The sequence below is a fragment of the Diabrotica undecimpunctata genome, chromosome 2 (genome assembly GCF_040954645.1).
Source record: "Diabrotica undecimpunctata isolate CICGRU chromosome 2, icDiaUnde3, whole genome shotgun sequence".
Classification (NCBI taxonomy): domain Eukaryota; kingdom Metazoa; phylum Arthropoda; class Insecta; order Coleoptera; family Chrysomelidae; genus Diabrotica; species Diabrotica undecimpunctata.
Window position 1 is genome coordinate 116,912,069 of NC_092804.1, and position 72,089 is coordinate 116,984,157.

General features: G+C 33.0%; 1 protein-coding gene across 1 annotated transcript; it reads left to right on the forward strand.

Annotated features, from left to right (window-relative positions):
• The first annotated feature begins 34,889 nt into the window (after window positions 1-34,889).
• Ir62a (Ionotropic receptor 62a) lies at window positions 34,890-52,523 on the forward strand. The gene is made up of 2 exons (XM_072521854.1): window positions 34,890-34,995; window positions 50,902-52,523. Exons 1-2 carry the CDS (start codon window positions 34,935-34,937, stop codon window positions 52,521-52,523), a joined length of 1,683 nt encoding a protein of 560 aa, XP_072377955.1. The 5' UTR covers window positions 34,890-34,934.
• The last annotated feature ends 19,566 nt before the right edge of the window (window positions 52,524-72,089 follow it).

The following is a 72,089-nucleotide window of genomic DNA, read 5'->3' on the forward strand; positions in this document are numbered from 1 at the left end:
ACAAACTATGGAACGCTCCATTTTAATAAATTCTGCAAATGTTGGTATAGAGGGTAGTGGATTCAGTCCTTTACGTATAAGAGGCAAATTAATATCACCTAGTTTTGGATATTTCCTTAGTCTATTAAGATCCAGATCACAAAAGTCACTTTTAAAATCTGTTTGATAATGATTTGTCGATTTCTTACGTGCTAGACAAGGCGACTGTTGAGATGTGTACCTACTTTTAAAGTTCTTAAAATCATTCGTTTCCATTGCTAATAATTCATAGTGATTTTTTTACACATTCTGGCGATCTGTTGCAGATCCCAAGGTGTCATAATATTGTAGCGAGATTAAATAAAACGAGCGGTTCGAATTTATATACATATATTTATTTATAACTTTACAGTTCGATAGTATCCTAACAACTATCCCTACTTCTAACATTTTTACCTATATATACCAAAATTATTATGTTCGAGAATATTCTGGCGTAGTCCCACCTCTAATTCGCCTACGTGATCGGTTATTCTCTCTCGCACTCGATACACCGAGAAGCTTCTGGAAGGTATTAGAGATGCAATGCAACCGTTACCTGGGCCATGCCGAGAGCATGTTCGTAACACTGCTCCCCTCTTAAATCTGATCGTCCCGATCAGCAACTCTATATGTAGGCACAGGATGGCGGAATCTACAGGACTCTCCAGCTCTGCATAAACCCTTTAGAAAGAAATAACAGTCTACCGACTTTGAAGGATACGATCTCATCGGCTTAATGCAACACACAGTAATTCGTACGCCGGTTTCTCGGAAGATTACTTCAAGCATGCTTCTGACAATCTTCCAATCCAGATTATCTAGTGCATGGCCTATCTTGGGTAAGGCCAAATTCTTGATGTAATTGCACACAATAATCTTCAAATTAGTTAAAGCACGCCATATATCCTCGTAGCTTGCCCTGTCTGTATACGATTTCCTGGTCACCATATACAGCAAAGATCGAGAACCATCTTCTAATCTCAGTACTCTTCCAACTTCAGGCTGCTGGTTTTTCCAAACGACCGAATTTCTTATAAAATACGGATGAGATTCCTTTAGTCATCTCAAGATCTTGGGCAACACAGTGGGCTAGAGAGACGTTATGCGGAACACTAAAAAGATCCTGCTGAACTTCTGTGGTCACGCCAAATCTAGCACTCTTTCTCTCTGCGTAATTTGACATAAATTCATTAAAGCTTGGTCGATGGTCATCTCTGATCTCATGTTGAAGGGTTCGTGCTTCTTCTGTTTCATTAGAGCCAGCATATGGTGCAAGACGATTTATGTGAACTACTTTTGGTTTACCTTTCGGCAACTTCTTAATTCGGTATATTACGTCATTTATTTTCTTTTTTTTAATTTCATACGGACCTTCCCATTGTCTTTGCAGTTTGGGAGACAAGCCTCGACGACGTTGTGGATTATAAAGCCAAACAAGATCACCTACTTCATAGCTTTCACTCTTGCATCGAGAATCATATTGATCTCTCATTCTGTCACTGGCTATCTGGATGTGTTGTCGGGCAAGTTCATGAATGTTGTTCATTCTTAACTTCAGGCGGTCGACATCTTTGCTTGCAACATGTTCTTCGGAAAGTCTGCAGCCAAACTCTAGGTCGCAGGGTAAACGAACTTCATCACCTAACATCAGGCAGGTTGGAGTCTGGCCTGTAGTTTCATTCACGGCCGAGCGGTAGGCTATTAGGAATAAATGAATATGCTGGTCCCAATCTCTTTGATGTTCTGATACAACCTTGGACAGGTGTTTACCCATTGTTCGGTTCATTCTCTCGACCATTCCATCTGATTGAGGATGCAGGGGTGTCGTTCTGGTCTTATTGACACCAATCAATTTACAAACGTTTTGGAAAAGGGTTGACTCGAAGTTTCGTCCTTGGTCGGAGTAGATCTCCAAGGGAACACCAAATCGGCTTAAGAATTCTTTAACAAGTACCTCTGCAACGGTAGCAGTTTCTTGATTTGGTATCGCATAAGCCTCAGTCCATTTCCATAAACCAGTAAAATAATCCATGGCTACCAGGATATATTTATTTCCATCATTTGTCTCTGAAAGTGGACCTGCAATGTCGATTGCTACTCTTTCCATAGGACTACCAACATTGTACTCTCTCATGGGTGCCCTCTTTTTACCAGCTGGACCATTACTGGTTGCACACAGTTCACATTTCCGGCACCATCTTCTTACATCATGTTTACAGTTCACCCAATAGAACCGTTCTCGAACCTTTTGCAGAGTCTTCGTGATACCAAAGTGTCCACCTGATGCACCGTCATGCAACTGACGCAATACTTCCGACACTTTACTTTTAAACAATTAACTGAAGCTTAGTTTCTGTACCATCATCGTTCTCAAAGGTTCTATACAGAAGATCATCTTTCATTACTAGGCAATTCCATTGGCTCCAGTAACACTTGACTTCTGGACTACATGCACTAATGTCTTGCCAAGAAGGTCTTTCACTTCGACGCATCCAATCCAATACTCTTTTTATACATGGATCATCTGCTTGAGCGTCTTGTAGCTGTTGAGGCTGCCATTGATTGTTAATGACGGCGGTTCGTCTCACGGGGCAAAGTCGTTCTTCTAATTCAAGACAACGATTACGATTTGCACTGTATGGCCGTCTTGACTGAGCATCAGCATTTGAATGACTTTTTCCAGCCCTGTGTTCGATTTGTTCTAGCTTTCTGCCTGTTGTATTATTTTCTTGCAATTTACGACGAATGTGACCTACGTCGTTACCATTCCAACAACTGGGTTCACGTCTCTTCGGCATCATGTTACGAACTACTTTCCGTACGATTTCCACCAGACGTTTCTCGTTTTGTTCGTCGCTCTCTTCGTTCGAGGTTCGTACTCGATAGCTCCGTGAAGCTTGACTAGCTGTTTCATGTTCTAAGGCAATAGCGAGCGCTTCATCTAAAACTTTCGGTCTTACTAGTCGTAAAGCTTTCTGTAGTTCAATGTCTCTTAACCCATTGATGAAGGCATCTACAGCAATTTCATCCAAAATGTTGTCTGGTGCCTCTGGATAGGCCAACAGCGCTATACGAGCAATATCTGCTTCAAATTCTTGCAAACTCTCACTTGCTCGTTGGATTCTACTTCTTATTTGTACTTTGTAGACTGGTTGTAGATGGGCATCTCCGTAACGTTTATCTAGTCGAGTGAACAAGGTCTGGTAACATTTTTCTTGGCCCTTAGGAATTGATCTTAGGATATTCGCAGCATCACCTCGTAAAGCAGCAGTCAAGGAAACAGCTTTTTCTTGTTCTGTCCAATGATTGGCTGTCGCAATAGCTTCAAATTGTCTAAGGTATATGGACCAAGAGGACTTTCCATCAAATGGTGGCAATTTGAATCTCATATGATGTGTCATTTCGTCTCTCGGTGATTCTTCTTTCACTACCGGATCTAAGGCTACTGTATTAACTTGTGGTAGCACTTTCGTGTTAGTTATCATGCTCTCTAACTGTTTGATCTTCTCTTCTACTTTATCAAATGTTCTTGAGACTTTATCAAATTTCTCATTGTTTTGAATACATATTTCTTTAATTATTTGTGAAGTCTCGTCGAATCTTCTAAATACATTTTCGAATGTTTCATCGAATCTTTTGGGAGCATTCTCTAATTTATTATCATCTCTTTTAGAAGATTCTTCTATCATTTGAGAGACGTTTTCAAATTTCTTATCATTTTTTCTGAAACTCTCTTCGATCTGCATTAAAACTGCTTCTTGTGTATCGCCGAGAGCATGTTCGTAACAATATGAAACTGTGGCTAGTTTTTTTATTCGCTTTCTATTCGTGCTTGATGCGAATCCACCTCTAATGTGTATGTCTTCTCAATAAAAATGTATGACTTATACTTTTAAGATTGGGACAAATGTGGAGGATAGGAAAGTAGCATATAACCATCCGAGATTTCTATTTTGCGATGGGCAATTATCGGACCAAATTTGTACCGTTCTTTGTGAAACCTTAAGGCACATGGAAAAGGATGACGAGAAAGGTAAGGTACAGCTAGAGAACTCACGCGAGAATAAAGTAAACCGTAAAAGAAAAAAATATCGGAATTATGCGGTACACTCCTAATATTTCGACACATATACTTAAAATATACGATCAAACAAATAAATATAATAATATAATTCAATAAAAAATGCCTGGAAGAGAAACACAAAAATATAAATCCAAATTGTATATAAAAAAAATATAAAAGAAATAAAAAGCAAATAGTTCTTTAACAAAACTATATTTAGGTATATTTGTTAAAGTAAATGTGCTATACCAAATTTTATTAAACAGTTAAATGGCATGATTATTGTGTAACTGATTATTAATTACAAACAAAAAATATCTCAAAAAAATAGTTATAAATAATTTAGTATCCTCAAGAATTAGAAAAAAAAAGGCAAGGAACATTATAATTATATCTACATATATAAAATAAATGGTACGTTATTTATACGTATATATTATCCTGTATTTTTACTATATTACTCAGTCAAACCAAACTTCCATAAATAAGAAGGTACACTGAACTGGAGTCATAAATCAACTTCTATAGATTTCGTTATCACGGTTTAGTCAATAAAACTTATACTCCCAAAACAGGTGTATTCAAATAATGGTATGACGCCCTCAATAAGGCACTTGACTTCGGTCCAAACAACAGGTAGTTGGGACGACACGACCACAATAAATTGCAGTTTTCCTAACGTAATCCCTTAGATTGTCTGTTAGGCCGACGAAAAGAGGCAGCTACCGGGGTACTACAGGTGGTTGAGATAACATAAAGATGACTGATGATCAGGTGAACTAACGTTGCGGTGAATGCTTAAAAAAATTGTACACGTATGAACGGTGTATAATAGGAATCGGTATACAATCTGAATTGGTGTACAATCTGAATTGGTGTAAAATAGGAACGGCAAACAGAAGTGACTTCAGTTGGAAGACGTCTGTTTGACAAAAGAGAAAATCATCAATATAAGACACACTGTGTAAAGATAAATAAGGGTGAATTGAAAATCCACTTACCGCCGATTGTCGAAGATAAGACCGCTTGCCACAGGAACCAACTGGGAAATGAACATCGGATTGTGAATTTAGAAGGGCTTAGACAAGCGAAGGTTGAAAATAGGGAGGGGATATTGGCTGAAGGATGCCACGCGAAATTGACATTAAATACCCGGGCTACTGGGGTTCATTTTCATAACTTTTACCAATAGAAAGTAAACTTTCTACGAAAAACAACTCTTCTGTTTTTCTGAGAAGGTAGCTCGGAGATTTCACAATAGGTCCTTTTTCCTTTGTTATTAGGAAAGATTTTTATGTACCAAAACAAGATAAAAAGAAGAAGAAACATTTGGCGTAGTCATTTCTTTGTTAAAAAAAGGCGTAACGAAACGCGCGGTAGTGTCGGTTATTTGAGGAAGGTATGCAGGCATGGGTGGCGTGAAAATAATTTATTAAAGGGAATAATTTAAAGAAATTATGAACATGCTTCAAATTATTAAATCTTGAGCAGTAGGTGATATGTTTGAGAATAATATCAATTTCAGCAAGCAGGTGGCCATCTCGTTGACTCTCCTTCCAGCGATTGACTTATCTCACATACAGCAATATATATTTTTTATACTTGCATCGTGGATGGTGTAATTAAATGTCCAAAGTTTTAGTCTGTAGAAACTCTGTGCATTTTTTTAGACAGGAGTAGGCAGGCACTTTTCAAAATCAACAATTATAACTTTTAGGCTGGAAATTGTGGAAGACCTTTCCTTATAAATTTTTTTAGATTGTATTGGCTAGATGTCTCTACCAGATGTCTATCATATTCATCCTGTAGGCTTTTTCTTTCTTCTAGCGTTGACGAATCACGCAGCTTAATTTGGAAACCGTCGCAAGTATCGCATGTGCCATTAATCGGCGATTTAAAGGAATAGTTGAACTCTGTTTTAAATATTCCGTTATAAAGCCATGGCTTTTGGCTATATTTTTCAATGAAATATTCTGTTTTACACATTGTTGCTTGAAGAGTTCATACATTTTGGAAATATTCAAATGTGAACCTAGATAATTTTTATTGGACTTGTCACCCCGATAATGCGACCGTGCAAACAGGAAATTGTAAAATATGTTGTCTTACACTACGCCTTACTTCTTCGTCGATTTTGTTGGGCGGAACCTTTTTTCCTCTTCTATCTTCAGATATTATACCACTAGTTCCTTTCTTAGATAAAGCGGTTCCAACGAAGATGTGCGAAATGTTTAATGTATTCAAGTAAAATAATTTACAAACCACTACATACGTCTGGTCTTTGGCGAGTGAATATCGTAAAGTTTTGTTCCGTTGATTGTTTCTTTCTCCCGTTCTTTCGCGTCGTGTATGGATGGCCTTAACTTAAACAGTTAATGCGACAAATCGACGTTTCTGAATAATATCAATTTAAGCAGACCAAAACTGTTTTAAAATATCGTGACGATTTTCTTGTGAAAACTGCTCACTACATTTCAATTTGCAAGTTTCTTTGCACATTGGACCCAGTACCAGTGGTTTTACTAGTTTATTCTTTTTCGATGTATACTGTTCACCCGTGCATACTTTTCTTTTCTAACTGTCGACTTCCATGTTTTGTCATTCCTCTTACGTTTACGCATCTTTATTTTATTATCACCTTGGACTTCGTCATTGAGACTATCGCTGTTTCCATTAGCATTTGCTTCATTTTCACCCAAAATACTCGAACTATAAGACAACTGGTAATTTGTATCTTCATCTGAGTCGTCAAAGATTTTCAGCTTCGGAGCAACCATCTGGCCCATCTCTTTGGTTTGGTTCTGTTGATACTATGTCATATATTTGCTCATTTGTTGTAATCTCCGGTATGCTATTAAGTCTTATACCACCAATATGGTCTGCTTTTGTATCAAATTAATTAGAGTTCAGTATCCTGTAATGGTTTTTTTGACGATATCGTGTTATCTGTTGAAATAGATGAGTAAGTATCTGATAATTTATTGGAAACACATACTTTCGCTGCAACATTCCGAACATGTCCCTGTTGTAGGTCACCTGAAACTAAAGTCTCGTATAAGTGGGAGTATTACGGCAACATTAAAAATGCATAGCAACTAAAGTATTATTTAAAAAGTGGACACCGAAAAAATTAGTTTAAGGAACTTATTGTCCTTACTATTGTTTGAATGGTTATCTCGTAGTTATATTGTTTAAAAGTGTTTTTTGTGCATGTGCAAATATCTATTTTTTACTTTTCAACCTATAAAAATAGCAATTAATACTTTTAAAATTGCTAACTAGAATATAAGTATCATGTCACATATATCAATCAATCATTTAAGAAGTGTAGTGTACTAAGTCACTTAAACTTTGAAGTGCTGTAAATATATGCATTGAAGAAATTTGACTTGTGTACTTTAATATGATGACAACCACTACTTAAATATTAACGAAAAGTAAAATACAAAATAATTACCTGAGATATTATTTCCAAGTGAGGTTAAGTGGTCACGTTCTTCTTTTGTAGACGTTATAATATCATTTATATTCTATACTAAAGCACACAAACGTTGACCACTGCTCATTTTGTCAATACTTTCTTTAAATATAGTATCATAAACATAATCACTAAGTTCAAACTTATTCTCAGAATATTTTTTGTGAATCACTTAGTACTCATAAACGCGGTAAACTCAATGACAATTTAATACCAAATTAGACACATGACTATAGTCACGTGTCTTTTTGTTAATTAACTGACATAATTTAGTTTACTTTTAATACAGTCTGTGGGTTAGTACTGTTTAATGTCACCTATCTTTGTAATTGAATGGTATTGAACGTAGATCTGTTCAACACAGAAAATAAAATGAATATCAAGTCATCTGGTACTGAAATCTCATTTTTGATAAAATAGTGACTTGGTACAGTTTACCTCTGAGGTGCTGAGATGTTTCTGATCACTACCTACTAAACATAAAACCACGGGCAAAGATATTAAATGTTAGAAGAAAAAAGTCAATAAAATAGAGTCAATACGAGGTGAAAAAGCTCAGAAGCCTACATAAAGAGATAGGATATAGAGAAAAATTTAAATCAAGACTAAGGATACAAAATAATGTATACCCAAAGAATGACATACAACAGTATTGACAGACATATAAAAAATATAAAAAAGTAACAAAAGGAATAGCTAATGAGGTGATTAGGACAGTTAAGCGACAAGGAAATGAACATCGGTTTGACAAAGAATGTGCTGAAATATCAGGAAGGAAAAATTAAGCGTACTTAAGACTCTAACAAAAAACAGTAACAAGACACTTGTAATAAGATTACAAAATTGGAAAGAAAGTATAGAAAAGGCTATATGAAAGAAAGGAAAGAAAACTAACAAAATTAAAAACACAAGAACTTCAAACTTTTAATAACGACACGAGAGACGAGAAAATTCTATCAAAAACTAAAAAAATTCCAAAAGAATTCATACATAGACTAACTATGTGTAACGACCAAAAAGAAATTCTAAAGAGATCTTCTTCTTCTTCAAGTGCCATCTCCGCGGAGGTCGGCAATCATCATAGCTATTCGGACTTTTAAGACGGCTGCTTTGAAAAGTTCATTTGATGTACATCCGTACCATTCTCTCAAGTTGCGCAGCTATGACATTCTACGCCTCCCTATGATTCTCTTTTCTTCTATCTTTCCCTGAATAATCAGTTGGAGCAAGGTGTACTTCTCTCCACGTGTAATATGTCCCAGATATTCCAATTTTCTTGTTTTAAATATATTTAAAACTTCTATTTCTTTATTCATCCTTCTTAGAACCTCTTTGTTTGTGATGTGATCTGTCCACGATTTCATTCCATAAAATAAAGTCGAAAAAACATAGCACCTTGCCAACCTAACTCTTAGTTAAAACTTTAAATCCCTTGTACATAGCACTCTTCTCATTTTGTTGAAATTTGCTCTAACCTTTTCTTTTCTGATTTTGATCACCTGAGTGTAATCATTTGTGGAGTTAATCATTGCTCCCAGATATGCATTATTGTCCACTTGTTCGACGTTGGTTCCGTTTATTAGAAGATTCTCGTTATTTCTTTGAGTTTTCGATATTCTCATAAATTTCGTCTTCTTGACATTTATTGTTAGACCATACTCTTTTCCATACTCCGCTATTCTGGTCACCAGTCTCTTAAGATCTTCAATATTTTCTGCTAAGATCACAGTGTCGTCCGCATCTCTAATGTTGTTAATGGGAAATCCATTTATCCATATTCCAGATGTTTCGCCCTCAAGAGCGTTTTTTAGGATCTCTTTGGAGTAGGCATTAAAAAGAATTGGCGACAATACGCATCCTTGTCTCACTCCACATCTTATTTCAATTTCTTCTGACAGCTGTTCGTTAACACGTACTTTTGCTCGCTGTTTGTAGTATAAATTTGATCCTGAGGTCGTTGTAGTTAATCTTCTTTGATTTCAGGACATTCATTAATTGTTTATGTCGTACTTTATCGAATGCTTTATTATAGACAATAAAACATACGTATATATATATTGATTGACGTCCAGGCATCTTTGTATCAGTATACTAAGTGAAAAAAGAGCTTCACGCGTTCCTAAGCCTTTGCGAAAACCAAATTGTGTATCATTAGTAATGTGTAACATTATTAAGACAAATAAAAATCGACGTTAATCACTCTTTGGGTAATACGCCTGAACTATAAACTTTGTTCAAGAGTGTCACTTGTAGTTAAAGAGATGATATAGATATAAACAACAACAGAAAAGCAGAAAACTCCACAATTTCCGAGATTAAATATACTATAAACAAACTTGCGAATGGATAATAATCGGGATCAGACAACATTACACCAGAGATAATTAAGCACGGTGGTGAAAGAACAATGGAAGTTTTACACAAAATGCTGACTAAAATATGAAATTAGACACAAATACCAGATAAATGGCGCCTCGGATTTATAATCCCCATATTCAAAAGGGGAACCAATAGAATGTAACTACTCTTCTTAATATAATGTGTATGTTACACTCAAACTCCGAGACAATTTCTGAAATTTTTACTCACTTCGCGATATGGACAACGTAAATTACCCACGTCGCGGAGTGAGCATTTTATTTGGACATTGGTCGAAGCAAAATACTCAGAACGCGTTGTGGGTAAACGAAATTACTCAATTGCCAAAACAATTACGTTTACTTGAGATTGAGCAAAACCATAATACCCATCACCCAACGTAGGTAATCTATTTTACCTACGTCAAGTTGTGGGTATTTGTAATTTGCACAAACGCCGAAAAGCCTTCAAACACAACAATACCCTACACTAATTCCATAATAATAAGTAAAATAAAATTAAATTTTTCTTGAAATTCCATTTATTTTAATAAAAAAAAACTGTAAAATAGTAGTATTTTCTTTAGTATTTTATTATTGAAAAAAGAAAAAATATATTAAGCGTTTTCATACATTATATACGTCTCTTATATGAATATTTTTCATACATGTACCATTTTCAATGTTTATTACAGTTCTTTTCAGAAAATATTCACTTTACTTGTTAGCCCAAGAAGTGCTAATTTAGACATGAATGGGTGACTGTTGGTAGTAATTCCAGTGTCAATTATGACGAATCCAAAAATAACCCATGATATTCTCCCCGTGATTTAAGGATATCCGTTGATTGAATATTATAGGGTATCCAATATTTCAATCAACGGTATTTCAAAATAATCTTTATTAATTTTTATATATATTTGCAAAATGGAGAAGAAAGTCCAGTACAGGCGGTTAAACAGCTGATCTGTCAATTTAGAAGTAAGGGCAAGTACCAACTTGCTGAAAAGCATAACCATACACAAAAGGGATGATAAAATGTACTGCACAAACTGTAGCGGTATAAGCTATATATTAATAATTAGGATATACAGTATTTTTACTAATACACCTGGAATGATCGAGTGAATAGGTGAACTATCAAATAGAAGACTATTAGTGTGGAATTAGACAAACTTAATATAAATCGTTGATTAATTATTTACTATTGGGCAGTTAATGAGAAATGTTGGGAATACAGAAATAACATTTATATAGATTTGATATAATCATAAGAATAAAACTATGGAATACCATGGCACAACAAAGCTTACCTAAGAAATTAATTAATTTAACAAGAAGTAATCTACAAGTAAAGTAAGATTTCAAGGAAAACTGGACAAAGTGCTTTGAAAAAGGTAAACGAATTAGCGTAACAGCTGTTTTAAAAACTAAATATTATGAGACGAATTGGGGATATTATATTACACAAACTAAACCGCTTAGCAAAGCAGTAAAGACTAAATGACTTTACAGCTAATTGCAACACAAATATTAATGTAACGCAAATAGGATGATTTTGTATATAAGACAAATAATATTATATTATAAATTATACCTATATAGATACAAATAGTAAAATAAAACTACAACTATTATACAATATAGTAAATACTTATTTAGTAAACGTAAAATGTTCCACCGAACGTTATAAAACATGCTTTTCAATCCGCGGTAAAAAATTTAATAGAGTTTAGCACACAAGATAAATTAGTAACAAAATTCATATACCAGTAAACGGTACTCCATACAGCAGCAAAGTAATTTTGGCAACAAATATGTAGGCTGTACTTTACCCCATTGGAATCATAGCACCCGCTATAGAAAATGGTGTCTTCCTTGACATACAGCAACCACAAGTGTGAAATTAGGAAAGATAATTGTGACATTAGGAAAAACAATGAACCGTTGATCAAATATTTACTATTATATACTTAATGAAAAATGTTGTGAATAAAAAAACATTAAGCTAGTTATTTATAGATTTTCGTCGGTACAGAAAAACAAAAAGTCTAACGCAGCAGTTTAAAATTCTAGATGAATCTGCGGCTTAGACTAGAATATGCTGGTGTCTGATCGGCCTATGGCAGAGTAGTACGGCAAGAGATAAGGGCTTGCGTCTCGGTGATACTCCTCCATAGGTCCCTACCGAAAGGGCGTGATGCCTAAAATACCGGGCATTTATATATATATATATATATATATATATATATATATATATATATATATATATATATATAAATATATATATATATATATATATATATATATATAAATATATATATATATATATATATATATATATATATATATATACATCCCGCTATCGTTTTAAGCTCTTTTCACGTTGCAGTAATTTAGCATCACCAAGAAATGCTATCATTTTCTATTTATAAGTCGTGTATGTTCGTTTAGTGCACCTTTTTAGGCTTGGCACCGTTGTCGATTTTTCAATAATCCGATTTTTTTATAAATTAAATTTTTTACATCACACCATCATTTTAACATTGGGAGGTAAAATTACTGTATTTGGTATCATTTTAAAGCCAATAGATGTTGCCAGTGTTAATACTTAAATAATATTTGAAAACATAAAAATATCGATCGGATTTGGGTCAAGTTCAAATGAAGACATTGAAACTACCTGCCGGCCGGCTGGGGTCAACCAACAAGTTTTTTAATATCAATAATTCAGTTGTTATTCAATTTAGATATTTTTTCCCAGAGAGTTGTGTAGGGGAATATTTTACATATTTGAATTTCCAAGCTGTTTAATCGAAGCTATCAGTAAATAGTTTAAGATAAATATTAGGTTTTTATGGGATTAGGTCAAAAATATTGGTTGTGATTGGGATTAGAATCACATTTTTAATTATTTAATGTTTAACCTTCTGATTTCCATTCAGGAAATCGTTCTCAAAAAACGTTTTTTGTACAAAATGTGTATACACATTTTTACATAATTTGTACAATAAACAAGGTTAAATATTGGAAATCGTATCGTTAAATATTAGTTAATTAAAAATGTAATTTTCATCTCAATATCGACCAATAATTGTGGCTTAGACACATAAAAAAATAATATTTGACTTTGACCATGCCATAAGAAAGTAGTTCACGAACCTCGCTAAATAGTTTAAAAAAATCTTATACAGAAATTTTAATTCTAAATAGTATGAGGGGTAGCCGACGAAAAATTCGTAAAGACGTACAGTTGATTTTGCTTTGTTTTTTTAAACAATCATAAATGGCAAAAAAATTTTTGCTTATAAAACGTTTTGTATACATTCTAAAGAAAAATAATTTAAATAAAAGTTGTAGATCATAAAAAGTTTTCTATGTAGAGAAACACCAAATTTAAATACATAAATAATTGAGATAATTCCAAAAAACCATATAGTCTAAGATATTATGTTTGTAGTAATTTATAAATGTTAATAACTTTGTTTTTTGACTAACGACAGGTAATATAGCTACTTGAAATCATGGCAATTGATGAGTTATTAAAGTGTGCTAAATATCAAGCAGATCAAAAAATATTTTACAATTTATTCAATTTGTTTATCACAGAAAGCGATTATTTAAACAACTGTACTTGTCCAAACTCGTATGACTCTACAAGTATTTTGTAACTTGCAATCGATTCTTTGCGCTTTCAGTTTTAGGGTATATTAAAAAAACTTTTAACATATTATTAAATTTTTTTACTTTTTAGTTTTTAGACCACTTAACGTTTTTTTAGTTTCTTTGACAAGTGAGGATTCGGTTATTAATTCATATGGGCTATGAACAATTGTGTAGTCAAGTCAACACTATTATAGAAGTTACCCATACTTTTTCAGTAGTCATGCAGACGGTTCATCTTAATTGTTCCCATATGGAACATAAGCCCGAGAAAAGTCTTAAATTCGGTTTGTGTTGTCTCTTTCCAAAACGCAATCCTCGATTTTTCTGAACGACTTTGTGCAAGTATTTCGTCAGAGTCACTTCCACAATTCATTTAATCTACATCGTCCTCGCCAGATGCTTCTAACAATGATTGTAATTCAGCAGTGGTCAATCTACGTTTATCTTCACATCTAGCTTTTTTAGATGCCGAAGGCATATTATTTACATCCATTTCTTTATAAATACTATAACTCACTTTTACTGAGTTAATTAACAATAAAAACGTTCTACTGGAAACTATCAACTTACGACTTCCAATACTATAAGGCCACTTGAGGCACAATACGTTTTTACTCAATAATAGTTCCTGTATAAGTAAAATTGTTTTTTAATGTGCTTCATTGAAGCACACTAGATATATTTCAGTTTTGCAATCACATTCTTCAGAGTATGTTTTAACTTTTTTAACTTTTCTATCGGCCTTTCTACTAGTCAGGTTTCTTCTTAAAACTTTGTAACATATTGTACACTTTCTTCTCTTTGTATTATCTACATCGCTTTGCCTTAAATGGTATTTTTGGGTGTAACTGGTCGTGAGGGTTACAACATTTCTTTATTTGTAAATGCCTTCGCGAACTCCAGTCTGAACTCAAGGATAGGTTGTCGCTTTTTTTACGTTTTCTATTATCTAACAACTAAGCATTGACTACTGCGGTATTAAATATTAATTCCATTGCCACTTTCCGGTACCACTTCAGCATTTTGCAGGCTTTGGTAAGAAGCCACTTGATCACTAAAATCAACACTCTTTTTCACCAAGTTATAATCGAGAATAGTTTGTGGTTTTAGTACTTGTGTATAATTTTTCTCTTCATTTGATTAAACCAAGATACAACTATTATTTTTAAATGTTGCAAGGATTAAAACTGGCTTTTGTCGACCCATTTTATCACTCGTAAAATCAATAATGGGGTTAAGTTTCATCGAGAGTAACTGGTTGCAAATTTTTTAATCGAGATTTTGGTTTTACATGTTTTTATAGTAAAACATCTGCACATGAATAATTCGTTTCTTGAACAATGATTTCAATTCATCGACCAATATTCTAAAATAAGGTGGTATTACGTCGTCCGGAATATTATAAACTGGTTCTATTTCATAAAGCATTGGAAATATGGTTTACACTCTATATTATTATCTCCGTTAAATCCTATCATTTTAGGCTCCATATGTGATGATTAGACCTATAGCACCGGAGATACGCAACTAAGGCTCTTTTGACATAACATATATAGGAGCAAAGATATATACCTAAGGTTCTTTTGACGTGTTGATGTATTTGACTTCTACGTCGTAGTATTCTATTGGTTAAATGTTACCATTTGAGGTACTGTACGTCACAATTGGACTAATAGGATCGAAGATACATAACTAAGGTCCTTTTGCCAGGCTACTCTATTTAATTTTTGTATCTCATTGTATTCTATTAGTTTAATTCTATCATTTGAGGTACGAAACGTCACGATTGGACTAATGGGACCGCAGATACATAACTAAGGCTCTTTTGACAAGCTGATGTATTTTATTTTTCTATCTTATTGTATTCGATTGGTTAAATCCTATCATTTGAGGTACTGTACGTCACGATTGGGCTACTAAAAACAAAGATACGTAACTAAGGCCCTTTTAACATTTTGCTGTATTTGATTTCTATCTCATTGTATTCTATTAGTTAAATTCTATCATTTGAGGTATCGTACGTCACGATTGGACTAATAGGACCGAAGATACATAACTAAGGCCATTTTGACATGCTACTCCATTTAATTTTTATACCTCATTGTATTTTATTTGTTAAATCCTTTCATTTGAGGTACTGCACGTCATGATTGGACTAATAGAACTAAAGATACACAACTAAGGCCCTTTTGACATTGTTCTGCATTTGATTTTTCTATCCCATTGTATTCTTTATATTAAATCCTATCATTAGAGGTACTATACGTCCCGATTGGACTAATAGGACCGAAGATACGTGACTACGGCCCTTTTGACATGGCTGTATTTAATTTTTTTATTTCATTGTTTTCAATTCGTTAAATCCTGTCATTTCAGATACTGTACGTCACGATTGGACTTATAGAAACGAAGATATATAATTAAGGCCTTTTTGACATGCTGCTATATTTGATTTTTCTGTCTTATTGTATTTTATTGGTTAAATCCTATCATTTGAGGGGCTGTACGTCGCGACTGGACCAATTGGAGCGAAGATACAATAGGTAGTTGCAATATACCATAACCCGTTACTTTTAACCAAACATGATGCCAGAATGATTTGTGGATGAAAAAAATATATATATGTATTCTTAAATTTACTATTTCGTTGTGGGTAATATTATATTCAACAGCGATGCCAAATTTCTGATGCTAAAATGATTGATAATGAAAGTGGGATATACATTTTCATGTATATAATGGCAGCGAGTAAACGGTAAAACCCTGAACTAAATATATATATTTTCACTGTACCATCATTTTAGACTCAAACATTTTCTGGAATAAACTTGTATAACTCAGTAAGGGATAAAAAGAGAAAGCGGATATTTTAAAATATCAACACGGTATCAACTCTATTCAATGAGATGGTTAAAATTTTTGTAACAAGTACAGGAAAAAAGTTATTAAAGTCTTGTAAAGTAGCGTCGATATACAGATGCTACTTTGCAAGATGATGCTAAAGTGATGGTAAAAGCATAATGTATCGATGCGAAAATGATAGTAGGATGTATATATATATATATATATATATATATATATATATATATATATATATTTATAGATTTTAAACAAACATATTATGATATAATTATAAGATTGTAACTAAAATGCTATGGAAGAACTGGGCATACCCAAGGAAATTAACTGTCAAGTTACTTTCAAATGTACAGTGACTTCAAACAGGAAGATGCCGTGTCTCCAGTCGTGTTTACCATCGTTTTGGAGAGCATGGCCATTACATGGCATGAACATTAATACATACAATAGAAAAAAGCGCAAAAAAGGGTCCTCCAAATCAACGATAATAAAAAATATATGACTATCATAAGAAGAGCACTACGAAACAGAATAGGACATAATATTTTAATAGACCAGTACAACTTTAAAAAGGTTCGTCGGTCTAAATATTTGAGATTTAAAAGCACTTTTAACAAAAACACTACAAAAGAGAATAACAACAGAATACAAGCTGCCAATGGCTACGTTTTAAGCAAAAAAATTACATCCAAAAATACATTTCGTAGTAAGAAAAATAAGAATCTACGTATGTAAGTGAAACAAGGACAAAGAAAAAACAAAATAAGAGCCGATTGAGCGTCGCAGAAAGAAAAACTCTTAGAGAGATACATGAATCTGTTATAAATAAGATCACAAATCAATAACTTTAAAGTTAAGATTTAGTTTCTTGTACGACATTGCAATCTTTATATATCTGTTTGACCTTAGCATTAGTTCCCGGTCGGAGGCTGGGGGCTTTTCTAGCAATCCTAATCTAATTAATACCTGAGTTTTACTTACATTGTTTAATATCTCCTGATTTTAGTAGTTCGCATTACACTTCTGGATTTAAAAGTGTTATGACGGTTATACATATACATATATCACTTTTCTACCTGAATTTTCCCTTTTATCTCTTATGTGACAACGTTATCTGCGATATCTAAAACGCTCCAATCTTTCAAAATTATATGGGTCTATTGTTACGTTATATGCCCTATGCTTCATCGTCTGTTAATGAACATTTATTTGGTTTTCTCGTTACTGACTATTATACGGTTTTTTTTACTGGTAATCTATAGTATTCTTATATTTAATCTATGGATTAAATCCGGATAGCGGATAGATATTCTTTACGTTCTCGGAGAAATTAAATTCTTACGCAAAAATTTTATTAAATTGCCGAAACCTTTCTTGCATACTCTATTTACTTATGAGGGGCAGCAGCAATATCAGTACTATAATAATGCATATAGTCCTAGACTGGCTAATCGTTGGATAATAGGAAGCAGTTTTAATGGTTTTGGTGACTGCTTGCTGAAATCGGGAAGCAGAGATATCAGTACCAAGTTAGTGACTATAGGAATTGTTGCTTGACCGGCAAAATATTAAATATCAGAAGGTATAACGGTAGCAGTCTCACTGCGACCTCGATGGAGAAGGCAAAGCGAAACAACTTTATTATTATTAAACAACATTATATTTTCTAGTAAAATCATCACGATTTTACAGCAAAACAAATTTTCGAATGTTGGTAATCAAAACATCATGTACGTACCACCAGATTCCCTATAACGGTATCCAGAAAAATCTTTATAATAACGATACAGGAAACAAAACACCAGAGCTATAAAATAAATAAACCAGAGGTCTAATAAAATACAGACTCTCGATTTAAATAAATAAAAAATTAACGAACAGCTTCATCAATCAGCCAATCCCGTCCACTGCTGGACATAGGCCTCCCTCAGTTCTTTCCAGTGTTCTCTACACTGGGCCGCTTGTAGCCAGTTTCCCGCTACTCTTTTTATGTCGTCGGTCCATCTAGTCGGTGGTCGTCCTCGGCTTCTTTTATAATTTCTGGGCCTCCATTCCATAATTCGTCTTTTCCATTGTCCATCTTGTGTTCTGGCTAAGTGTCCTGCCCAGTTCCACTTAAGTCTCGTGGTTCTTTCGATGACGTCTTGAACTCCTGATCTTTGCCTGATTTGTCGGTTTGTTATGTGGTCTCGGAGGCTCACATTCAGCATTGCACGTAACAGCTTAACAAAATAGAAATAACGTTCATTTAAAATGTCATCCATTAACGGTCCAAGGTACAAAGCAGCTCCTAGCATAATGCTGATGATATAAATTTCATAAGAAACTCTCTCCCGTCCGTAAACTATATTTTCAACTACAACCAGAGAGCATGAGAAAAGTTTCACTTAAAATCAACGAAGTGAAAACCAAATAAAAGCAAATACACAGAAGAGACCAATTCAATAAATCTAGATAAAACATTAAAGTCAACAACTACAATTTCGAAAGTATGGAAGACTTTAAAAATATTGGATCATTTATCACAGTTAATAATAAAGCCACTGAAGGAATAAAGAGCATAATACAAACTTCAGATCTATTTTAATATAGTCATGCGAATTATGAAGAATGACTAAAATAAGTAAGGTCTTATTACTACACTGCTAGAAATCCGTATAGATTAAGAACAGATACTAAATGAAGAAAGCTCTTATAACGATATTGTCCAGGAGAATAAATTTTAACGACTAAGGTAAATCGGAGACAAAATCGAAAACAAAATCGGATATCTCAAAAAATTAATATTTCATTTGAGTGCAGATTCGTAGAAGACCGATCAACGTAGAAAAAAGTTGCAGTTAGCGAAGCTAGCTCACAGAGTGTTGTAGCGCTATGTAAGGATGACGATAAAAAGAAAGGAGAAACAGTGACAAAAAGCAACAAAAATGGACCAATGGTACAGAGCTGCTTGAAAATCTTGATTGGAAATAATAAATAATGTATATTCATAGGTACAGGTACAGGCAGTGGCGAAGGAAAGTATCCGACAGGGTAGAATGGAAGAACATTGTTAAGCAGGCCAAGACTCACAAAGGGTTGTAGCGCCATTAGAAGAAGAAGAAGATATTCATAGGTCATTTCCAGAGCCAATGTGCTAATTGTGCGTAAACTAAAACTTTTTAGCGTCAATCTGCTACAGCACGGTATGACTCAAATACATCCAAAGCTAAAAACTATCGATGTTTGTATGAAAGATGAAAATTTCATTTTTAAATGCTAATTATAATGAAATGGTAAATTTATCGCTACGGGACATACCGTGCGATGTTGCGGTGAAGAACAATTAGCTGATATTTCTGCTCTTAAAGCGCACCAGAGTGCTATAGCTCACAAAATGGGTTTAAGTACATTGCAATTTTAAAATTTTTCGTGATAAAATGAAGTGATTGATTGTTGTTTTGAAAAGGTAAGCTGTTTCTTTTATTTTTGTATTGCTATCATTACATAAATGTACCTGATATTGTAATATCAACAACATTTTTTATAAATTCTGAATTGCGCTTTCTCTTACTGATAACGAACAAAAGTTTTATTAACTTTTCGTTAATATAATTATGTAGGTATTTAGATTTTTATCTTGTTCTTACTATAGTGCTAAAGCACAAATGTAGTCATAGTCTACTGTATTTTTTTCATAGGGGTAATAGTTTTTAACTGCGTGATAGCTTATGTGTCTATAATAACTAGCGCATCGAAAATAATAAAATTTTGTACCCTGTGCTTTATGTTTATCATCCTTTGTTGTATTGGAATATCCAGAAGTATAGCAATAAATTTTAATTGTTGAACAAGAGAGAAAATAAAAACACTTTTTGTGGTGTGCCACTTAACCTTCAAACTTTGTGGTGTGCCACAAAATCGTACACATATCGTCAAATGGTAGTAAAAATTTCAGATATAAGCCGCCAGACGGCAGATGCATCGTCGCGCTCGATGTTTATACTATTGTAACATTTTTTTATAGTTAATATATTAAATTATTTCTAATCCCTCTACCTCCGTCGCTGATACGCCCATGGTCGTATTCGCAAATATGTTGTTAAATTTTATTGGAAACTACCGAAATATTACGGAAGAATCTACCTACTTATTTAAAGACGCCGGTTTGGTCAATCCTTAGTTAACCCATGAAGGACTGGAGTTGCCATATGGCAACACTGGTATTGACGTACGAATCTTATCATGTTGAGGTTATGTTAGTTTGTTTTGTTTCCAAGAATGTGCCGGTCTGCAGAAAATAAGTGATTTGAAGATATACACCTAACAAAAACTTAATTCGTTGGTGTTTGTGAGATTTTATAGTCACCGTTTTTGATAGTTGTAAAAATGGATATAAGATTTGTGTAAGTAGCTCAATTTGTCAATTACTTCTGAATAACTATTACATCTAAGTGGCTAAAGTAACAATTATGCTCTAATAGAAAGGTCATTTTCCCTCTGTGAATATTTGACAACCCTTGAAAAAAAGCGATCTTTTACAATATTTTGTTTTTATTCATCGCGTTGCCATATGGCAACGCTAGTATCTACAGGCATCTTGTTTTTTCAGGCGGGGTTTCTCTCTACAAGAAGCTTTGAACATGGTTTACGAAGATGACGTCAACGTTAGAAATATTTATGTTGAGCCCCCAAATATTGGAGACCTCACTGATGAAGATTCTGGCGAGGAGGATGGGGGAGGATTCATCGACAATCTGTCTAGAAAACAGCTGGAAGTAAATGTTGAGGTGCAAATGTATGGCGAAGAAGCAGACAAGGAGGATGACGACATCGAAAAAGATGCAGTTCAAGCGATGGATATTTCCCAGGAAAGCAGCGGAAGTTTCATCCCACAAACTACCTCTCAAGTAAAGAAAATTGAATACGAGTCCCTAAATTGGATAACGGGTGATTTGGTCGACAATGCCGCTAGTTTTCCAGAATATAGCTACGAACCATTCAATACGTTGACACCTGTCGAGATGTTCGAATTATTTTTCGACGAGGATATAATTAGTTACATTCTCAACCAATGCACGAGTTATGCACTACAGAAGAACTTTCCCGACCCCAAAATTTCCGCAGGAGAAATGAGGTATTTCTTTGCCATTTTGATTCTATCGGGGTATAATTGGCTCCCGGGAAAAAATTTTTACTGGGATACGAAAGGCGATATGGGTAATGCAATGGTCATGAACGCTATGCGAAGAGATCGGTTCCTTACAATTTGGCGTTTTTTCCACCTTGCAAATAATGAAGCCATCGATGAAAGGGACAAATATTACAAGATTAGACCCTTAGGTGACTATTTACAGAAAAAATATAAAGAATATTATATACGAATCTATGGTGAAATACTTTGGACGCCACTTATGTAAACAGTTCATAAAAGGAAAGCCGATTCGTTTCGGATACAAAGTTTGGTGCCTCAACACTAAAAGTGGGTATCTTGTAAGCTTCAACATGTACCAAGGAACCGATCCCAAAGCAAATAATCATTATTATAAAGTTTTTGGAGCATGTGCGGCTCCATTCGTCACAATGCTCGATGAACTTCCCAATGATAAATCAAGATTACCCTACAAATTTTTCTGCGACAATTTATTTACGAGCCTCCACCTTTTGAAACATATAAAGGATCGTGGCTATAGCCTTATCGGAACAATACGGGAAAATCGCATTCCCAAAAACTGCCCTATAGAATCGAAAGCTAATATGCAGAAACGCAAAAGGGGTGATGTAGAGTCGATTCTCAAGAGAGAAACTGGTATTATAGTTGTAAGATGGTTGGATAACAGCGTCGTAAGTGTAGCGTCAACATGTTATGGGGTGGAACCACAATCGCTCGTGAAAAGATATTCACAAGCTGAAAAGAAAATCATCCAGGTTCAAAGTCCATGCCTGATTGGTAAATCTAATAATGCAATGGGGGGCACCGACCTAATGGACGAAAATATAAACCGCTTTAGAATAGAAATGAGGGCAAAAAAATGGTACTGGAGCTTGATTACCTGGATGCTAGATGCGACTATACAAAATGCGTGGGTGCTACATAAAATATCCGGCAACAAGTTGACACAGTTAGAGTTTAGGCGTGAAATTGTGCAAGCCTATCTGACCAAATACGGAGTGCCTGCAAAACAAGGTGGCCGACCGTCTAGTTCACTCTCAAGTCGTTCCTTTCATAGAGTATCTGATGATATTAGATACGATGGAGTTGGGCATTTACTGGAACCAGTACCAAATAAAAAGAAAATTAGGTGTGCAGGTGAAGAATGCAGGTCGATCATGAGAACAAGATGCGCCAAATGTAAAGTAGGTTTGTGCACAAAGTGTAATGTTAAATTTCATACACAGCTATAGAAAGTTTTTTGCCGATTATCTCTCAATTTCATAGATTATTTTTTACTTTTATTTCATTCGGTTAATGTAGCCATAGGAACCTAGCGTTGCCATTTGGCAACAAGCAATATTTTTAGGTTTTAATATATTTAATAATTATTTTTGTCTTTTTCTAAGTAAGTTTTGTCCATTCATAAGAGTTATTTGTATTATTTATGTAAAATAAAGATTTTCGAAAACTTCGTCCTTCATGGGTTAATCTCTTTCCGGTTTCGCGTCTGTTTCTTTTGATAGATTTGTTAAATATCGGCGAAAGCACGTCTATACTAATTTTTCTGTAAATACCTAATTTCGAAGATTTTATTTTCGTCACGTTCCTAGTTCCTAGTACAGTATTTACCTCAAACTTTCGAATAGTCGTTAGAACTTTACCTTCTTAGAAAGGGATACTGTCCTATTATTTTTAAGAGAGAAATATCCCACCTTTCTTAGGTACTTTCGTAAATTTTTAGAGAAGAACACCACCTCTGATGGTAGTCTATGAGGACAGACGCTCGCTCTTATTACCGTCTCTGTGTTACCTTCTCTGTGCATTTTTTTAGTGTGTATACACTTATATAGTTTAAGTTTCTAAATTTTATACTATATTAAATTAAAAATATAGTTATAAAGTATCTTTTAATTTTAATTAACTTCAGTGCTTGATACAAGTAAAGTATATTAACTTCAGTGCAGTATAGCAGTCATCAAGATTTACTCTAAGTTATCATAATCAATTACCTTCAATTATTTGGGCGAATACTATGGTTATCATATTATCTTTAACTGGGCAAATCTGCGTTCAATTATTTCTTCTCCTGTAGTTAGGGTTAACTACTGATTTTGCTTTCAATTTAGAGAACATTTAATATTTGCTTAATCTTTGCTTAATTTGCTTTAATCGGATATTAAAAACTTCTAAATTACGAACATTTAATTCTCAGTTAATCATTAAACAACAGTGCGAGATAGATAATTAACTTAACCAAGCTCGGGTTGGTTAAATTTTTATTTCTGTAATCTGTTTGTATTCTTTGAGTTTAGCTTTAATTAACTTTGTGTTATTTGTTATTCATTTTTTATTTAATATACCCAGTATCTCGAGATATGCCCATTAACCAGCAAAGAGAGACTTTCGTTAATGAACTTTGGTTGAATATTTTTATATAGCATCAGACTCTCTTCGCTGATAATTTAATTTGTGTATAATTCCATTATATTGTATTTGTAAAGGTGTTTATCAATCATAATACTGTTTATTTTTTATATGTATACTACCATTTAATAATTGATGGTGTATTTTTATTACTTGAGTGTACATTCAGCTGTCTATATCATTGTGTTGTTGAATATATTGTTTTTGTTTTATGTACGAATTTTATTTGTCGACGCCTAACAAGTTTCCTGATAACATAATAACTCTGAATATTTGCTTATTATATTAAATTATTATTATATTGTCGACCAGAAGAAAGATCAGGCTGATTAAGTTTCGTAGGTAAGTAGGTGGACGGAGTCCACCTAATATATTTATTATTTGTTTATATATTGTGTTGACCAAATTTATTTAATAATTAACTGTTGTTATCTTTTCTTGGATTTGGTCTCAAAACCTAAATATATTTCCTTATCTCTTTTCTTTTCTAAGGTTTCTTAATTTTCTCCTTAAACCCCAAACAAATTGAGTGGCGTCCTGTCTCTATCTTATCTTATCTTTGGTAATTTTACCCATCTATCTTTTTGATTATTTCGGTATCTTTTCTAATACTTCTTATCCTGTCATATATTTACTTATTTCGTCCGTTGGACCCATTCCCGGTTCCAAAAGCTAGTTTCGAACCCACGACTCGCTCTCCACCATCTGGCTGCCGTCCGCAGTGTCTCCATTGATAACATTTCTAGCACCATCCAAAAAAGGTTTCCGAGGTTACACTATGAAATGTTTTTCATACTGTTTTCGGATCAGATTTTTTTAAAACATCAAATTACAACTTCTTTTTGCCTTTCTTTATTTAGGCTAACCGCTACTGTTTTTTTCTTCAGCGTTTCTTCTTAATCTAGATTAATGTTATGTTTACAATTCTTTCTCGAGCGAGCTGTAATTTTTCTCAAATATCCATATTGTGTGGTTTAGGCGCCTTACGGTTTAGCATGCTTTGTCAGATGCTCTTTAAAGTCTCTTTCAATATTAATATTGTTTGAGAAATTTTTCCCAGATAGTTATATTTCATTACTTAATCTACCATTTGATTTTCCATCTTCTTGTAATGTTAGTTTAAATGGTCTAGTAGTGTGTTCGTACAGTTCAGTTATAAGCAAAATTAGGTATTGTTGTACACCTAATTCTTTTAGTATCAGTCATAAGTGTATCCATTTAACTCTGTCTAACGCTTTACCATAATCTATAAAACAAATCTATATAGGGATATTGAATTCCCTAAACTTTTATACTTTTTTTGGACTTTTATAATATTAGCTTTAAAATTAAATGTTAAGTCAAAATTTCTACGCGACTTTAATGTATTAAATATTTTGTTAATTAAAAATCGACATATCTATTGAAATTAGACAGGAAAATATATTATTAAAGGTTTTTTTTTTTTTTTTTTTTATTTAAACAAATATACCCGCATCAACCACTAAGGGTTATTAGCGGGGGGACATACACAAACAGTAAGATACATATTGTTGCATAAAAAAAAATATTTTTTACAATCTGGTATATAGTTTAGTCATTTTAAGATAACTTAATAAAGACTGTAAATTTGACGTTAGTATACTTTTTAAATTATCACTAAGGGCACACGCGATTCTTTCGTTCTGGTACACTGGACACTCAACAATTATATGTTTCACTGACAACTGAGTATTGCACTTGGTACACAACGAAGCAGCCTCCTGGTTGAAGATATGCTTGTGTGTAAGGAAAGTATGTCCTATTCGGAGTCGGTTAATGATGACTTGGTCTTTTCTATTATTTGGTAAGATGAGTTTGGTTCCTACTTGACTTAGACATTCTTTGAGTTTATTAGCAGTGTGATCCCAAGTAGTTTGCCACGCTCTGTATACGTGGGCTTTGATATTTACTTTGTGATCAGTCCAAGGCATTTGATTTATGATAGCAATACTTTGGTCGGTGGTTGCATTGCTTGCCAGAGAGTCCACTTCCTCATTACCACTTATTCCCATATGGGAAGGTACCCAGATAAAGGAAATATCTTTTTGTTGAGTCTGTAGATAAGATAACTCTTCTTTGATCTTGAGAAGTATGGCGTGAGTTGTATATAGCTGTTTTATTCCAAGTAATGCGCTCATTGAATCGGTGATGATAACAAATTTGCTTTCATTGATAGAACAACATTTTTTCACGGCCTGATGAATTGCCGTAAGTTCTCCGGTATATATACAACAATTTGTTGGGATTCGTATGGTAGACTTGACGTTTTCGTAGATGTAGGCTGCAGCATGTCCTTCATGACATTTGGAAGCATCAGTGAAGATTTGATGGGTTGTTGGGTATTTGGATATTACATTTTTATAAGCTTGCTGTATAAGGAAAGGATGTGTGGAATGTTTCGGGAGTTCTTTTAAAGACGTGTCTATTTTTGGATGTTTAATCATCCAAGGAGGAACATTTACATGAATAGGCATAGTAAGACTGAACTGTTCTAAATTAAGACCAATACGTTTTATTCGTTCGGGAAATGGTAGTTTTTTTATTGCAATGTTTCTGTAAAGATCGGACGTTATATTTGTTCTGCAAAGTATTGTTGAGTAGGTTACGTTGCTGTTGTTTGCTGAAATTCTGGCAACGTAATTTAGTGATAGGAGTTGCCTTCGTTGGCTTAAGGACAGTTCATTAGCCAAAACTTGTAAGCTACTTACTGGACTAGTTCTTGTGGCACCTAAAACTAATCTCAAGCACATATTTTGAATGTAGTCAAGTTTTTTTAAAGATGTTTTGTTAGCAGTATCGTAGCATAAACAGCCGTAGTCTAGTTTACTTCGTATTAGTGATCTATATAGAGTAAGTAAGGTTGTTGTATCTGCCCCCCAAGAGGTATTTGACAGCATCTTTAGTAGATTAATTCTGGATTGGCAAGAACGTTGCAGATTGGTGATGTGGGTTTCCCAGTTTAAGTTACGTTCAAAAGAAAGTCCTAAGAAATTTATTTCTTCTGCTTGTTTCAAAACAACTCCATTTAGTGTTAATTGAACATTAGGATAATTTTTTCTTTTGCTAAAAATTAAATAACGTGTCTTTTCACTAGAGAATATAAAACCCGTGTTTTGCGACCAGCTTTCAATTGTGTGTAAGGTAGTTTGCAGTATATGTGTTCCCAGAGTTACATTGTTTGTTCTTAGATAAATGACTAAGTCATCTGCATATAGGCTAGTAAATACAGGTAGTTTTATTTGATGTATAATACTATTTATTGCAACTAGAAAAAGAGTAGGACTTAGAGTAGATCCTTGTGGAGTGCCGTTTTGAAGTACTCGTCTGGAGGATGTAAATCCATTGGTTCTGACTCGAAAAGTTCGTGTTTCTAGAAAATTCTTAATAAAGGACAACATGTGCCCTTGAACATCCCATTCTTGAAGTGTTTTTAGTATAAGATGTCTCCATGTTGTGTCAAACGCTTTTCTTATGTCAAAAAACACGGCAATAAGTTTTTGGTTGTGCAGAAAGGATTCATGTATACTTGATTCAAGTGTTATTAGATTGTCTGTTGTGGATCTACCCATACGAAATCCACTTTGTCTGATACTTATTAGGTTATTGTTTTCGAGGTACCATTTAAGACGATAATTAAGGATTTTTTCTAAAAGTTTGCAGGTACAACACGTAAGTGATATTGGACGATAGGAATTTGGATCGTCTTTTGGTTTATTATATTTAAGGATTGGAATTATAGTTGCTTGCGACCATAGATCAGGAAAGTCATGATGAATAAAAATATTATTAAAAATATCAACTAATATTAGCTTTGCATTCAGAGGAAGATTTCGTAAGAAAAGAGGGTGGATATCATCAGGTCCTGGACTCGAATTTTTAGCACTTAAACAAAATTCTAATTCTTGAAGACTTACTGGTTTGTTTATTGGATTGCCGCTCTCTGTGATTTGTATATTTGAAGACTCCGTTAGTTTTTTGTGCTCTAGAAAGGATAGGCTGTAATTAGAATCACTAGAATTACGTTCGTATATATCTGCTAGTATTTCTGGAATATCTTCTTTGTTTGAATGCATTTGGTTATTATATGATAGAGTATCTATACCTCGAAAGTATTTTGTACCTTTTATTCTACGGACTTTGTTCCATATGTTGCCTAAGGGAGTGGAAGGATTTATTGAAGAAACGTACTTTTTCCAACTTTCTCGTTTTGCTTTTTTGATTAATTGTCTGCTTTGAGCTCTGAGATTTTTAAACCTTAAAAGGTTTTCGATAGTTTTATGTTTCTTGTAAACGTTAAAAGCGTGTTTAGACAAAGTGAGTGCTTGTGCAATTTCGTTATTCCACCAAGGAACTGGCTGCCTTTGACTCGATTTTGTTTTTCCCACTGCGATTGTTGCTGCAGAAATAATAATGTTATTAAATATTTCCAGGTTTTGGTTTGCGTTATTGGTTAAATTATATTTGTTTGTTTGTTCTTCTATCAGTGTTCGATATAAATTCCAGTCAGCTGACTTTATTTTCCATGTCTGGTGAATTGGAAAAGTTGATTTATCATTAGTGTTTATGGTTATCGTGATAGGGAAGTGATCACTATCATATAAATACCCCAATGTGTCCCAATATAATAAAGGAGCTTGCGACGGACTGCATAAAGAAAGATCTATGGCAGAAAATGTACCATTGTATGAATTGAACCTAGTAGATTTGCCAGTGTTTAGTAAGACTAAATTTAAATTATCAATGAGATTATTTAGGAGATTGCCACATTTGTCGGTTTTGTTACTTCCCCAAGTACTGTTGTGACAGTTAAAATCGCCTAATATTATTTTTGGGTGTGGAATTTGGTTTAAAACATTGCTTAGTTCAGTTATGTCTAAATCAGTAGGATGAGGTAAGTATACATTGCAAATATTGATTTTCATTTTGTGGGTGACTGACACTGCAACTATTTCGAGATTTGTTTGTAGTTGTATTTCAGTTGACTCTATGTCATCCCTTACAAAAATTGCTGTTCCGCCGCTTGAGTGATCTGCAACTCGGTTTCTTAGAAAAGGAACATAATTTTTTAATGTCACACTTTGGTGCTTGAAATGGGTCTCTTCTAGGCATATGACTAAAGGAAGATATTCGTGTATAAGAAGCTTAATGGATTCTATATGTGTAAAATAACCGTTGGGGTTCCACTGTAATATGAATGTGCTGGCCATTAACTCTTTATGTGTTAACTATTTATTGTTGAGAACTTGATTCTTGGTCAGTTTCGTCAGTAGAAGAAGGACTGTTGAAAAGCAGTTTCTTCTTCAATCTGGTGATATTGTTTTTTAAAGTTTAATTTTGTATTTGGGAATATATAAAGTTTAAAATTTCTTTTATTTCTTGGCTTTCATTTGAATAATTTTTAACAATGACTTCAGGATGTTTTGAGTGAAGGGAATTTGCCAGAAAATCACATATTTCATGAAAAGTAAGTGTAAAGGAAGGGTTTCTATTTTCAATTTTTTCTTTAATTTGATTTAGAATAATTGAAATATCTTCTTGGGTTTTAGGCTTTTTCTTAGGTTTTTGAGTATCGGGAGGAGGTAGGTCATTTTCAAGAATTTCAGGAGAGGATATTTGTCTTTTAGTTGCAGGAGTAATTTTAGTGCTTTTTCTATCGCTTTCAATTACTAAGGAATTATCTTGGAATATTTTTGGTTGATTCAAGATTTGTAATTCATTGTTTGTTTGTGAGGAAGTGGTTTGGTCTTTTGTAGCTGATGCGTGATTTTGTATGGTATTGGGTTCTGGTTCCATTAATGTTTCGGTATCTTCTTGGTATTGGTTTCGTGGTTGATCTTGTAGCTGATTATATTTTTCATTGGTAGAGTTATGTATATTCACGTGGTGGTCAGTTTCCATTTGATTAATTGAGTTGCTTGATGATGATAAAGAAGGACAGTCAGAATCTTGATGTCCGACAATCTTGCATCTGGAGCAGTTTAAACCATCTATGGAAATGTATAGTCGATATGATGTATTGTCGAATGAGATTAGAAATGAGTCAGGAATTGATGCATTTTCTAAAGGACTTATGAACATTTGCCTCCTAAAGCTGAGTACGTGGCTGTATTCTGAGTCTTGCATGCCTACTCGTAGAAACGTCATATTGGAGGCGGATTTTATACCCATAGTTTTTAAGTGCTCTTCAATTAAGCTATTAGGTATAGTAGGACATACATTAGATATGATGAGTCTCTGGGCGGGGGTTATAAGTCTTCTTACTTCAATCTGGTTACCATCAATATTTATATATTTGTGGGAGCTAAGAAATTGATCAACTACATATTTAGAGGAGAGGTAGATGCAGATGCGGTTGTTTGATATTTTGGATGCCCAAACAACATTTTTGGGCTGTACTATTGATCCAACAGCTTTTATATATTCGAAAACTTTTATTCCTTGTATGGTTGAAAGTATAATACCTTGGTCTTTTGAAGGATATTTGAAACTATTTAATGCATTGGAGTAAGATATATGTGACGTAGTGGGTATATTTCGTGAGGTAGCAGCTGATTCCGGTTCATCCATCTTCCCGCTGAGAATTTACGTACATTGGCACAGAGGATCTAAAGCCGGACTTGGCCACTTAATAAAATTAAACAGCAGCCTAGCCTAATTACTTGTTAGTAGCAAGAACCAGCAAAAAGTTGTTGTCAATAATCGATAAGTTGAATTGAAATCGATAAAATATTTTGCCTTTTAAACTTCTGATTTTAAGGTTATTAATAATGCAGTTTTGTACTCACAGAATTCTACGATTTTCAGTACACTGTCACATTTAACTTTGAACAGGATTTTAATTTTAATATTATTCACTATTTACACGTTCAGAACTAAAGAAATAATAGTTTAAATATTTAAATTTTTAAGAGAAACTTTGAAATGCGTCTAAACACTTTGACAGTTTTTTGACAATTCATTATTAAAGGTTAATTTATAAATTATTGTAGTTTAAATTCAACTACGCTATGTTACAAATATTGTATGTCATAAACTGCAATAATCAAAAAATTACAAAAATCTCCCTGTTGTACAGAGTTTTGTTTAATTTTATAGGGTAACAAATATTATAATCCTACCGAAGGGGCTTCTACTCTCATAAACTGTTACACGATTACTCTATTCGATGTACGTACATTTATTAACTAAATGTTAGTGCTAATGTATTTTAACAAAAAATACCAATTAATAAAAATGGCAACTTCCCTTTTCCAAGTTTATACTAGACACTTTCTTATGTTTGAAAATATATAAAGCAAGTAATATAAATTACCGCCATGTTTATTAAAACTAAAAAGTAAAATAAAGTTATATGTCGGTTAACAATTTATAGTTAACTACATTAGCCAAGGGTAGCGGGTAGACACTTTTCTACGATCCTGGTGGAAAATAGGTCTACTTCAGGGAAGCGTCTCTGCCCACGCAAGCCATTCTTTGCTCTCCTTACTGAAAGAAATCATGCCCAATTCCTTTATCCTTCCAAAATCTAGTTTCCTACTTCCTATCCCTCCCTGGTGAAGGGCAGCAGCGATCATCAGTACCAGTTCAAGGCGTAGAGGAAATGATCCTCGACCGGCTTGAAACTGGATTATCACACTCATGACTGGAGCAGTTTAAATAGTTGTGGTACTGCGATGGGGAAGGCAACGGGAAAACCAACCCATTACGTTTTTCACAAATCTAAATTGCAGACGAGACAATTAAAAAGGCCTCAGTCCCCTCAAATGGGGAGAAGGTGCAAAGAATCCCCCCGTGAACAACCTAAAAAAGTGAACAGAGAATACAAATATACGACCGAATAGTACGCATTGCCACCTGGAACGTACGCAGCTTATTTATATCCGGAAAACTTGCAAACACTTAAGCCGAGATGGTAAGACTGAAAATAGGGGGATGAGTGAAGTAAGATAGTCTGAATAAGGAGTACAAAAAACAAAACATGGATACATATACTATTCAGATTGAACTGACCCAGAACATCAATATGGAACTGCTATATTAGTGTCGAACAAAATTGTTCAATCAGTCATAGACTTCATCCCTCTCAATGACAGTAGCAGTGTTATAATTACAAACAACCCACAGAAAACTAAATATTATTCGGGTCTATGCTCCAACAAGTCACAAGTCAGACGAAGAAATCGAAAAATGTTATAACAACATAGATAAAATAATGCGACTGACAAAAAGAGGTGAGATAACGATGATCATGGGTGACTTAACGCTAAAATTGGTCGTGGTGCTGAAGGAGACCACATAGGAGCATACGGTCTAGGTACCAGAAATAATAGAGGAGATAGACTTGTACAATTCTGCGTAGAAAACAATCTGTTAATAGCCAATACCTTCTTTAAACAACATCCTAGAAGGCTATACACATGGAAATCACCTGCAGACAGAAAAGACAGAATTGTTAGAAATCAAATTGACTTCATTTTGCTCAACAACACCTTTAAGAAGTACATACAATCTACGAAAACATACCCTGGAGCTAATATATATAGCGATCACAATCCAGTTAAAATGGATTTTAGATTAAAAAGATTTCTCAAAGTCAAAAAGAAAACAGTGACAAGAAAAATAGACATCTCACAACTGAAGAACCCTGAACAGGAAAAAGAAATAAGTATCAAGCTTAAGGAAGAAATAAAAACGATCGAAAACTTGGCACAGACAGACATTAAAGTAACATGGACTGCTCTAAAAACAAAAATAACAAAGATACAAGAAGAAGACATCGGGTTCATAAAACACAACAAAAAACAAGAATGGATAACGCAAGAGTTCATGGACCTCATGAACGTAAGACGAAAACATAAAACAAGCCCAGTAGAATACAAGCGAATAAACAAAACCATTAAAAAAATAAATGAAATGACAGGTCGACACAAAAAGAGGCAAGCAACAATATTAAAAAATGGTAATAACGAAATAATTATGGGAACAGAAGACAAACTAGAGAGATAGAAAGAATACATATAAACTCTTTTTGACGACGATAGACCCTGTTCTCCACCATCCACAGATAATCAAATAAATGAAAAAGGCCCAGAAATATCCAAAGAAGAAGTGATTCGCGCAGTAAAATCTAAAACAGACTAGCTAAAATCAACATTCGTAGCATTACCAAAAATATCGAATTCCTCACAATGCGATAATTATCGAATATTAAGCTTGATGTCTTATGTCCTTAAAACTTTTCTCAGAATTATCCATATACGAATTTACAAGAAGTGTGAGTTCCAGATAAGTGACACTCAATTCGGATTTCGAAACGGATTGGGAACACGAGAGGCTCTTTTTGCTTTAAATATGTTAACGCAACGATGCAGACATAAATGACAGAAATACTGAGAACAACTGGAGTTGACGAACATGACTTGCGAATTATTTCAGAACTATACTGGCACCAAACGGCAACGATTGAAATAGAGCACACAACATCCGAAGACATACAAATCCGACGAGGAGTGAGAGAGGGATGCGTTTTATCACCGCTACTGTTTAATTTGTATTCGGAGTCTATATTCAGAGAAGCATTAGACGAGGTCCAAGGAGGAATTAAAATTAATGGAATCAGCATAGACAACATCAGATATGCTGATGATACCGTCTTAATAGCAAGCAACCCACAAGAACTACAAAATATAATAAGTGCGGTAGTTCACTACAGCGAAATGTTCGGTTTACATCTAAACGTTTCCAAAACTAAAACTGTAGTATTTTTAAAGACACCAATAAACGTACAGGTGTATGCCAAGGGTCAAATAATAGAACAGGTAAATTCCATAAACTATTTGGGAGCAAGTATTAATAGTCAGTGTAATCCAAAAAAAAGAAATTCTATCAAGAATCGAACAAGCAAGGAAAACATTCATGAGCATGAAAATATTTTTTACAAGATCAGACCTTATTTTACAGCTTAAAATCCAAATGATCAGATGTTACGTTTTTTCTGTTTTACTGTATGGCTGTGAAAGTTGGACAATGTATTTGGAAATAGAAAAAAGAATAGATGCCTTTGAGATATACATATACAGACGATTGTTGGGAATTCCATGGGTACTAAGAGCTACTAATATTAAGGTACTTCGTCGAAGGTGTAAATAAAAAGAATTACTAAGAATAATCAAAGAGAGGAAAATGCAATACTTGGGTCATATGTTGAGAGGCGAAAGATATGAATTACTTTAAGTTATACTGGAAGGAAAAGTACAGGGCAAAATATCAGGCAAAATGAACCGTCCCCTGGTCCCAGTCGTAGTAGTGAACTAGTGAGTGAACTAGAAGTGACTAGTGAGTGTAGTAGTGTCTGGGGGCTCGGGAGACTGAGACCTCGGAAGTCTTGAAGAAGACATCAGAAAGGATGTCGAAAGCTCGGCAAAATGGATATCGACGCGGTTCAACCCGGAAGACTAGTGAGTTTAATATTAATTTTTATAATAGTATTATTCTTAGCTCTAAGTTTAATATATATATATATATATATATATATATATATATATATATATATATAAATATATATATGTATATATATATATATATATATATATATATATATATATATATATATATATTTGTATATATATATATATACATTACATACACATATATCTATGTAAAAATATATATTATGAACCATAAATCATAACGTCAATTTTACATTAGCAAATACGAACAATGAAATAAAGATTTAGATTCAACTACTACGCCCATATCTATTACATTTTAATATTAATTGTTACTATATTTAAGAGAAATTCTAGTTATAAGTGTCTATAGTATATTAAAAAGCAATTCATGTTTTCATTACGTTTTTAATAGGTATATAAAGTAGATATATAAATATAAAAGTATAGTATAATAATAATAATGAAATATTTATTACAATGTGTAGTCTTTGGCTTAGAAATATACTTTTTAACTGTAACGGGTAAGACTAAAACTAACTTATGGTTAAAATATGCAATTTAATTTTATTTTGTTTGTGAAATGGTTCATTAAGTATATATATTTTTTTATATTTCCTTATTTTTTAAGTTATTAAGTCACATATTTAGTTTTTTTTGTATCCTTATCCAAATCTAGAGTTCCTAAAGAAAATGTATTTAAAAATTATTTGTGGATTTTTAATTAACCTATAAATTGCCTAATATTTAGCAAATTTTTTGATATATCTGTATTTGCATATTTTGGGCAATTTAAGTTTATTTTTATTTAATATCTTTACGGTTCCTCAGATCAGCAATATTTTTATAATTTCTATTTATTTTTTATAGGCTTCAATAAACAATAATTATGTTGCTTCTTTATAGTTAGTTGGTAAAAATATATATTTGAAGAAACTGTATTTATTCTTTTTTGGATTAAAAGATACCACAATCTAGTTTACCGTACTAATTTGAATAAGCAATAAAAACACTAGAAATAGAACAATAAATAAATAATCAAATATTGAGATGTGCTGTAAATACCTGTAAATATTTTGGAAGTCATTTATACCAAAAATCTATGGTAGGTTTCAAGTTCCAAACCTTGTACCTAGATTGTCTTATGCACCAGAACACACAAACAGTCATAAAATTAAGATTGAGAAAGTCTACAACATATTTTTTGATAGTATTTTTCATATTTCTTCGTATTTTATTGGTTTTTGTTTTTTCTTACAACAGGTTAAGTGGCCATAAGAGGCCAACACGGACTCACATATAAAAGTTATAGGGTAAACCATACAGTTATTGGACACTTAAGAAAATTTCAACTTTAAAAATTCGTAATTCACATTGTTCTCTGCAGATTGAATTGAAATTTATACAAAAGGTAGTCTAAACAGTTTATTACAATATGAATAAAAGGATTTAAAGAAGGTGTTAAATGTTTTTTGTCAATATATATTTATTAAAAATAGTTACAAAAATTATAGTTATTGGACAGTTTATTTAGTTACAGGACACTCAAAATTAGTTATTGGACGACTGCTTTAACACAATAAAAAACTAGAAACAAATGAAAATTACAGGAAAAACCTAAGATTTCTGTGCGGTATGGGGTACCTATATACAGTTGACACAATTAAATTTTATAAATGCTTTTGTGCTTATTTGTATTGAGTGAAAAGTTCGTCAATGTCTTCATCCTCACTGTCTTGGTTACTGTTATTAGCATCAGAATCACTATCCTGGAGATTGAAGCAGTTGTGACATATAAATAGATCACCATCGTTAGGTATATGCTGTCTATGATTAACAGGAATACAAGATTCGTGATAATAAAGATTACAGTCATCGCATTTTAATTTGTTCAATTGAATATCATTTGAACAAATAAAACATTTGACTTTTTTTGAATTCTTTTTTTGCTACACTGGTTTATGGTTAATTTTTCTTCTCTTTTCCATTTCCTTTCTTGTTTTTGTTTTTCCTGCTCTTCTTTTATCCTTCTCCTTTTTCCGTAACATTTCTTGATATCGTGCAGATGTAATAGCAAAAGGAAGTCGTTCCGTGTTACGTTTATTTTTTCTTTCCGGTACAGTAGGAGAAGTTAAAAAGTTACCCAACAATTCGTGTTTAACAATAATTTTACTTGTAGAGGGTAAGTCATAAACATTAGTTTTATTTTGTTGAAAATGGATATCATTGGTACTGCTACTCTCAGAAATATTTACATTTTCAATACCACTCTGTTCTGATGTTTTTATTTCAGTATTTTTAACGGGAGATGTGATAACCACATTTTGAATAATATTAATGTTTGTGTCTCTATTTTTTAGAACCATTGGGTTATCCGAATGTTTTGGATCATGTTCAAAAAAATTCCAAATTTTAAACAACAAATTCAAATTATCATCGCTAGGTACATTATTCTTTGGATTTTCTTTTAAATTCTCTAAGCTATGAACTTTTTCAGGACCTAAGATATTTACAAAAGTATTATAGTCCATCTTGGGTTTCTTTTGATAATCTGAAATGATTAAATTTTTTACTACTTCTTTGCCTAAACATTTTGTGTAGTCAATAGCATCTGCATTAAATGGAAACAATCCGCAAGCCTTGAAACCATTTACTACTGTTTCAGTTTTACAGCTTTTTTTTATAGCTTGCTCCAATATAGAAGCAAATACAACCTTATTCACTACCCCTCCTGGATGCTGTTCTTCCCATTCTCTCGCGGATTGCCGCCAAGCTTCTTTTAATGGACGGAAAATAGAAACGTCACAGGGTTGTAAAATCCTTGTGGCGTTAGGATAAAGTGCAATCACTTCAATCTGCAGTTCATTACACAATAGACTTAATTGGTAACTTAAGTGACTCTTGTGCCCATCTACAAAAAGAATAACTGGAAGCTTAATATTATTTTCAATTAAGTGTGGGTAAAAAACATTCGCAATATACTGATAGAATGTCTCTGCCGTCATCCAACCATTATCGCTTCTGCCCACACCCCATTTAGGATTAATACCTTTAGCAATCTTTTCAGGAATACGTTGATAAGGATAAATAACCATAGGCACGCAAATTTTACCGTCTGCTAAAAACGTAAACATCACAGTGACGTTTTCTTTTGAAGAGCTTTTTTCAACGTTATAAACATTTTTGAAACCTTTCATAGCAAATACTTTTCCAGTAGATGGACATATTTGAAATCCTGACTCATCTCCATTAAAAATTCTTGATGGATCAGTTAGAACTTCTTCTAAATGTTTTTCTTTAACATAGGTTTCAATATTTTTAAACCAGTTTTTGATGTCTCATTCAGATACACAAGCGCTAGCTGCCGTCACACCTTCACTTGTCCTTCTAGAAACCCCTGGATGTCGCTTCAAAAATCCCTAAAAAAAATCAAACGATGAATACAGATTAAAATACATTTTTTTGGTGACTTACTTTTAACCATCCATCTCCAGGTCGATTATCTTTAAAGTTATTGGGGCGCGGATTTTCGATTAAAAATTTTTGCACGCTGCTTTTTAAATCGTTAGCCTTTTTGGGGAAACCTTTTGAAGCAGTTTCTTGTATCCATCTGGAATATTTAATGTAAAATAAAATAATGCTATGGGTTAAGATAAATTAAATGAATTTACCTAACCAGAGTATTCTCCTCCTCGCAAGTTAAAATAGGAGACGGTCCAAGTGTATCTTTATGTTCCGGATGTTTTAATTTAAATTCTATAGTGGACTTCGGAATTCCATATTTTTTTTCAGCTGTTCTATATGATTCAGTGCCATTTTGGACATCCTTAACAGCTTCTATAAGTTTCATCTTATCATATTTTCTAAGTTTAGGCATTTTACTACAATCCTAAAAAATCCATTTTTAGGGATTGGACGGTCAAATTTAGTCATTGGACAGCTTTAAAATAACTGTCAAATCGATTACTAAATTAATTTTACTGCTATCTCCAGTTAATTATACGTAAATCCGTTGAAAATTGTAGAAATATGTGGTAAGTGTAGTTCTCTAGTGATTGGACAGGTGTCCCATAAAAGAATTAAGCAAGTTTTCTAGTTAAGTTATTGGACAGATGTAATTAAATCCGAATTAAAATCTCTATTACTGTACCAGATCTACCTTAGGGACTATAAGTGCCTTTACCACACCCTTTTAAATAAAAATACAATCTTACCTTAAAAATACCACGTAGTTTAAAAAAAAAAAGTCAGAGCAGATGCTTAACACAATGCTTAAATGTCACTTCACTCACATAACCTAAAAATATTTACCGCCAAAATCACAGAATCCGTTAAAGGCAGAACATAGACATAAGAATGAACGTAATATAGAAACGAGTAGTGCCACCTAGTGAAATATACTCTTGTTGGCACTTGCAGAAATCTTATTCTCGTAAGTTAACACTGTAATGTCCAATAACTGTCTCGTGTCCAATAACTGGCGTTTTACCCTACTCGTATACGGGCCGCGTGATGCCGACGTGGACTCACGCGGTAGGTCGTCAGAAAATGATGTGTACCTCAACAGCGGCTTCTTGAACTCATTTAAAATATACGAAGATGTCAACGAGTACTCACATGGCCCATAATATTTATAAGCAACAATTGCGTAATTATATATTTTTTGTTATATATTCATAATTAGAACACATTTTAGGCAAAATAAGCTTTATTTTCATAAAACTAAATAAAATAACATTATATCAAAATTGTATCTGAAGTACTAATTTAATTTTTTGTCACGGAATGTATGACAAAAAACAGCCAAGGCAATAGAATTTTTTAGAGCCATTACATGCCAATGAGGCGTTGGTAGCTTTCCTCTGTGCTACTTGCCTTCCGTCCTCTTCTACCATTTTTGCGTAACACGTAGTACATCGTACTTCTACCTGCACGACCAACATCACTCAGTTTGTGACTATTTTCCATATTGACTTGTGTGACAATAAATTCTACTAAAAGGCCCCGAAATAACTCTTTCTTGAATTTAGTAATGCTTTTATTGGCAATGCTTTGATGCGCGACATTGGCATTTATAAGTGCTGTGCCCGTCAAGAGCTCTATCCATAATGTTTCTGTATCATTTTATTCCTTAACGTAATGGCAAATTAAAACTTTTCATTTGATCTGATTTATCGATAAAGCTTTTATATTTATTATATTCGATGACATTCTTTGGCTGTACACCATCATCGCATACCTTCTGCATTGTCATTATTTCGTTAGCGAGTTTGGTACTAATCATCAGCATATCTCGCTTGTCTCTCCACTTCTGAACAACGGTGTCCAAATTACTATGTTCAGCTACATATTCGCCTACTTTTAATTTTTTTAAAATGACGTTTTTGAGATTATATTTGCGGTTTGCACGTAGCGTACCTATACTTAATATTATCCCCGTATATGCACCGGATAACAGCAAAAACAAGGAAGACAAAGATGCTTTTTATGGACAGCTCCAAGATCTGCTGGACACCACAATAGCCGGTAGTAAAACAATAATTCTCGGCGACCTAAATGCCAGAGTAGGCATCATACCTGTGGCTGGAGTTACACAAAGATTTAACGAAGAAACTCTCAACGACAACGGAGAAAGACTTCTAGAACTTTGTTTAATGAATAACCTCCGAATTAACAACACATTCTTTGACCACCCAATGCAACATAAGATCATCTGTTCAGATACAAGAGGACGTAACTCTATGATTGACTACGTTATAATAAACAGACAAATACATCCCAAGAATATAATAGATGTGCGCACTCTATCTTCTGCCAATGCAGGATCCGACCATGGCTTGGTACTAGGAAAAATAAATAAAGCAATAACCACATAAAGCAGGGGAAATACAAAAAAAAAGTAGAAGAAAAGTTAAGCATGGAAAGCTTAGAAGAGGAAGGGGCACAAAAATTGTATAGAAACAGACTAACAGAAAAGCTAAACAGCCATAACCTAGAGACTAAAAAGAATATAGCTAAAAGAACTAATAAAGAAACCTGGAAAATTGTTAAAAAATGTATCCTACAAGCAGCGGAAGAAGCTTTAGGTAAAAGAGAAGTTAACGGGTAAAGAAATAAACGGGAATACAAAACTCCATGGTACGATGAAAGGGTGAAAGCACTAGCAAATGAAAAGAAATAAGCTTTTCTAACATACAAAGGAGTGAAGACACCGGAGGCACGAGAAGACTACGTGAGAATTAGGAATAAAGTAAACCAAGAAATAGATAACATCAAAAGGGAAGACTGGAAGATATTTACCAAAGATATGGAATACGAACTCTATGGATCCCAGAAAAAAGTGTGGAAGATGATAAGGAGAACACAAGAATATTCTCTACAAGAATAGATAAAAAAAATAAAAAACAGAAAAGCACCTGGTCCTGATAAAATAAACAATGAACTGCTAAAATATGGAGTAGAATAGAGTAGAGTATTTATTTGACTACATAACATAAACAAATATTGTTTGTAGCAATTTAAAAAAAAACATACATAGTATTCAAAAAGGAATATAAAACGTAACATAAATATATACAAACAAGAACACATATTAAACAGATAAACATTTATAGCAAAGTTACGGTAAGCAGTTCAGTGTATATTCTGCAATGAGGCATATATTCTTCTGAGCAGTAAAAACAATGATTTAGAAGATATTTTTTTTATAATTTTATCAAAACTATTACAGCTTAGCTGTTTTATACTTTTTGGTAAATTATTGTAATAGTTATAAACAAGACTATTTTTTTCTGAAAGACTTCATATACAGCGATTTGTTCGTAGGTTGTGACATGGTAGTTTCGCGTATTGTAAACATGGACATCAGACTGCTTTATTAAATGAGCACGTTTTCTGTGAATTTCAGTTAGAACTTGACATATCAACAGAGCAGGTAGCGGCATAATTTTGAATTTGTTAAAGAAAGGTCGGCAGTGTTCTAGATAACTAACTCCTGCTAAAATCCTTACAGCTTTCTTTTGCATTCTAAAAATTTGAAGTGCATTAGTTGAATTGCCCCATATAAATACACCATAGTTTAAACGAGAGTAAAATAAGAAAAAATATGTCATTTTTAATGTTTCAAAGTTGACAACCCTTGCTAGTTGGCGAATAACAAATAATGAACTTGATAGCTTTTCCTTAAGTTGTGAGATATGAGCCGACCAGTTAAGTCGATTATCTATGGTTATTCCCAATAATTTCCCAGTCTCTTTGTTAACTAGATCATTGTGTAAATTACTTGCAGATATAACCAATTGGAGGAACAACACTACGCAAATGGCTCCTAAAATTATTCGTCGATATAATAAATACCGGAGTAGTACCAGTAGAATGGAAGGTAAGTCTCCTGCTACCGTTACTTTAAATGGTAGACTCGAGAAATCCTGAAAACTATAGATGCATTAGTCTGATGCATAGCACATTAAAATTGTTAATGGCAGTCATAAAAGATAAAATCGAGGAAAAAGCGAACATTGCAAATGAACAACAAGGCTTCCGGAAGAACCGCAGCACAAAAGACGCAATTTTTAATATCAGACTAATAATAGAGAAGTCTATTGAATATGGTAAACCAGCATACATGTGCTTTGTAGATTTAAAAAGTGCTTTTGATAGGGTGAAGCGACATGACATCTTAAATTTATTACAAGCTGAACAAATAGACCATCAGATAATAAGGACAATTAATGAAATTAACAAGAACAACAAGACCAGAGTTGTAATGCCAACAGGGGAAACAGAATGCATAAAACTAAAAGGAGAAATTCGCCAAGGAGACTTGCTCAGCCCATTGTTATTTAACATGATGATAAATCAAATAATTCACAAAGTAAGAAAACGACACGGATACTACATGGGAGCGCATAAAATCACGATACTATGCTATGCCGATTTACGAGAGTGTAACATCTACACTAGAGGCACAATATATCATCACAGGCATCAATGCGTAGCATATGCAGATGATGTTACCTTAATAACAAGGAGACCTGCAGAATTAAGAGAAATCTTTACTAGAATAGAGAGAATGGCCAGAGAATATGGTTTAAAAATAAACGAAGAAAAAACAAAATATATGGTGATGAGGGGAAACGAAAATCATCAAGGACAGTTCTTTAAGATACAAAGCCCAAGTAAAGAATATAACTTTGAAGTTGTTAGCCAATTCGATTACTTGGGTGTGACACTAACAAATAGGAACGAAGAGAACCAAGAAATCATAAAAAGAATGGCCAAAGGTAGTAAGAGTGCTGGGAGCCTGACTAAGATACTGAGGTCGAATATAATATCCAGAACAGCAAAAAAAAACGAATATATACAACAGTTATCCGACCTACAGTACTCTATGCTAGCGAGACCTGGACACTAAATAAAGATATAGAAGTAAAATTAGATAGATGGGAACGAAAAATTCTTAGAAGGATATACGGAGGTGTAAAAGAGGGGAACATCTGGCGAAGAAGAACGAATGAAGAAATAATGCAAATATATGAGCAACCAAAAATAACAAGACTTGCTAAAATTCAAAGATTAAGATGGCTCGGACATATAGCAAGAATGAAGGAAGGAAGAGTTCCCAATGAATTAATAAACAAGGAGGCTGGTACAAAAAGAAAAAGAGGCCGCCCCCGAAGAAAATGGCTGGAGTAGGCAAAAGAAGATCTGAAGTCGCTGCGGGTACAAGATTGGAAAAACTTAGCACAAGATAGAAAGAAATGGAAGAAAACCGTTGAAGCCTTGGGTCTTTGAGGCCTGTTGAGCTGAACTATATATATATATATATATATATATATATATATATATATATATATATATATATATATATATATATATATATATATGCTATGCCGATGATGCAGTACTAATTGTTGATAACGAAAATGACCTACAAAGGCAGCTCAATACCTTCAATATCACTGCAAACAAACTTAATATGAACATATCAGTAGAAAAAATTAAATGTATAGTGATCAGTAAAGAGCTGGGTAGATGCAAACTAGAAATAGACAGCAAAATTGTAGAACAAGTAATGAAATTCAATTACCTAGGAGTAGAGATCACTAGTGAAAGGGATCTTAGAACAGAGACCACAAGGCAAGCATCAAAAGCGGCAAGAGTAAGTGGTTGCCTTCGAGAAACCATATAGAGAAACAAATATCTGACCACGGAAAGCAAAATGAAAGTTTACAAGACAACAGTAAGACCAATCCTAACATATGCAGTGGAGACAAGGACCAATACAAGAAAGACAAAACAACAAATCAACAATATCTAAATGAAAGTATTAAGATCAATAGCGGGCATATCATTAAGAGACAGACAAACCAACTGAAGTATACACCACCAATGCAAAATTCAAAATATTACCAGGACAAGACAAATAGAAAACAGACAAAAGAAAATAGAAACAAGACAAAAAACTGAAACGATTATGTAAACCGAACGGGACCAGATAGATTAGCGAACATCTGTAAAAACAACAAGCCGTATAGCAGAAAACCCGTTGGAAGGTTGCCAAAAAGGCGGAAATATAATGTACAGTCAACAACAAGTGAAACAGAATAAGAAGCAGACAAACACGAGTAATCCTAGTCGCACGAAAAAGAAAATGAAGAAGAAGACGTAGCGTACCAATCACATAAGTTTTTCGGTATAGGAGTGCATGTGCAAGTGTGACAGAACTGTAGTAGTTATCAATAGCAAGTGTTCGTTCTTTGTCAAGCAGTCCATTCATAAGTCTCATCACTACATTTTTTGGTATCGTGCTACCCTTTAGCATGTTCTTTTCCACAATATACATTAAAATCGTGGGTATAACCACCTTCCAGATAAAGTTTGAATAATTTTATCCCAAATTTATGCCTCTTGTGGGTAGTATACTGCTTGAATTTTAGTCGCCCTTAAAAGGCACTAATATTTCGTCAATGCACACGTTCTTCTTTGAAACGATGGCAGCCTTGAATTTATCCTTCAGTCTGCTAATCAAGGGAACGATCTTCTGCAAACGGTCATCCGTTTTTACTGAATTAACGTTGAAATGCAACGTTTTCCACAATAACTGGAAGTTATTCCTTGACATTACTTTTTTGATATTATTTACATAAAGATCATTCTTTGACCAGTACAGATAAAAAGATGGAAAATAACATAATCCCTTCCATATAACTATGCCCAGGAATCGTTTTATTTCGGCGACGTCAGTGTTGTGCCATGCTGTAATACGTGCGCTTTCTTTTTATTCCTTTCCTGACACTGCAGGGTATAACGATTTGTTTCTTCAACCTAAAAATTAAAAAAAATCAAAATCAGTTGATTAAAATAAATTATGTATTTACCATCATGGATAAAAGACCAACCAAAAGAGCGATTTGTTGTAGAAGTTTTCGTATAATTGTGTATGAGAACCTGCAGAATTATAGTTCTCAAATGTAAATTTCTGTAAATTTTCGCTGTTTACTGGCCCCAAGACAATAGCCTTATTTATTGCATTGAAAACTATTGGTTCTTCTAAAATTTTCTGTTCGGAGACTTCAGAATGTTGTACAATGACAGGTTCTATAGCAGCATCAACATGTTCTTCGAAATTCGTATATTCTTTTTCTTTACTGGTGGATGCCAACTCGTCCTAACGCTTTGGTATTTCCGGCCACATGTTGTCTTTTTCTATTTTGTTCCGGAGTACTCGATTCATTTTCACTGTCACTTAAATCAATTGGTTGGTACTCGTCTGAAAGATACGTGTCGTCAAACTCATCTGATTCTTCATCTGATAGAATTTCTTGCCAATATTTTTCAAGTTTTTGCTTTTTCTTATACGACTGCATTGTACCGCTCTAAGTACTGACAAGAAAAACGTAAGCCACGGCGACGGCGTCTTCGTTTGTTAGATTGGCCCACACGTTATCAACAGAAATGGATAAGTCAGAGTGTGATGCCACGTTGGACTCTCATAGGCATTTTGTGATAAAATCTTGCTGGTAGCTGCGAAACTTCAACGTGGACTCATATTTTAAAAAATAAAATTTTAACCATAATTAGCGTTTTAGTAAATGCGAATTTTGGTGCGAAAAGTTCAAAGTAATAGAAATACTTTAAGGAAAAAGTGATCGGCCAATGAAGACATTAAAATTTTCAATATGGTGGCACTTAACCTTTTTTGTGGAATGACAAAAATTGGAAATACTTCATAATCAAAATTTATATAATTGAAGTACCAAACTGGGACTTTTTTAATTTGACCTTCTGGTTATATTCTGGTTACTCCAGTAAAAAAATATGCAAGTTACAAGTTGCATTACTTGTTAAACGTTAAAAATAATTTTTTAAGTATTATTATTAGAAAATAACAATAATTAAAAAACTTGCACAAAGTCATTGCTTTTTTCTATACTCTTATAAATACGAAGAAAAATGCTTCGTATTAAATGGTCATAGGCAAATCTCCGCAAGCAAGTTTGGACTGATTACATTACTGCAATAAATAAATCAAATTTAACGTTTGTTACACTTAGTGAAGTGACTTTATTAAATATTTTATTCTGTAAATTTTGGAATTAATATAATTTATATATATATATATATATATATATATATATATATATATTAATGTGATATCAAGAATTTTTTTATGATTTATATCACACCTTTCAATTTTGTTATCTCAGGTTTTACTCGTGCTTCAATATCTATAGTTTACAGCTGATGGGTTAGGTCCAAAAAATAACGAAATAAAACAACATAATATGATATAAAAATAATGTAATAAAATAAACTGATTAAAATACCTTCTAAAATTATTAGCATACAATGTTTATCAAACAAAATTCGTTCTACGTACGTGAATCTTCAATAATGCATGGATAATATAATACAATTACAATCTAAAATCCAGCTTATTATTCTACATAAACAAATCAAGTAATATTCACTATCGATTGTAACAAGAAAAATTTGTATGAATTATCCAATTCTCTCCACAGCTCCGTGTCCCCTCTCAGAACAAATTTGATCTCCTTCGACTATCGACAACTTATTCACACGTTACTAATATGATATAATATTATTTGACCCAAAATTCTCAAATTTAATATATTATGAATGTTTCTCCCGTTGAAACGCTTCCTCTGCCTTGAGTTGTCCAATTCCTCGTTCTATGAAAAATAAACTATCAGTTCTCAGCAGCCTCCTATGTAATTGGCAATATTAAACAAGATATTGCAATTTAGTTTCTTCAATGCTCTCCTTCGAATGCACGTACCTTTACAATGATGCCAGCCTCTTTTCCTCTCGCCAAACTTAATCTCTCGTTCCGAAATAAACAGTGCTACTTAAAATACAAGTAGGAAAAGTTTACTTACAAATTTGTACCAGATCAACTACCGTCGGACACACTTACTTCACCAACTCACAACTTATTCTTTATCACTTACTACCCCTGGAGACAACCTCGAAAACCAACCATTCACTTTAAGAAACTGGAACTAACTACCTCTCTCATCTCATCTATCCATCCATCCAACCTCTCATTATACACACCCATCTCACCACTTTCCAAATTCTCGGCCAATCAGAAATTTGCATAGCACTCCCCACATAAAATCAGAAATACCTACAAACTTTCCTAATTCATATTATTTCTACAAAGACACTTAATTTCTACTGGGTATTTACAGATTCCGAAAAACCATTTACTTATTAACTATTTTTATTGTCCTGTTCATGGCGCAAACCCGGATTACGGAACACTTTATGGCTTATGGGAAAAAACCATCGTTAACTTCTATTCATTGTACCCGCACTATCCACTTGTTATATTTATACAAAAGATTATTTATGACTAAGATTACCTTTGGTTTATTCCAGGCAGTTCGGAGTATTTTTACTTTCTATAATCTCTGAAATATTGATTTCGTCGTACATTTAATATTTTTACTCTTCAATTTTGAATACCACAACAACTCCCCGCTTCTTTCTCTTAACTCCCCTTTAAAACGTTCATTTCTAAAATATGTCGCATTATCCAATAAGATGTTGTCTGGTCTCCCCACTGTTCCTATAAAATCGTCGATTTTCCGAAGTATTTCGACTCCCTTCGTGGTTTTACATGGGTACAATTTAACATATTTTGAAAAAGTACCATCATAACTAGGTGTGTTTATTCCTCTGTGTTGTCATTATCAGATCGCTCAACATATTAATGGCAACAATATCAAGGTTCTTCCAAACTATGACGTTTTTTGTGACGTTTTCATTTTTGAAATTCCTACTTTTACATTTCTGGCATATCACACAATTCCGAGTCACTTCTTTGAATATTTTATAGTCATGTCGACAGATGTAGTTCTCCTTGAACATAAGCCATGTCTTCCTGCTTCTAATATGTCCGTTGTCACCGTGTAACCTTATAAAAACTTCCTTCGCCATCTGCTCCGTGATTACATATAATTCTCTGCCATCAACCCTCTTAAAATACAAAGTATCTTCTCGTTCAGCTCTTTGCCTTTCTCTTTCATCCAATTCTTCCTGATTTTCCCTGATCTGAGCCAAAGAGAATAACCCTTCTTCTTCCCTCATTATGATATATGCCTACGTGAAGAGTTTTGTGGTCTTCTTTGCGGAATTGTTCATCTCTTGTCAGAGCATCAGCCAAAATATTTTCAATTCCGTTGATATATTTAAATTCAAAATCATACTCTTGAAGTAAAGAATACCCCTATGAATTCTATTATTTACCAGCCTTTTTTTATAATATGCACCAAAGCCGCATGATCTGTCTCAATTGTGAATTTTGCCCCAAGTAGGTAAAAATCATGTCAAAATCATATCAAAATTTATTCACACAAAATAACACACTGGCAAATTCTAGTTCGGTAACGCTGTATTTTCTCTCATTTTATATTTAATTCCATTAATCTCTCCTATCTGTTTTATCATTTCTCTTTTTATCTCCTCCACACATCCTTTAATTTTCTGTTCATAATTTTCCAAACGCTGTTCTATATTCCTGTTGTTTTCTTCTATTGTTTGTTTTGTTTCATCCATTTTTAGTGATGTTTTTTTTTGATTTTTCTCTATTGTTTCAATTGTCTCTTCCATTTTTTGTGACTGGAGTTGCATTACTTGTAATATTTTATCTATTCCTGATGATTCTTTTCTCTCCTCAACTATTGTAACATTTCCTTCATTATCCGATCCTTCTTCCAAAATTGTTTCATCTTCTCTGTTATCCTCCTTCCTTTCCTGCATTTTGCTTCGTCTCCTTGTGACAGACATGTTGTTTCTTTTTGTTACTTGAAATTTTTTTAAATTTATGTTATTTTGTTTGAAGTGGGTTTCTTGAAGACAAAGAATTAAAGGGGAAAGCTCGCCGATTAGTAGTTTTAACTGTTCATAATGGGTATAAAACCCATTTATGTTCCATTGCACTATAAATGCATTTGTTATCCCTTGATTATCCTTCAACTAGTGATGATTCGTCAGTTTCGTCAGCTAAAGAAGGGTTAGGGTTTATTTTTTTTTCTTTAGTCGGGTGATATTATTTCTTAACCTAGAATTTTGTGTGTAACAATAAACAAAATTAAGGATCTGAATTAGTTCCTCTGGTTCATTGGAGTAATCTTTATAAGTTAATTCAGGAGTTATGAGAGTTTATAGGGTTTTGAGAAATTAAAACATTTTCCATAAAATCACATATTTAATTAAAATTTAGTATAAATGGAGGTGATCTATTTTCGATTTTTTCTTTGATGGATTCTAGGGAGTGAATGAACATCTTCGAGGGAGGTTTTGGAAAAGGTTTTGGGTTTCTTTTTTGTTTTATATTGTTTAGGGGTATTAAAAACGGATGAGTCGGTTTTTGGGTTGTCTTCGTTAATTTCAGGAGATGATATGTTATGTCTTTTCGCTGTTTAGAATTGACTGCATTATTTAAGGTTAATGGTGTTTCTGATGTAGTAGTATTTTCAGTATTATTTACAGCTGGTGCTGTTGTTTTGGAAGAAGAAGACGAAGTGTTTGGATTATCTTTAGACATGTTTTGGATAATGTCGATTTCCGTAGTATTTTCAGTATTATTTTTAGCTGGTGATGTTGTTTTGGAAGAAAAAGACTTAGTGTTTAAATTATCTTTAGATATGTTTTGGATGAGATCGGCTTCCATAGATTGATATATTTTATCATAAGGTTCATTAGGTTTAGATAATGACGATGTGTTTTGAGTTGAATCTGAGAGGGGAGTTAAAGGGGAATCATTAGGTTCATGAGGTTTGGTTTAAAATGTGAGCGCATTCTGATTCTTGATGACCAATGGTTTTACATTTGGAGCAACTGAATCCGTCTATGAAGAGAAAATAACTTCGACTTGACATCCATTCATTTCAATATATTCATAAGAATGAAGAAGAGCATCAACAGTGTTTTTTGAAGAGAGGTATATGCATCTCATATTGTTAGCAATTCTGGAGGTAAAAGGTACATTAATTGGATCCACTAGTGATCCAACAGCTACGACGTAATCATGGATTTTTGTACCTTCAATGCTGGAAATAACTGTTGCTTGTTGTTTTGTTGGATGTTTAAAATAATTTACGATATCTGAGTAACTGTGTTTAGTGGAGTTGTGTGTAGTATTATTATTATTGTTGTATGAAGTCATTTTATTAATTTTCTTGATCAGAAGTTGAGCCGGTCCTGTAACCGGTCCAAAAAACTGGTCAAGTCCCTACTGGAATTTTTGTTATCTCTTTACGTAGGTATTATTTAAAGGTTATTTTGTTGTTGTTACAAAAATAATACGAAAAGAAGTGCTACTCACTTGAGATAATATTGTCAGCACTAATTAATGCACTTAAATTTGTAGTAGAGGTATAAAATATTAAATTATGATTTGTTTTTACCATATAAACCATATTTCGGGACTAACGTGGTAGATTTGACCGCTATCAGGCAGGGTCGAACTCATCTAATAATTATTCTAATAAATTTAAAGTTTTCTCCGCAAAAAGTCACAAAATCGTGACGAAATATTGAGACAGAGAACAAAAATAGAGTTTTATTTCCTACAGACCGATTGCTGATACTATAAATCAATATTTAAAACAGTACGGTCGAAAATAATTTGAAATATATATATATATATATATATATATATATATATATATATATATATATATATATATATATATATTATATATATATATATATATATATATATATATATATATATATATATATATATATATATATATATCAGTATAAAGGTCTACATAAATATATAATATATCAAATTCATATTACTGATTATTTTGGCTTATATCCTATATTTTTAATGCCTATTTTTAGTTTAATATTATTTTATATTAAGAAAAGCATAAGCAAATTTATTCTAGGTGAAAATATCAATACAGCAGAAAGTAACTGTGTGGACCGAATACTATCAACTGGGAAATATAACTTACATCAAAGAATAATTTTTCTTGTAAACAACGATATGAAGATAAAGTATCCAGCAATTCACTACGACGTAGATTATAATCTGAAACTATATGATAGGGGTCCTGGTTTATTTATTATAGCAGGAAATATAACAAAAATATTAGAAAATATATACAAAAATACCACAAAGAGTCACAAATGTGATTTTATCATATCGGTACCTGCATTAGATAAGTCACTATTTCAAGTACTTGAAAAATATTTTGTTAAAAATACTATTTTGCTTTTAAAGAACAGATATACGAGTAAAGAATCTTTAGATACTGGACTATATGATGTCAAGCCTTTAAATATATGTTCGCATTTAAAATATGGAATTTTACAAGTATTTTTAAGAGTAGATTTATATAAAGCATTAAAAGTGTTTTCACCAATTGTGCCACCATTTGTAATTAATCCACAAGACGGTATCCACGCAGAGATTATAAAGATAATAGCAAAAAATATGAATCTAACTATTAGGTACGACGTAAACGGTTCTAATGGTGTTCTTGATGACAAAGCATTCCGGGCAGGAAAGTATGATTTGTATGCAGGAACTATAAATAGTTATGATTTAACAGCACATCTGTTTGAACATACAGTATTCGTAACATATGACTATTTAATTTACGCTTTCCCAAAAATGGTTAAAATAAACTGGTTAAAGATAGTTCATAAAGAATTTACGGTTTCAGTTTGGTTGTGCTTTTTTGGACTGGTATTGCTACTTTACATCCTTTTCGTTCTGTTTGAAAAAGTTCTTCCTAATAAGACCAAATTGTCTATACCTCTTTCCCTTTTACGTGTATTATTAGAAGGAGCTATGGATGTATCCACAAATCATGTGTCTTTAAAAATATTGTCTATTACCTTCATATTATTTGGTATGCTGTTCACCACAGCTTACAAAACAAAAATGTTTGACATCATGACGGGGGATTTTACATATGATTTGTATCATGAGTGGGATGATATTATTAAATATAAATTGAAAATAGGTATTACGGATGCTTCACTTGTCAAATATTATAAACAGGCATCAAAAACAGTATTTTCAACTATTAACAACAATAATTTATTTGAAGTTTGTAATGATTGGTTAGACTGTTTAAATGTAACCGCTATAAAAAAATCGACGATTATACCACTTCTGTCACGTTCATTTTATTATTTTGTTCCTGATCACTTTCTGGATTCCGACGGAAAACCTATGTTTCAGATTATTTACCCAAAGAACGTATATCAAATGTATTTTAGCATGGGTTTTAAAAAGGGACATCCACATTTTAATACTTTTAATAGAAAACTCCAGCACTTTAAAGAAGGGGGACTTACATATGTTCTATATCGAAAATATAGCAGTAAATATAAAAAAGCAGCAGCACTTGCCGAGTATAAAGCTAGCATTGATTCCACAATTCTTACACTTCAAAGTTTTCAGACTACGTTCATTATGTACTTAATTGGTATATGTTTAAGCGGTATTGCATTTTTAGCCGAAGTGTTACACAAAAAAAGAAAAATTTCAACTTAATTTAAATAGTAGGGTTTATATGGGATTAAGACATAACTGATTACTGAAATCTTACGAAAATAAAATTCTGGGAAAACGTATAACTAACAAGTTGTTAATAGGTTATAATTTTGAAAATTGATGGTGACTTACTCTGTTTCCCTTGCAGCTAACTGTCAAAGCTGCGGCTAGAAAAATACACAAATCACGGTCTGTGACATAATACAGCCTTTAGCAGACAACACATATTTTGTCAAAAACACACAACAACTCTTACAACAAATATACTTTGTCTCAAAGTTACTAGTCTGTACAGGGTAAGATATGCAATGCTAACCTTATGAGAATTTTGCCAAGACGTTGCCAGTTTTATGCAGTGAGCAATGGCGTTCTCTACTGTCTATCTTTCAAAATAAACGGAATAAACCAGGAGTTCTCAACAAGTCCTCACGTACAATTTTATGTAATTTACAAATATCGTTTGCTAATAATTTTACATAACACTATACATTATTTGTTGCTAATAGTAACTTACCAACTTTTATCTTTTATTAGTAGCAGTAGTATAATAAAATATGCATTAAATAAACTTACTTACTTACTTAGTCCTAAGCCTTTCTACCGTTAGGTGTAAGGCTGGTGGGGTTAAGATTTCCACTGTTGTCTCCATGCCATCCGGTCTTGTGTTAGATTTCGTGCACTTTCCCATGTCAATCCTTTCTTCTCAACTTCTTTTCTGATTTCGTCTACCCACTTAACTCTTGGTCTTCCTCGTTTGTTTTTCCCTTGAATTCTCGTTTCAAACACTCGTTTTGTTAATGTTTCATTCGACATTCTACACACGTGCCCGAACCATCTTAGTTGCCCCTCTACTATTTTTTCGTTTATTGGTTCTAGTTTTAGGTTTTGTCTGATTGTTTCGTTTTGTATTTTGTCTGTCCTCTTTCTGTTTGCTATTTTCCTCAGGAACCTCATTTCCATAGCATTGACTCGAGATTTTTGTCTCCCAGTCAATGTCCATGACTCGCTATTATACATGATTGTAGGTCTAACTACTGATTTAACGACTGCCATTTTTACCTTCTCCGGTATTTCTTTTTTCCCCAAAAATGTTGTTTTCATAGTGTTAAATAAGCTTTCTGTTCGTCCCATTCTCTCATTTATTTCCATGTCTTGTTTACCGTTTGATTCAATTATTGCTCCTAGGTATTTAAAATGTTCCACTTGTTCTAGTTGTTCTCCGTTTAATTGTATTGCGTGTGTCTTTCTCTTATTTGAAATTATCATTGTTTTTGTTTTTTTCTGTATTTATTTTCATATTTATGTTTGACAGTTCTTCTTCTAGGATTTCAAGGTTGTTCTGTAGGTCTTCTTTGTTTTCTGCTATCAAAACCATGTCGTCTGCAAATAGAAGCTCTGATAGTTGAGTCTGTTTCATTTGCTAGTATCCTAATGTTAGTTTTCTCATTCTTCTCTTGGCTTTCTTTATTGCTTCATCCAGTACCACTGAGAACAGCAGTGGGCTCAACACGCATCCCTGTTTGACGCCTTGACTTGTAGTAAATTCTTCGGATTCTTCGTTGTTGGTTCTCACCGTATTTGTATTATTATTGTGCATATCCTTTATTACATCAATTGTTATCCTGTCAACTCCTCTTTCCTTTAATGTCCTCCATACGTCTTTTCTTTGTATTCTGTCAAACGCCTTTTCCAGATCAATAAAGCATTAAATAAACATTTGTTTCAAAGTTTAAAATAATTCCGGTAATTTCTACTAACTGCCAAATTTAAAATGTTATTTATGTCCCTGCGATGCTCATTACTGCCATAATGTGTAAGGAATTTGTAATTTTGGTTGATATCAACTGCAAATACTTTCTTCTAAGTTATTCAGTAATTAAGAAGCAATTAGAATAATTCTTGTACAGATTATGTTTAAAACATAATACTTGATACTTTCAGGGCCTTAATTAGTCTTTATTTGTTCTTCGGGGCGGGTAAACATATTCGAGTTACGATTATTTGTACCATCTTGGATGTACTGTTAGTGTTTTGTTATTGTGATTATTTGTTGGTGGCTGTTATTGTGATTTGCTGTTGGCAATTATTTTTATTTTCTCTTGTTGGCTATTGTTATATATGACGCCGAATTTTTACCGCAAAATGGACTGAAAAACTTTCAGAGAAGCAGATACTAATGACTATTATTAATTATTATCTTAATCAGGATAACAACGATTCTGTATCAAGTGTAACTAGGAAAGTGTCAGAAATGAGTGGTATTTGCGAAAAGACTGTTTCGCATACGATAGAAATATTCATCACCTGCTGGATTACAATCTCCAAAGAGCAGGCCCAAGAAGCGAAAGGTTGGTAATTCTCGTGACAACAAGTACGATGAAGGTGTCAGGGTCAAATTCGTAGAATAGTTCATTAATTTTTTCGTGACAACATAACACCAAAAATAAACACCATATTAGCTGTTGTAAATGTCGAAGAAACTTTTCACGGACCACGCTACATCGCTTGCTGAGTGATATGGATTTTGTGTTTATAAAACGTGGCAGAAATTTAATTTTGATTAAAAAACCAGAAATCACCTCGTGGCGTCATCGTTATTTACGCGCAATTCGTAAATACCGTGCAGAAGGATACAACATAGTGTAATTTGAATCATGGATTACAACATGGAGATAAAGGGGCACCGGGCACCGGGCATCGGGCACAGTGTAAAAAAGAATGGGTTGATAAAACAATTACATCTCATCGCGATGCTTTTGTTTGTGGTCTGACAACAGGATTAAAAGCTCCAACAGCTCGTGGTGCATGGTTCGTTTTATTGCACGCAGGATCTCCTAGTGGATTTGTTTATGAAGCAGAGCTCACGTTTTTGGTAAAGAAAAATACTCAGGACTACCACGACGAAATGGATGGACCGACTTTCGAAAATTGGTTCGAAAATAACTTAATGCTAAATTTGGCAGAAAAAACTGTTGTGGTAATGGACAATGCCTCCTATCACATCAGAAAGTCAGAACAAATTCCCAACAGTTCAACACTAAAAAAAGATATTTAAGAATGGCTTCTGTCAAAGGACCTATTTTTTGAAGAAGACTGCCTTAAAGGCGAGTTACTTGATGTAGTCGCATCTGCATACTTCAAAGAAAAATATGACAGGTACATAATGGAAGATGTTGCCAAAAAGCACAATGTGAAGATTCTGAGGCTCCCACCCTATCACTGTGAACTCAATCCCATCGAAATGGTTTGTAGTGAGGTGAAACGGTATATAGCTGGACGAAACGCGAATTTTAAAGAAGCTGAAATGCGAAATTTAATAACAGCAGCGTACCAGGTCATTACGCCAGAGAAATGGAAAAACTACGTAATCCACGTAATAGCAACAGAAAAAAATGTGGGAAATTGACAATTTGTTGGATTATATCGAACCAATTATTATAATAAATATAAATAATGGAGATAGTGATGACAATGACGATAATAATGATGCTGATGATAGTGAAGCAGAAACTAAATGTGACAGCGATTGACAGAATAAGGAACTAACTATAGTGGTGTACAATTACGATTACTTACACATGAAATTAAATACAATGACTTCTTTTATTTTCAACGTTTTTCGACGTTTTCAACGATATTTCTACGTTTTGTTACTACCAACATATACAGTGCGGTTTTTAAAAGTCCTTCCTCCCTTAACTTTTGAACGGAACAATACATAAATAAAATGTTTCTTTATAATTTAGTTTTATTTTATTTGATTTTATTTAAATCTATAAACAAATGGTTTCTATTGGTAGCACATACTGTAGAATTAAAAACAAACTGCTTGTGTGACATAAATAAAAGGCATTTCTTAATTTCTATTTTATTTTAATTTAACCCAAGTATGTTGTAGCAAATTATTTATGTTTGAGAACCACTGACAGAAAGCCAGACTGGGTCGTTAGTGGGCATTAGTACTTAGGCTATCCTCAACACAAAAGATGGATTAGGCTAAGTAGTAAGAAGTGACGTTTATTTTAATACAAGTTTGTAAAGAAGTATGGCATCGATGTTGTGCATGTACCCTGTACAGACTAGTCACTTTAAGACAATCTATAGCAGAATTAGGTTACAATTGCAACAAAATGCTAGTCACTTTTGATATCACCAGTCTTTTCACCAATGTACTGTTGAAGAAATCTTAAAAAAAATTGGAGGCAAATTAGAAAAAGGATGATAAATTGACAACAAAATCCAAAGTGAATGTATCAGCTATGAGGTCACTACTAACACTTTGCACTGACATTACTTATTTTTAATTAGATCATAATTTCCATAAACAAAACTTTGAATTAGTCATGAAAGTTAATTCAGGGAGAAAAAAACTGCTAACAAAGGTTTTGACAAAAAATAACTACCCATTGTCATTCATAACCAAGAAATTTCACAACATTGATGAAAGGAAACAACATACGAGCTCAAGCACATTCACAAGAAGGGATACAAAAATGACAATACCATATGTAAAGGGCTTATCGTAAAATTTGAAGACGGTATGAAATAAGTACAACATCCCAACAACATTCAAAAAACACAGTGAGGTATATCCTGTACAAAACCAAATACAACAACACACAAGAAAAATTATTAAAGAACTCTGTCTATAAAATACCTTTGAATGCAACAATTTCCATGTGGGAGAAACCGTAGGGATAAAAGAGCATGAAACATATACCAAGAACAAAGATTTCGACAAATCTGACATGCAAACGTCCTAGGATAACAGGCATATAGAACAATGGAATAATGCATCACTAATTATGAACAAAAAAACAGACATAAAAAAGAGAAAAGTCAAAGAAGCAGCCCGCATCCTACTTAATAAAGAAAAATGTATAGCACACTCATCAACAGAATGCAGCAGGCTGTGGTTGCCAATACTAAAATAAGAAGTCAACAACAAGATTCCAATAATAACGGATGAAAGAAAATCGCAAATACATCTTCTACCATTATACACACTTTAAATGCAACACACAATACTTCTTCTTCTTCTTTCTTCTTTTATGTAGGCTTTAAAGCCTGTTTCTTCATTCACATTAGCCTCCTAAATTGTTTAAATTATCGCATCATGTTTTTCTTAGTCTGCCAATAGTCCATTTGGTGACTAATATATTTGTACTATCCTATCCTCTGCCATTTTACTAATGTGTTAATTCCACTCCTGTTTCCGTTTTATCACCCATCCATTTCTGTCTTTTATATTGCATGTTCTTCTTTTGTTTTCGCTTCTCTCCCTATCCAACAGACTTTTCCCTGATATTCGTCGAAGTATTTTTATCTCAGTTGTTTCTAATAGTCGTATCGTTTTAGATATATCAGGTCTTGTCTCCGCCGTGTATGTTACTATAGTTCTAATTGCTGCCTCATAGATTTTTGTTTTTGTGTCTTAGGTATTTATTCTTCCAGATTGTGTCATTAAGAGATCCTGTCGCTTTACTTGCTTTTAAGCTTTGTTGTCGTACTTCTTCTTCAACATCTCCGTAACTAGTTATATCTATTCCCAGATATTTAAACCTTGCTTCCTGCTTTATTATTTTCCCATCAATTTTAATTTTACATCGTAGCGGGTATTTAGACATTATCATACATTTGGTTTTTTCTGCTGACATTATCATATTATATTTCTTGGCTGTTGTATTGAAGATGTGTGTTAATCTTTGGAGCTCGTCTTTTGTCTCGGCGATTAATGCGGCGTCGGCGTCGTCTGCATAGCATAATATTTGGATTTCTTTGTTTCCCATTTTGTAACCATGACCTTTACGTACTGCTTGTATTATTTCGTCCATTACTATATTAAAGGGAAGTGGGCTTAACGAGTCACTCTGTCTGACTTCAGTTTGTACTGGTATACACTGTGTTACTTTTTCATTTATCTTTGCCTGTTTTCGATTATGGAAGTAGATGTTTTCGATAGTTTGTATAATATTGATTGGTATTGGCACAGTAGGTGTAAGATGTTTTAGTACAAATACGGCGTCTACGCAGGATCTTTCGAATATAAATCCTTGTTGTTCATCTGATAAAGTTGTTAATTTATTGATTCTGTTATTTAGGACTTTTGTGGTATGCTTAAGTGCGGTGTTCAGTAGATTTATACCTCTATAATTGTTGGGGTTTTCTTTATCTCCTTTCTTGAACAATGGTATTATTATGCTGTTTCTTCATGCGCCGGGTATCTTGCAGTGCAATATTAGTTTTTGTATAAGTTTTGTCATCTCTAGGGTTATACTTTCTCCTCCGTGTTTTAGAAGGTCGTTGGTTATTCCGTCAGATCGTGGTGACTTTCTATTTTTAAGTGAGCTTATGGCTATCTCTACTTCCTGAGAACTGATTTCTATTTCGTATCTTAATTCAGGTATGTTATTGTGTTGACTATTATTTTCCTTTATTTTAAACAGTTCCGTCAGGTATCTGTCCCATTCGTTTTTGTCCCATTTTTTGTTCTTCTTACCAACTGCTTTGTTTCATCTCGTATTCTTCTATAGGTGTCTCGGGATTGTGGAGTATTTGATGTTTTGTATTTCGTGTAGGCTTCTCGTTTATCTATATTTTTCTTTTATTTGTATCTTCTATGCTAGCGTACTTTGGTACATTTCTCTTGTAGAGTCGTTCCATAGTGATTTTACATTGAATTTTTTCTCAGTGATTGTAGAAAATATTTTGGTGTTATTTTCATTCTTATTTTTGCTTCTACTAGTTTCTGTTCACTCCCTGCGCCTGCTGAGTTGAAAGTTCTGATATCTAGAATCTGCTTAGGGTGGATTTTTCTATTAGTGACTATAAAATCAATCATAAATTTGTGCCCCCTGGAGTTTTCAAATGTATATTTATACTGGAGCTTATGGTCAAAAAATGTATTATTGATTTTTAGTTCGTTAAAAACAAAGAGATTAGCTATAAGTTCTCAATTTCCGTTGAAATAATTTTCATTAATTCTTTGTTTTACTCCTGAAACTATTTCAGGAGTATATACATATGTTTATACATATTTCAGAATTTTAAAGTAGTATTTTTTTAAACGATATCCGAAGTGAGAATCAAAACGTCAAACGTTAGTTAAAAATGTAATTTTCATTACAATCAATTGTGGCCTTCTTCATCTTCTTCTTGTGGCACTCCTATCGGAGATTGGAAAACATAAAGCCTGGATTCCGTTTCCCTTCTATTTTTCCTTGCATTATGTTTTGAAGTAATGCGTATGTATATCCTTTCATCAGGTGACTCAAGTATTCCGGTTTTCTTCGTTTGATCGTTGACAAAATTTCTGGGTCTTTTCCTATCCTTCGCATTACTTCAAAGTTTGTGACTCTTTCAAGCCAACTTATCTTCAGCATTCGACGGTAGCACCACATCTCAAAACTTTCAATATTTTTATTGTAGTTCTGTTTGAGAGTCCATGTCTCTTAACCGTATAATAGCGTTGTAAATACGTAGCCCCTTAGCATTCTTAATCGTAGAGGGATGCTTATATCTCTGTTGCAGAAGAATTTCCTCAACTCTATGAAGGTGGCCCTGGCAATTTATGGTCTTTTTATTTCATTGTTTTGGTCTCCAGTTTCATTTATTGAGGTCCCTAAGTATTTGTAACTTGATACGTTTTCAATTTGAATGCCGTTTATACTAATATGTGCTGGTTTTGTCATGTTTTTACTGAAGACCATATACTTTGATACGTTTTTTTGATATTGATACTTATGCCATAATTGTTGCAGGCAATATTTATATTTGTAAGTAATCGTTGAAATTCTTCTACTGTTGTTCTGAAGCTATTTTCTTGTGACATTTTAAAGTAATTACTATTTAAATGGGAATAAGTTACAATTAAAGGTTAAAGTACGTTTATTGACGTTTTAATTTCCTCTTCGGAAATCGTTCTCAAAATACAAACATTAGTAAATTATCAATTTCTAATGTTGGTATTTTGAGATTTCCGAAGTGGAAATTGAAACGTCAATAAACGTTCTTTAACCATTAATTGTATCTTTCCCATTTAAATAGTAATTTCTTCTACTGTTCTTGCAACTAGTACAGTGTCGTTTGTGTATCGAATATTATTTACAACCTCTCCATTGATTACGATTCCTTCGTTTGCTTGCAAAAGGGTTTCCTGGCAGATGCTTTCAATATAAACATTAAATAGCAGCGGTGACAAAATGCATCCCTGTCGTACACCTCTACGTATTTCTATTGCTTGTGATATCTCATTTTCTATTTTGATGTTAGCTTTCTGATTCCAGTATAGATTGAGAATTATTCGCAGATCTTTATTATCTATGTCCTTTCTTTCAAGAATATCTCTTAGCTTAATTGTGGCCTAATCCCATATCAACCTAATATTTAAATTAGACATGGCACAAGAAAACAGTTTCAGAACGTTTTTAAAGTTAACTGTTTTCGTTTTGAAAAATTAATATATGAATCTGCTTAAATTATGACATATGACGAACTCCATAGAAAATATCCACTTTGTGACGCCAAAAACTTTGATTTTGAAATTAGGTTATCATGCTTTTTTGCCAGATTTCGAAATTTAAATTAGCGAATAGTGATTTTTGAGTGTAACAATGTCTCGCCGTAAAATCACTGTTCAATATGTTAAAAAGCACCTACAAACCATTTTAACAAACACGTTTTTGATAGATTTTGGTGTGCAAGACCAATTTCGTTTGCTCTTTACACGTATTCTTTGAATAAATAGTGCTACGCGATACTCGCGCGGCGAATAAAAATTGCTATAACTTTTTTAGGATTCAAATTGGAAATCTGAGACTTTTCAGAAGATTTCTTTCAATATAAGCTTTCAATATATGACTGGTTAAATAGAAAATTCAAAAATTAGTAACACAAATTTTTATTTAGAAAAAAATATCTGGATCTTAACATACGATTTTTTAAAAAAATCGCCATTCTCTTTATAATCAAAAGTTTGGATACATTTTAGTTTTGCGGGAATATCCATGGTATACTATGTCAAAATTACAAAACAAAATATTTCGACTAAGCTAAGTCGACATATCGCGGGTTAAATATAAAATTTCATTATAATTAGAGTCAAAAGTTTTAATTTTTTTTGGGTATTTACGTGTTCTCTTACTTCAATCAAAACATTTTATTTAGAAATGTGTAGATTTTTATTACAGACATTTTGATACTTAGTACAATTTGCTCAGTTTCCAACGAGTTATAGGACATGGTCATCTTTTTAGGAGTTCGTCGCTCACGTAATAACATCGCTTGCTCTGACCATACTCGTTATGCATCATATATCTGGTTTTATGTATTTAAGTAATATAAGATTGATGTTTAAATGTTAAAAACAAAAAAGACAAATAAATGATATACAATACGATATACGCTTTTATTAATAAAATATTAAGGTGTAATGAGGAATATAGACAGTTTTCTTCTTGGTACCGTCTCCTCTAAGGAGGTTGGTAATCATCACGGCTATTTTCACTTTTAAGAGCAGCTCTGAACAAATATAGACAGTGCCATGAGGTTAAAAAAACCAAATTCATGAATATTAGTAAATACCACCATAATAACGAAACCTTACTGATAAGAATCTAGCATATCGAAAGAGCAAAAAAGTGCACTTAATTGGGAATACTTTTTATCATTATGTCTAAAGGTTACTAACAATTGTAATAAATATTTCTCTATCCTGTGCGGCTCTTACTAAGGATTGAAAATTAAAACTGTCTAGTGAGTAGGCCAATGAATTTGGTGTGTTTTACTCGATCAAACGCATTTTTGTTGTCGATAAAGCACATATGAACAAATTTTGTCTGATCTTGGCGTTTTTGTAATAGTACTGTAAGACTACAGAAGGCCTCTCTGAAATATTTTTTAAATTCGGTCGAAATGGTTGTTCTATCGAACAACGCGTTGAAATTACTTTCATATTTTTTTGAAAATGGAAAGTGTGCAGCAAAAACAGTAAAATTATTTAATCGATTTCATTCAGATAAGTAACTTTATCACTCATACGTGTTAAAACTAGTCAAAAAATTTCATGAAATGAGATCAATAGCTGACAAAAAAAGGTAGTGTGAAAAATGTATTAGTACTGAAGCAACAGAAGTAGCAATTTTACATCATGCTATATTGGAACCTACTTCAAATATTAAAAAAATAGCTTAAGAGTCTGGTTTTAGCGCACTATTGTTTGCAGAGTACTCAAAAATTACAAATTCTTTCCCAACAAAATACACTTGGTACTGTACCCTATTTATAAACACACAAAGAACGATATTAAAGTCCAGGTTTTAGTCTGGTAAAGATATATTCTAAAAGAATTTTGAGTATCACCCTATTTTTAAAAGGAATACTGAAACCTAGTAAATAAGAAAATGGACAGAAAATAAGGGAAGAACGATAATGGGAAAGAACGGAAAGAAAATAAAAAAAAACAATATGAGAAAGATACAGATGGTTACTATACAAGAACAAAGTAGTAATAAAAAGTCTTATTATATTACACGGTAAGCACTAACAATAAGACATAATATACAATAAACATATGTAGATAAATAATAAAGTTACACAATAAATCATACCTAGAAGAGACAATGTCAAATATAGTAGAACAACGAATCACTATTATTTTTCAAATGTAGGAAAACGTTTCAAAATATTAGCTGTCGACGCAGAGAACAGACAGAAAAAGTATTCGGAGAGACAGAGTAGGAACAGGAAGACGCTCAACTTTGTGGTAACGGTACAATCTTCCTTAAAAGTTTATTTAATTTTAATTCATTATAACATCTCAATTCAGTATTATTAGGTAAGTCATGAATTTAATGGTTTTTTAAATACAAAGCTAAGAAAAATTTGATCTGTTTTGCTATTTAACTGTAGTATACAAATAATTTTGAGTCATTATCAAGAAAAATTTTGTTGAATTTGACATAATCCATTATTGCCTTTTTAATCTTAAGTGTTACGGAAAGGTAGGTATTTTTTAAAAATTACATCATGCATTTACTTTTTATTCATTAGCTGTTTTTAATTTCCTCTAGTGTTTACATTCCCAATACATGTTCTTACACTAAATACACTAAACAAGTAAATAATATAATTAAATGAAATTAAAAAGAAAGTAAATAATTTTATTACAAACTTAAAATAAATAAGTATAAAAGAAGGTAATAATAACCAATCAATTTTAGCAAGTTTAATAAACAAAAATGTATATGATAGGTCAGTTCTTTTTCTTCTCAATTGTTGGATTTCCATTTTCTCCATTAAAAGTTTTCTAGGATTGTTTCTTTTTCTCCACCGAAACCCTATATCCCTGCTTGCTTTTCTGAAATATTTATGAGATCTTTTGTAGTTGTATTCAGTGACAAATTGTCTATGTATTCGTCGTAGGTAAAGTTGAAACCTTTATTTCGGTAGTACAACAATTAATTATAAATCGACAAAGCACGCCTTTGTCGCATTCATCCCACTTAGATTTTAAAGCTGATCTATTTCTTATTTTATTTGGAGTACCAAATTACATTTGTGCCCCTTCCCAAGCAATCGAAATCTAAGACGTGTAGTGAATATCGCCTTATAAGTTTAATGAGTCACACCCTTAAAGTATTCTTGCGTATTATCCATTCCAGAATAAGAGCAAAATTAGAACACAGCATAAGTAAAACACAGTTCGGTTTTAGATGCGGTTTTGGAACTCGAGAGCCGCTCTTTGCAATACAAGTCTTGATTTAAAAATGTCTGGATCAACAGAAAGATGTTTACGCCTGTTTTATCGACTATGAGAAAGCATTCGATACTATCAAACACGACAAACTCATAGAACTAAACATCTTACAGGACTTGACACTAAGGGCATATAGATTATAACAAATCTATATTGGAATCAAACAGCCCACATGAAGAATAGACATATTGTGAGTGAAAACGTAACCATCTCGAGAGGGGTTAGACAGGGCTGTATTCTTTCGCCACTGCTTTTCAACCTGTACACGGAACAAATATTTCTATAGGCACTGGAAGAGTACAACTAGGGCATCAAGATTAATGGCGTACCAATAAGTAATTTTCGATATGCAGATGATACTGTTATACTCACCGATAACATCAAAGATTTACAGATGATGCTAAATAGAGTAAATACAACTGGCAACCAATTTGGACTGAAGATCATTAGAAAGAAAACTAAATTTATGGTGATCAGTAAAAAGAACATTCAACATATCGACCTGAATATTGAAGCCGAACGTATTGAAAGAGTACACTGATTTAAATATCTGAGATATACAGTAAATGATAAGTGGGACCCAGACGTAGAGATTAAGATCCGAATTGAAATAGCAAGATCCAAATTCATCAAAATGAGAAATCTCTTAAGCAACCGCCACCTAAGCGTTAACCTCCGATGGCGCGCCACGAAATGCTACGTACTTTCTACGCTACTTTACGGAGTTGAAGGGTGGACGTTAACAGCAGCAACTATAAAGAAGTTAGCGGCTTTATAAATGTGGCTGTATCAACGCATACTGAGAATACCTTGGACAGACAGAGTGACCAACACAGAGGTATTAGGACGAATGGGTAAAGAGGTGGAATTGTGAACAACTGCTAAAAGGAGGAAAGCGTCATACCTGGGCCATGTGTTCCGTAATGATAAGTACAGTCTACTACAGCTTATCGTGGAAGGCAAGATTGAAGGTAAAAGAGGTTTGGGCAGAAAGAAGAAATCCTGGCTGAGAAACTTGAGAGAATGGTTTCAAATACCAGAAGCTGCGAACATAATACATGCGGCACAAAACAGAGAAACTTATCGTTTGATGGTCGCCAACCTTCGGTAGAAGACGGTACATAAAGAAGAAGACCAAATGATGATGCAGTATCTTTTTCAATAGACTTTATTTCCCTCGAAATTGCTTGTGTGGTGTTTAAACTTACACCTGTTGCTGTTACAACACGTTTTTGCACTTGTTTTAAATCTATTAGAGGTACGTTCTCCCTTGCTTCTTGTTGTATAAAATGTATACCATTCGTTATAATTTCTCGGCTTTGACCGAACAAAACTTTTCGGTTCAATTTTGATTTAAATTCTGTTTCACATCACTGTCACTGTCCTTTAAGAGAACTCTTATGCAGACCGTACCAACCGAAGTGTACACGTCCAGTTGTTTACTTCTACTGATATATTTCCGAAAATTTTAGTGCGCATCAGTTGGACGTGGCGATTCTAAGATTTTCAAACTTTTTCCTGAATTTGACAAACTGTAATGTGTTGAAATAAAAGAATACAGATTTGCTCTGACAGTGTTGATATTATTGATAATATAACAGTGTCATATCGATATCTCAAAATAGTGAAAGTTGAACAAAATTTATTACAAATTATATATTGTATGTCCACAACAAATAATATACGTAAATTAATATATAAAAAAATGTTTGCTGTATATGCGAAATAACTGTAAATATAGTATCCTCAAGAGATTAAAAAGAAATGGTTGAAAATTAATTAAGTAAACCGTTACTTTAAAAATTATTCCGAAATCTATGAATTATTATTAAGTTAATGAAATTAATAAATTTAAAAATTATTGCACTTTGAGAACATGTAATAAAATTTAGTGATCACCATATTTTTTTATAAACTTAAACGATACTATAGAGCGTTCCAAATTCCAAGAAAATAACATTGCGGAGATAGGGCCATGTATTTCTTATGGACGATAGAAGCGCAGCGATGCCACGATGAACACAAGCACGGTTCAGGATTGTATAATTATTTGTATTTTCGTTTTCACAGACATGAATTAAATTAATGTTTTTTAACGTAATTGACCAAAAGTGCCCATTCGAAACAAGAGATGAAAAGTAGGAAAAATGATTTTAATTAAATAAATAGTATTTACAAAAGATAATTTTATTTTATCTTATTTTAATTATAGTAACGACAGTTTATTTGTTTTTCGGTAAGAATATCATATACCATGAATCATAGAAATCAGTAGAAAATATTGCTTAGTTAAATCATACACAGATTTAAAAGCAAATAAACGGACCGCTTGGAATGCATATTATATCTAATTACTAATTGCAACTTAAAATAATACGGTGTACGTATGTCAGCGATTTTATGTCGTTCTCTGAGACTACATAATGATAATAAGGCTTTGTGGTTCTTCAGTTGTTATTCTGACTTTACAGTTAAATGTTAATTGAAAATGGAAATTCGAAAAATATATCGACAATCTAGTAAACCGCACGCCTGAGAGTTTTGGCAACACTGATCTCCATAAGCCTAATGTTATTTTCTTAACGTGGAACGCTGTATAGTATTTAAATACAGGTGGATGAAACAAATATATACATATAGACCATTCAAAAATACTTTGACCGTATTTATAATTTGAATTGTCCTTTGTCACAAAAAAATATATTGTACTGTGATAAATCACTGGTTGTAACTTGTCAGTGCGTACTTACCGTTTCATACAATTGGCATTAACCTGGCGAAGAACCAAATAAAGATTGTGGTATAATCTTAACCTTTTAACCTTAACACACAGCGTTCAAAGGTAATATAGCGGTAGAACGAAATTAGCTATAGGCGATATTGTATAATACGGCAGTAGAAAGCAACTTATCAGCAGCAGCAGAATCTAAGGAATCAGAGGCAGAATGTAATTATTTGTAGGCGGTACTGAATATACAGCAGTAGGAGGAAATATACAATATTCAAGATGCTAGATACGAAGTACGAAGAATGATGGCAAACAGAAGTGACATCCAAGTCTATAATTTAAAAAAATAATCGAAATTAGCAGGACAGTTAAAAAACATGATCTGAATAAACGACTTACCGCCAAGTTGACCTGCTTAACTCGAAGACTAGTACACAAATATAGTAATAATTTTCAAAACTCGTATGAGAGCTTAAATTTTCTCTAAAGAGGGGATTTTTTTGGCTCATGCGAAATTAGCCCTAATTGTATTTTAGAATTAAAAGCGACTCGGGTGACAGGGATATCCTTGATTTTCAGAAAGCAATAAAATTATACCTGTTCTTAGAAGTGAAGGGTTAGTGGATGGATAAAACACACAAGCTATTGACTCATTTCTGAGACGGAAACCGATCATAGATGAACCAAGATTTGCCCTCGATATGCCAATTAGAAGGCGTAAAAAAATTCTTCTAAGGATTTGTTACCCATGGGCGTAGCTAAAAGAAAATTGTAAGAGCAAAAATTTAAAAGAATTTGTGGGATGATTGAACATGCTTCAGTACAGGAGATAATTGAAGATGATCCAGACATGCTACTACAGTTTTTGTGAGATTATGGCAGAAAATAAATAGTAATTCAAACTTGGTATTCAATATTTATTTTTCGAATTATTGTACTGGTAATAAATGGTACAAAACATTGCTGAGGCCGGTCCTCACATATGGAGCAGAAACATGAACTCTAACGCAGAAAGATGAAAGACTTTTGGGAATATTTGAGCGTAAAATACTCCGCAAAATATTTAGAGCTATAGACGACCAAGGGCAGTGGCGCAGAAGATATAATTTTGAATTGTCATAATGTCATAACGTTCATTAAAACACAGCGACTTAGATGGGCTGGACACATAATACGAATGCCAGAAAATACGATTGCTAAAAAGCTATGTCGGCACTTGGATAGGTTTTTGCGGATATAATTGCGTTTCTGTATCTTTGTCTAACCAATACATAGTCTATTTGGTTTCTTACAATTCTCTCTTCTTGATCTGCTGGTGACTTCCAGGTATATAGTCTTCTCTTTGGCATTTTGAATAATGTATTAGCTATAACAAAATTATTGTTTTGGCAAAATTCGATAAACCTGTCACCTCTTTCGTTTCTGTTACCCAGACCATATCCTCCTGTACATTCTTCTACTTTTTCTTTCCCAACCTTTGCGTTAAAGTCGCTCATTATAATTGTTACCTCTTGCGTTTTAATGGATTTTAAAATTTTGTCTCGTTCTTCGTAGAAAGTTTCAATATCGCTCTCTGGTTTGTCCGCAGTTGGAGCATAAACTTGTAGGATGTTTATTTTGGGTTTGTTCTGGTTTAATTGTAAGAGTATAATTCTGTTGGAGTATGGAGTGAAATTTATTACAGCTTCATCAATGTTTTTGTTTAATATTATCTCGACACCACATCTGTGTGAACCGTCTTGACTTCCTGAATAATATATTGTTTTATTGTTGATTTTTATCTTTCCTGAGTCGGGCCATTGGACATCGCTGATTTCTAAAATACATATATATATATATATATATATATATATATATATATATATATATATATATATATATATATATATATATATTATATATATATATATATATATATATATATATATATATATTGTTATGATGTATTGTTTGTTTGAATGATGAGCAATGAGTATTTTTTAATAATATAGGGTTTTTATCGCGGTTCTCAAAGAATTAGTTTGTAAGTACTTTTTTAAATTATCTTTATTATATCTATTATGAAACACACATATATATCTAACCTAGCCAATGTAAATTTAAAATAAACTATCTTTAAATTGAAATTCTTATGAAACTAATTAAATTCTATAGACAATGTAAAATTTAAACAAAATATCTTCAAAATTGAAATTGTTATGACACTAACTAAATTATATTAACAAAATTTTGTACCTTTCTGTCACTGAATGCCTAAATGAACTGTTTTCCACTATATAGATTATAATCACCACTCAAATGTCTTCTTCTCAGCTTCGGTTATCCCTGTTTTTGTGAAATTACTTTTTCCAATTATCAGCTTCCACCAATTTAAGATATTTTTCTTCACAGCATTTATAAACCACCAAGCAAACCAGCAACAGCATTTATTTTTATTCTTCTTTTCAATTTATCAATATCCAATCACCAAAATATCATTTAATTTTAATATTCAATTAATACTTCTTCCATTATCATCATTTATACATAACATAATTTTTAATCTTCAATATTATTTTCTTTATACTGTTTCTTAATATTGATTTAACTCACTATATTGAACAATTGTAACTGATTGACTGCCTCTAACTAATTTTCATACTAAAAAAAACTCATAACTAACTGAATCGACTTTCTTACTAAACTTTCTGACTGCTTGACTTAAACTTTCTGACTGCTTGACTTAAACTTTCTGACTGCTTTGAATCCAAATCACCGGGTATTTATATCTTTTTGGATGTTCCAGAACTATCTGGTAAGAAATCATGTTCCATTTGTTCTATTAAATACATGTCTGAATTTTCTGGAACAAACCATTTCGCAAACAAAGCCATCTCCGGTGATCTAGAGAATTCCTTACTTATCTATCGAGAATTTTGTTGGCATTTAGGCTTTTCAGATCAGAGTATACATTTAAATCAGTAACTTATATAAATTAAACATTTTAATTTAATAAATTACACATTTTAAACAACATATTATCATTATAACCCCACTTTATATTCGTAATTATTCTTAAACGTCACTTCAGAGTATGTATATCTGGTTGCCTAGTCACATGGCTCACTTAAATATATCTACAACATCATAATTACTAAAAAAATACTTTTTATATGCTAATTTCTTAAAAATGCCCTCACATAAATATATTTTTATTAAATTCTCTAGTATATAACTTATAAATTATTTTCTTTAAACACCAATCATATCAATATATATATATATATATATATATATATATATATATATATATATATATATATATATATATATATATATATATATATATATATATATATAGCCTTTCCATTTCTTTAACGGCATTATGTACTTTTTATGTACTGCAAGGCCTCCCCGTGTTGACGACCGGGGAGGCCTTACAGTCTTGTGAGTTTCCTCCTCTGCCGGATCTTGTTTTCCGAGTTTCATGATCAGTAGAGTTATTGATTGTATTATTAGACATGATGATTAACTAGGGATGCTCTATGAGCCTTTAATACATTGGTTTCCCGTTGCCTTATGCATCTCCACACCGTTGACCATGGTTCGTCCACCTTTAGAAACGATTTTCCATTTCTAGGACAAGAAGGTGCCCTTCCACTTACCGACTCTTCCACCCGATGCTGTTGGTCAGTAAGTGGGGGATTGCTTATACCGGCAATCACTCGGATGCCAGAGCATCGTTTGATATCTAGCAGAATGTACTGGATGATCATGATCTATAGAGCGTTCCACGTTAAGAAAATAACATTGCGGAGATATGGTCATGTATTTCTTATGGACGATAGAAGCGCAGCAATGCCATGATGAACACAAGTACGATTTACAGTTGTATTATTTGTATTTTCATTTCCACAGATATAAATTAAAATCAATGTTTTTAACGTAATTGACTAAAAATGCCCATTCGAAACAAGAGATGAAAAGTAGGGAAAATGATTTTAATTAAATAAATAGTATTTACAAAAGATAATTGAAGTTTAATTATAGTAACGACAGTTATAGTACATCCACTAATAATTTTCCAACATAAACATGCCCCATTCTGGTATTAAAGAGACCGCCTTTCAAATCAAGGTTGTCAGACATATTTCCTAAAATTCCTAAGGTTATATTTAATAAATATTCTTTATTCTCTATTCGTTATTATTCAATTGCTAGTCAACGAACGACACTCTTAAAAAATGATATAAACATATTCTCAAAAAATATATCTATAAATTAATTAACTAGGTACTAATATTTCCATGGACTCTTCACTAATGAATTAAGACAACCGTGAACGTTGTATATATTACTTATGCTCTAAGTAATTTTCGAATATCGGCAACATTGTAGTCTGGAGAGAATTTGGACCTTCGATCTATCTTGACGTTGCCATGTTGGTGAATTTAGCGGTAATACTCTTATAGGTATAATGATCGACTTTTAAGAAATCAGACAACTTTTAAGAATCCAAGTTCTCAAAAACGGTTACAAGAAATGTATTATTTTTTTCCAAATTTCATTGATTTTATACCTTACCTGGAAACATGAAAAATTGCAGATATATTAATATGTTATATTAAAGTTACATTCAGTAATTTTAAACTCATGCATTATGGCAACAGTGAAGCGCAAAGCGATAAATCGTAATGAACACCTGTTTGTCTGGCTATGTGACACCCTAAAATATTCCTTTTTGCAACCAGATATCACAGGTGGAGGCTTATTATCAGGTAAGTAATATTATATTTTTCTAGAATGGCATTTTGGAGACCATTTGAAACGAATGATCAAGATGCATCAACTTCTGTGTTATCAATAAATAATGACAATTATTTTAATGACAGCCCGGAATTAAAAAATAAAGATTTGCACGTACAATCCCAAAGAATAGTTTTAAATATGTATGAGTGTTTGAAAAAAGAAAATATTGGGATGGCTGATAATGCAATTGTTTCGAGAATTCATATATTAACAAAAATCGGGTATAAGACGATATATACAATTATTAAATTAGGCACTGTTACAGATCATTCCTTAAAACGAAAGCGACCAAATA

What these genes read in the sequence shown, in the direction of transcription:
- Ir62a (XM_072521854.1), top strand. Translation starts at nt 34,935, where the DNA reads ATGAAATATTTATTACAATGTGTAGTCTTTGGCTTAGAAATATACTTT. An exon ending in ATACTTTTTAACTGTAACGG is followed by an intron (nt 34,996 to 50,901) that starts GTAAGACTAAAA and finishes AATTTATTCTAG; the next exon opens with GTGAAAATATCAATACAGCA.